Source organism: Phocoena sinus, chromosome 3 (assembly GCF_008692025.1).
Source record: "Phocoena sinus isolate mPhoSin1 chromosome 3, mPhoSin1.pri, whole genome shotgun sequence".
Taxonomy (NCBI): domain Eukaryota; kingdom Metazoa; phylum Chordata; class Mammalia; order Artiodactyla; family Phocoenidae; genus Phocoena; species Phocoena sinus.
This window is the reverse complement of record NC_045765.1, coordinates 67484547-67536036: the sequence shown is the minus strand read 5'-3', so window position 1 is coordinate 67536036 and position 51490 is coordinate 67484547. Positions and strand designations below refer to the sequence as shown.

Sequence of the window (51490 nt, the reverse complement as noted above, 5' to 3'; positions counted from 1 at the left end):
TCAAATATTTCTTGACCGTCTTTACATACAAGAAGTCATGTATGTTCGCAGGAAGAAACAACAGCGAATAAAACTGACATTTTAGTGGGGAGCTCAGACAAAAAATTTTTTAAATACACATATGACTATTGATGCCATGAGGGGAAAAAAAAGGGTTTGAGAGTGACAGGAGAGACCCTGTTTTAGTGAGGGTGGTTGAAGAAGACCTCTCTGAGAAGGTGGCATTTAATCAGAATCCTGAATCATGAGACAGCATAACCTGTGCAACGGGGTGTCGGGTGTTGGAGAGTCAGCCAGGCAGAGGGAACAGCAACTGCAAAGCCCTTGGGCAGGGAAAGGACAAAGGGTGCCAGAGGAACAACGTGAGCAGCGCCAGCGTGGTTGGAGAGCCGGAGGGGGACACCAGACAGGCACACACCCGCAGCCCTGCTGGCAATGCTGAGAACTCAAGCCTTATCGTGCGGAGAAAAGCCCTGGAAAGTCTGAGCAAGGCGGTGACCTCACGTCCCGTCTGGAAGGTTCCCCGGGAAGCTACATGCGCGGTGGATCGCAGAGGAGCAAGAATGGAAGCAGGAAGGCCTGCCCAGAGCATCCAGGCGAGGGTTGTGAGGCCGAGGGAGAAATCCCTCATGGCTGCCATCCAGGCGCATCTTTAGGTTTGCCGGAAACAGGTCGGTAGGGAACGCGCCAGAGTGCTGCAGGAGCAGAGGACTCATTCTTCCAGAATAGCGTTAAGCGAGCAGGTTGCAATGATGACGCAACATCTGCGAGCCTCGACCCAGGCGTCTGGGTCCACCGGCGGCCGGGGCGGGAGCAGCCCCCTCGCGGGGGCGCCCGACCAGTCAGAGCCAGCCGGACCAGCCCGCCGCCCCGCCGGAAGTGCCCTCTCGGCCCGCTGCACCGCGCCGCGGGAAGATGGCGCAGGAGGCAGGCGACATGGAAGATGGGCAGCTTTCTGACTCGGATTCCGACATGACGGTGGCACCCAGCGACAGGCCGCCGCAGGTGCCGGTGAGTGCGGAGAGGGGGGCGGGTGACTCTGGGCCGGAAGCGCGGAGCGCGGAGCCCGGGCTGCGATGAGGGGTGGTCGTCCCCGGGCCCGGCGCGCGAGCCGGTGCGGCGGGGAGGGTGAGGGGCGGGCGGGCGTCCCGCGGCCCGGCGCGCGGAGCGAGGGAGTTTGCGGGGATAGGAGGCTGTACGAACCTAGCCCGGCGTCTCGCTGCGAAGCGGGTTCCGCGAGGCGGGCTGTCTCCCGGAGTCGGGCTTGCGGCTGCCTCTTCCCCGCCTCCGGTGCTCCGCTCCTCGTTTTTTAAACCTACGGGCTTCCCCACTTCGGCGCCGCTAGGTTGTCTCGGAAGGGCATTTTTTTGCCGAAAATGTAGAACCTGGGGACCTCTGCCCGCAAACAGCCTGTGGCGCTCATGTGCACGCTGAGCAGAAAGGGAGTGAGGACCAGGGATGAAGTTCATCACTTGCTCAGAGGCCTGGTCTTCCATATTCCCCTGGAACGTAGCTTCGTCATGCCATAATGTGGCACTGGGTTTTGTGTTAGCTTCCCAGGTTTCTAAGTAGGCGTTTGTCTTGGCCGCCCTACTGAGTAGCAAGCTCTTTTGAGAAGGCTTTAGTGCCAGTCTACCCGCGTTCGAATCCTGGCGCCGCCACTGTGTGACCTCTGACATTTAGCCTGGTGTCCCCATCTTAGAATAGGAATGATAATAGTACGACAATAATAGGGTGACTGTCAGGATTCAGTGGAGCCTGAGTAATGGCTGACAAGTGTTAGTGCCATTATTATTTCAAAATAGGAAGACTTACCTTCTAGACTTAAAATACCCCACCCCCATTTCTAGCACATATTAGGAACTTAACAAATACTTTTTTAATGTTAGTTGAAAAAGCAAAGGTGATTCCTTTTGCATAGAAATTTCTTAGGAAATCGGTACCAAAATATTTTGTTTTTTAGTCTCTTTCAGTTTGTTTTACATAGATTGACCCATGACTTGGTAAACTTAATGCCACGGACTCTGCAGTTTTAAAAGTAATTTGTCGGAGATTCTTACACATAGGAGTTTACTGTCTAGTCTAAAAGGAACATAGTCACAAAACCATATAAAGGCAGTTGATGTAATCAAATGCATGGCAGGCATCTTTGGAAAGGAAGAAGACACGTTCTGTTTTAACTGCTAGTAACATCGTGTATGTCATTTTCAAACATTCTGACAATAACTTAAAAGATTGAAAATTTTCTAAAGGTGGGAATTAAAAGCTTTGGAAATTTTTAAAAAGGGGTCTTAGAACTAAGTGCTGTATTAGCTATATAGAAATATGAATTTGTGGCTTTTAAAGTGGAAATTCCAGGGAGTTCCCTGGTGGTCTAGTGGTTAGAATTTGGCGCTTTCACTGCCCGCCCGGGTTTGATCCCTGGTCAGGGAACAGGGATCCTGTAAGACGCACGGCGCAGGCAAAAAAAAGGAAAAAAAAGGAAATTCCATGTAGACCTTTAGAAATGCAGGGCCTCGGTTGGTTTCAGAGATCTTTGAAGATCATTCCTCCTTCAAAATGGTCCAGCTGAATCCCTAAATAATTTTTTAAAAAGCACATGGTGGGGCTTCCCTGGTGGCGCAGTGGTTGAGAGTCCGCCTGTCGATGCAGGGGACACGGGTTCGTGCCCCGGTTCGGGAAGATCCCACGTGCCGCGGAGCGGCTAGGCCCGTCAGCTATGGCTGCTGAGCCTGCGCGTCCGGAGCCTGTGCTCCGCAACGAGAGAGGCCACAACAGTGAGAGGCCCGCGTACCGCAAAAAAAAAAAAAAAACCACATGATGTGTGGAGTTAATGTATTTTATGGAATTGATTGTATTTTCTTTCACTTGCAGAAAGCACTAGGTGGGGACTGTGCAGTGAGGCCCTTCCAGAGTACTGCAACAGTGTGTGCTCCAGTATCACATTATCGGACTGTTAAAAGTGTGGATTCAAGTGAGGAGAGTTTTTCGGATTCAGATGATGATAGCTCTCTCTGGAAGCGCAAACGACAAAAATGTTTTAACACTCCTCCCAAACCAGAGCCTTTTCAGTTTGGCCAGAGCAGCCAGAAACCGCCTGCTGCCGGAGGGAAGAAGGTTAACAACATATGGGGTGCTGTGCTGCAGGAACAGAATCAAGATGCAGTGGCCACTGAACTTGGTATCTTGGGAATGGAGGGCACTATTGACAGAAGCAGAGAATCCGAGACGTACAATTATTTGCTTGCTAAGAAACTTAAGAGGGAATCCCAAGAGCATACAAAAGAATTAGACAAAGAGCTAGATGAATATATGCATGGTGGCAAAAAAACGGGATCAAAGGAGGAGGAAAATGGGCAAGGTCATCTCAAAAGGAAACGACCTGTCAAAGACAGACTAGGAGACAGACTAGAAATGAACTATAAAGGCCGATATGAGATCACAGAGGACGATTCTCAAGAGAAAGTGGCTGATGAAATTTCTTTTAGGTGAGTATTTAAATTTGTCTACAAGTGAGCACTTGACCAATTGTCTTCCATTTATGAGAAATAACATAGATTCCAAATACACTGACAATGGTGTTCCTTTTTGAAATTTTTAAATTCAAGGCAGGAACTCTAGGCTTATGTGGTTATATGAATATAGCTGGGTGTTCTTAAATTTGGGCAGACCTGATAGAATAATTTTGCAGATTTTTATGAACTTTTGAGCAACTCTTTCCATTTAGTGCTATAGAACTCTTTAGGTAAAAACATATCCTTTTAAATCATGTAGGTTTTTTGGAGTGCTTTCAAGCATTCATGTTTTTTTTTTTTTTACAATTTTATTGAGGCATGGTATACATGTGGTAAAATTCATCCATTTCAAGTGTTGATTTTTTTAGTAAGTTTATCAGTTGTACAACGATTACCATAAAGCACTTTTAAAACATTTCCATCACCCTATAAGATCCCTCATACCATGTGCCCATTTAAAGTTAGTTCCTGTTCCTATTCCCACGTAACTGCTAATCTACTTTCTGTTGCTATCAATTTGCATTTTTGGAAATGTCATGTTAATGGAATCACAGTATGGGGTCTCTTGTGCCTGGCTATTTTCACTTACTGCAGTGTTTTTCAGATTCGTCCATGTTGTAGCAGGAATCAGCAGTTTGTTTATTTACACGCACACGCATATGCACGCACACATCCATATCGGCTGTTACCCTTTTGGGAAATTATGAATAATGCTGTTATGAACTTTCATGTACACATCTTTGGACACAGATTTTCATTTCTTTTGGATAAATAGGAGTAGAGTTGCTTGATGTACGGTAAATTTACATTTCATGTATTTTTTATTTATTTATTTATTTTTGGCGGTACACGGGCCTCTCACTGCTGTGGCCTCTCCCGCTGCAGAGCACAGGCTCCGGACGCGCAGGCTCAGCGGCCATAGCTCACGGGCCCAGCTGCTCTGCGGCACGTGGGATTTTCCTGGACCGGGGCACGAACCTGTGTCCCCTGCATCAGTAGACGGACTCTCAACCACTGCGCCACCAGGGAAGCCCATTTCATGTATTTTTAACAATAAATACTAAAAGTTAAAATTTTGGGAATTCCCTGGCAGTACAGTGGTTAGGACTTGGCACTTTCATTGCCATGGGCCCGGGTTTGATCCCTGGTTGGCGAACTAAGATCCTGCAAGCCGCCCAGGGAGGTCAGTAAATAAATAAAAAGTTGAAATTTTGTTTACTTTTTTATTAGCTCTAAATCACTAGTGAATAGTGTCACAAATCAGAAAACAGGTAAGGTTCAAGAGTAATATAGCTAGTAGGAAAACAAGTGTTTACTTTCCAGGCAAGCCTGTCAATACTCGTACTGGATTTTTTTTAAATACTGAGGGAGTTTGGAATTTGAGTTCTGGAAAGGAACTTAGAGATTTTGTAAACCAAAGCCTTTACTTTACAAATAGGAAACTGAGGCCCAGTAGTTGTGTGGCTTGCTCAAAGTCACAAATTTAATAAGTGTCAGACCTGGAACTAAAGTCTAGCCCCTTTGTTCCTAGTCTACTGCTCTTTCCACAACAGAGAAGAAACAAAAGAAGCCAGGGCTGGTTAGGGAACTGGTAAGACTTCTGTAATATTAATGCTCCTTCATCTCTATGGAGTATGGGCTCTGATGTCAGAAGTGCTACCTACTTAGGCTCCCTGTGTTTTTACCTCTCGGTGGTAAAATGAAAATAATAATATCTACTTCATAAGGTTGTTGAGAGAATTAACTGAGATATAATGCATGTATAGTTCTTAGGATTGTGCTTATCCCATAATAAGCCTTTGGTAAATATTAGCTATTTCCTTGTTCTGAGGCAGGGAGCCCATGAGGGAAAAATCCAATCCACTTTAAAGCTTTTAGACATCTCTAGAGTTAGGAGAGCTAACTTTTAGAAAGCATGGTATATGTTTGCTATTTGTTTTGATGAGAGTAGACTGGTTGTATCTTCTTTTGCTTTTAGGCTTCCATTCCCCTTGCTATGTGTGCCTGTTTCTTTTGAAATATGCCATAATCCAATAAGGCAAAGTGAAAATGCCAGTTATGAGACTTGAGGTGGATCCTGGAGGTTATGATCTCCTTGGGTGACCCAAGATAGGAATGTTTCCATGTCAGTGATTCCAAGGTTAAATATTGGGGATTTTGGAAAGCAAATGTTATTAGAATAAGAAGTTAATTCTAGCTAGGAACTAAATTGGAGACTAAGGTAGATTTCCTCAACGTTTTGCAACAAATAAAAAGTTTAATATTACTTCATTTGTTCCTCATCAGGTTGCAGGAACCAAAGAAAGATTTGATAGCCCGAGTAGTGAGGATAATTGGGAACAAAAAGGCAATTGAACTTCTGATGGAAACTGCTGAAGTTGAACAAAATGGTGGCCTTTTTATAATGGTAAGACTAACTGCTTCATTCTTTCTGCTTTTGTATTATTTCATGTGATTTTTTAATAAAATGCCCTTGTCTCTGATTGTTGGTTCTCTTATTTATAAATTATTACAGTGTGTTTCAGACTTTAAAAAACCTTCATTAATAATTTAAAAATTCAGGGCTTCCCTGGTGGCGCAGTGGTTAAGAATCCACCTGCCAATGCAGGGGGCAAGGGTTCGAGCCCTGGTCGGGGAAGATCTCACATGCTGCAGAGCAACTAAGGCTGTGTGCCACAACTACTGAAGCCCGCGTGCCTAGAGCCTGTGCTCCGCAGCAAGAGAAGCCACCACAATGAGAAGCCTGCGCACCACAGCAAAGAGTAGCCCCCGCTCGCTGCAACTAGAGAAAGCCCGTACACAGCAGCAAAGACCCAACACAGCCAAAAATAAAAATAAATAAAAAACAAATAAATGTATAAAAAAAAATTTAAAAATTCAGTATGGTCAGTTTTTGCAATTAATACTTTACTTATAAAAAATATACCTAAATTGTAGCCTGTTAGTGTGCAGTCAACAACAGATCTCTTATAGGATTCATTAAGGCTGAAATTTTAAGAAAAAGGTCTGGAGGGGGGAACTGGAAGCTCAGATTTTGAGAATATGGGTTTTGGAATTTGGGGTACCTGGTTTTGAATTTTGGGTGTGCAGCTTACTAGATGTGACATTTGGCTAAATTATCGATACTTCTCAGACCTCAGTCTCAGCTATAAAATGGGATTAATCCTCTATTATAAGGATTAAATGAGATAATGCATATAAAGTACTTACCACAGTGCCGAGAATTTAGTTAGTGGTGGTGAGCAGAAATGTTACTTTTGGGGCTTCCCTGGTGGCTCAGTGGTTAAGAATCTGCCTGGTAATGCAGGGGACACAGGTTCGAGCCCTGGTCCGGGAAGATCCCACATGCTGCAGAGCAACTAAGCCCATGCGCCACAACTACTGAAGTCCACGTGCCCTAGAGCCCGTGCTCTGCAACAAGAGAAGCCACCACAATGAGAAGCCTGCGCACCACCACAATGAGAAGCCTGCGCACCACCCCAAAGGGTAGCCCCCGCTCGCCACAACTAGAGAAAGCCCGCACGCAGCAGAGAAGACCCAATGCAGCCATAAATAAATTCATTGAAAAAAAAAAAAAAGAAATGTTACTTTTGGCTTATTTAAATCATGCATTTTTTTTTTTTTTTAATTTATGGCTGTGTTGGGTCTTCGTTTCTGTGTGAGGGCTTTCTCTAGTTGCAGCAAGTGGGGGCCACTCTTCTTTGCAGTGCGCGGGCCTCTCACTGTCGCGGCCTCTCTTGTTGCAGAGCACAGGCTCCAGACGCGCAGGCTCAGTAATTGTGGCTCACGGGCCTAGTTGCTCCGCGGCATGGGGGATCTTCCCAGACCAGGGCTCGAACCCATGTCTCCTGCATTGGCAGGCAGATTCTCAACCACTGCGCCACCAGTGAAGCCCAATTCATGCATTCTTGGAAACTGGTTCTTGGGGGTAAAACGCCCAAAAATCTTGTTATGTAAAAAGCACAGATAAATATAAAGTATATCTGTGAGTATTAAAATCTCATGGGTGGTAGGAGTGAATAGGAAACAAAATGTCTAAAGAGGCTTCTGGGGTTGAGGAAGCAAAAATGAAAAAACAGTTAAAAAATACTTTATTGCTCCAGAATGGCATAAAGAGCACTTCTCTGGTTGGGGCCAGATCACAAGCAGTAGCAGTTTATCCCATAGAATGAATGGTTTTGCAGATCTCATTTAATTGAGCTTTCAGCACAGGGTGAGGATGAAGATTGAATGGTTTCCTTCTTATTTGTTCCTCATGAATTTGAATAATAACATCACAAGAGACTAAATGTTATGCTGTGGAAATGGAGAGAAAAGAAACCAGTTAGAAGTGATAGCACTGGGTGAGGAAACAGCCTGTGAACATAGGTTCCAGAAGTTAACAACAAAACAAATTATAATAATCATGAATGTACTCGCATCCCTGTTTGTGTCACTGTTTAAGGTACCTAGATTTTCATTCAGTTGAGCACGAAGTTATAGATTATATCAATATTTTACTTTAAAAAAAGTTTTTTTAAAAATTTCTTGCTGTGCCACACAGCTTGTGGGATACTAGTTCGCCAACCAGGGATCAAATCCAGGCCCCCTGCAGTGAAACCACCAAGTCCTAACCACTGGACTGCCAGGGAATTCCCTATATCAAAATTTTAATACTGTAGTAATAATACAGTAGTAATAAAACCAGTGAGCTAATGGAAATCTACTGAATATTGGGAAGATGCAAGTCCAAATTCACTTTCTTTTGGTGCATGCATTCTTTCCTTGTACAGTTCTTTATTGCTGTGTGCCAGGCACTGTTCTAGACACAGGAAGCTTATGTTGTAGTAGGGGGTGGGAGGGAAACAGTCTGTAAAGAATAAATGTAGTATCTTCAAGTATGCCAAGAAGTGATACATGCCATGGGAAAAGAAATAGAGCAAATGGAAGTCTGGAGAGGAGAGAAGGACACTGCAGTTAAACTGGAGTGGTACTGTAGACCTTAATACCTCCTTAGGAATGTCTCTAAAAATTGCTTTGACCATTCACTGGAAGAGTCTTCACAGGATCATTTTTCTGTTCCTTTTTGTAGAATGGTAGTCGAAGAAGAACACCAGGTGGAGTTTTCCTGAATCTCCTGAAGAACACTCCTAGTATCAGTGAGGAACAAATTAAGGTAGAAACAATAATGTCCTTGTCTTTTGAGATCCATCATAATTTAACTCCCACTCAGCCTCTAGCTTCATTTTCTACTGATCTCTATTACCTGCTCTGCCTTGTACTGACCAATTTTTCATTGTCTCTTTTCAAGTAAACCTTGTTCCTTTGGTAAAGCTCTGCCTCCTCATTTTCTTCCCTTTCAGAGCCAAGGTCAAGATTTCTTTTATGGCAATTTTTCCTGGTCTCTTAGCATGTAATTATTTTTTTCTACTCCTACAACTTTTTATTAATGAAAAATTTCAAAAGTGGAATAGATGAAAAAACAACAGGATGAATACCCATATATCCTTCACCTAGGTTCAGGGGTGGTTAACATTTTGACATTCTTACTTTACCTATACAATTTTTTTTCTGTACCATTGGGAAATAAGGAGCAAACATCATGACATTCAGCCCTAATTACTTCAACAAGCATCTCCCAATATCCTACACAGCCACACCTAAGAAAAATAAGAACAGTTTCATAGCGTCATCCCAGTATCTATCTAGCCCTCATTCCAATTTCCTGAATTGTCCCAAGAATGTATTTTCTAGCTTTTTTCCTCCCCAAATCAGGATCCTATCTAGATTTCCACATCCCATTTGTTATATCTCTTTTGATCTGTTTAATCCTACATTTTTCTCCATGATTTAGACCTTTTGATGAGTCCAGTATGGCTCTCTTATAGAATATACCACATTCTGTTGTCTGCTCACACATTTGTTTTGTTAATTCCTCACAAACTGGAAGCCAGGCATTTTAGTATCATTTTTGTATTACCAGAATGTCATATGGGAAATCTTATACACTGTGGGTTTTTCACACCTCAGAATTCAGTTACCTTTTAATTTATTAATTAAGGAACATGACTCGCATTTAGCACATGCGATCAAAATTGAGAACTATCTTCTTGCATAGGAAGGAGATGGTACACATGTGCAAAACAGCTACAATATTTGAGAAATTTTGTATTCTCTTTATTATAACAGTGGGTGATAAAGGTCGTAGGAATGTGCTTTAGCCGTACTAATGTAATGCTGATGATGACAGAAAAATAAAAACCTTTTCTCTTGAGCTGATGCTACATGTGAGCATATTTTGCCTCTGCTCAATGTTTTTTTTCTTTTTTCTGGCTATTCACTTTTAGTCATTTTTTTAAAAATCTGTTACTGAAATTCCTACAGGAAATGTTACTGTTGTTGCACGTTTGAAATCTCTACTCTGTAACTACTTTTTTTCCTCATTGGAACAATTATTTTGATAATAAATTTATAACAATGTGAATTTCCTTGGGAACACAACTTTTGAGTGGTAGAACAGAACTTACACCTTAATGATGTTCTCCCTCCTCCCCCAATATAACCCCTGACCAGAGTGTGTACTTAGAAGGAACATTCTTCTTGGGTCTTTGTTAGATAGCAAAATGTGACTCTTTTCAAAGATATTGCATGATGTGATGAAAAGAATTCTCTAAGATTCAAAATCTAGGTTTTAATCTTAATTTTGCCATTTAGTGATTATATGACTATGAGCAGATTGCTTACTCTCCCTCAGCCTTGATTTTCTCATCTATAAAGTGAAGACTTTAATATGTGCCCTGCCTATTTAATATTGCTATAAAGGAGTTAAATAAAATGATGTCTAGAAAAGCTGTTTGTCAACTAAACTTGGACAATTTCCAGAAGCGGGAGAGAAGAAAATAACATTTATTCACCATCAGCCTGGCACTGTCTATCATTGGGTATTACCCTGATATGCAAATGCAGAGCAATAAAAAGGATAGGTCTGAGATCACACAGGAAGGACTCTGACTTCAAACCCATGCTGTTTTCACTGAATCACCTATCTTTTTTTTTTTTTTTTTTTTTGCGGTACGCGGGCCTCTCACTGCTGTGGCCTCTCCCGTTGCGGAGCACAGGCTCCCGACGCGCAGGCTTAGTGGCCATGGCTCACGGGCCCAGCCGCTCCGCGGCACATAGGATCCTCCCGGACTGGGCACGAACCCGTGTCCCCTGCATCAGCAGGCAGACCCTCAACCACGGCGCCACCAGGGAAGACCTGAATCACCTATCTTTGAAATTCATTTTTTCTAACTCATTGTGGAGAAGGAGATTTAATGTTAGTAGATTTTTATCTTGAACAACCAGAAACATTGCATTATAATAAACAACAAACGTTTGTAGTATCTAATAATAGGGGAATGTTGACTAATAGGGACATTCTTAAAACAGCTATCCTGTAGCCTCTATTTTTGTGAAGCAATTTTAAGAAAATTAGAAAATGCAATAATAACTGAATTTTTTAAAACGACAAAGTACAAATTTATAGAGAAAAAGAGGCATGGGACAATAGACTGGCAGTTAAAGCACCAAAATGTTACCAATGATTTGGTCTGTTGTAAGGGATTATAAATGTTTTGTCTTTTAAGATTTTTCTGGTTTTTTTTTTTTACCAAATTTTCTGTATGTGCGTGGATTGACTATCTTTGTTACTAGAGAGAAAAGCCTAAGGCAGATATAATTTTATTATAGGTAATTTCATGTGCCATCCAAATAATGGTGTTATAATTATTCTTTTTGTCACTATATTGCTAACAATCACAGTCTGTAGAACTTGGAAGCCAAAACTGAACTGAGTGGGCTTGTTTTCAACTTTTTCTCATTTGATTTTGTTTCGGTATATGGCCTTATAATTTGTTTTAGACAATACAAAGTTTGTGAAGAAAGAAAAAGTAAGAATAGTTAGAAGTTAATTTGTGAAGCAGGGACCCCTGGGGTGCCTGGCCAAGGCCCCTTCGCCCACGCCCACCCCATCACCGACCCCCTGGGAAGACCTCGGCCCCCAGACCAGCACCTCTCTGGGACGCTTGTCCCCAGATTTTGCTGAGGAGCTGAGGTCCTCAGAGCCATCTCTGAGCCCCGGTCTTCTGGAGGAGGATGGAGAGGTGGCCGTGGTGCTTCTGGGCAGGCCCTCTGCCGGTGCCGCGGACCCTGAGGAGGTGGTGCTGTGCAGCAGCCGCTGCGCCGTGTGGCTGCGGCGCCGGGGCCTGGCCCGGTGCCCTCCTAGAGGGTCGGGGTGCTTCCCCCGACTTGGTGTGGGGGCCCCGCCACCTGGCTGTCAGCATTTTAAAGAGGTCCCTCCCTCAGGAGTTCTGGCTGCCAGCTAACTGCCCCCTCCCCAGCCAGGACCTCCTGGCAAGACTGTAGCTAGTGGTGTTTTTACAACCAAAGACTCTATTTTGTGGTTTAAGGAGAATAAAATTGACTATGTTTAAAAAAAAAAAAAAAAAGTTAAGTCCACCTATAACGTACTCCCTCTGAAAATAGTATGCACTTCAGGTTCTTAACTTGCAGAGTTAATTATACAAAGAGATGGATGGGAGAAAAAAGTTGCTCTCAGATTATCTGTTGTCTGCATTTGTTGTAACAACATTAATAATATGCCACAAAGACATTTCTTTGGGTCATCCCAGTTCTGTTTAAATTCGTAACCCATGAGAATAACATTCCTTTTAAATAAGGATTGCCATATTTGGAGGGAAAAGGGGAACTTCATAGTTTTATTTAGTGTTGCCAAGCATTGTACTAGTTAGAATTGTTTTTATCAAGATGTTTGGATGTGCTTCCATATAAAATGAAAATACTTCTACTGTTGCTCTACTTGAAGGTAAGTAGACTCTTGAAAAAATTGTGAATTATCACACTCTTGCGAAGGTTTAAGGTTTAAGAATATGGATTTGAAGAAATCATTTATGAGTTTAGACTTTATACCTAATCTTGAGCCTCACTTTCCTCATCTGAAAACAAGTATAATCCCCACCTCATAAGGTTCTTGTGTGAATGAAAAGAGTTCACACCTGTGTAAAGTTCTCAACGTAATGCCTGGCACATAAAAGTGCTCATTCAGGAATTGGTAGCTGGCCTCATTTTCCTCTGAATTCACCCTTTTTGTCCTTCCTGTGCTTTTTTCTCACATATGTACCCTCCTTCTCCACCCCCATCCTCATTTCTTTAGCAAATACTTTCATTCCTTCTCTTCATCAAAGCTCTCATATTCTGAAGCTTTCCCTTATTGCATTCATTTCGGGGTTCCTTACTCCTTCCTCTGCTAATTCCGTGTGCTGCTTTTACTATTTAGTGAAGCAGAGGGCCCCCTTTATCTCACCATCCTCCATCTTGTTTTTTATAAACAAGAAGGGATTTGCACTTTATGCACTTTAAGAATGTAGTAGGAACTGACTTGGCTACAGCTTTTTTTTACGGTACGCGGGCCTCTCACTGTTGTGGCCTCTTGTGTTGTGGAGCACAGGCTCTGGACGCGCAGGCTCCGGACGCGTAGGCTCAGCGGCCATGGCTCACGGGCCCAGCCGCTCCGCGGCATGTGGGATCTTCCCAGACCGGGGCACGAACCTGTGTCCCCTGCATCGGCAGGCGGACTCTCAACCACTGCGCCACCAGGGAAGCCCTTGGCTACAGCTTTTAAGAGTCACTTCCTAGAATATAATAGGATGTCAAAAGTGTGTCCTACTAGCTTCTCTTTTAAATCTTTGAATCTTTTTTGTATTAGCAGCATCATTTTTGCCTTCTCTCTAGATCCCTGACCTTTTTTTTTTTTGTGCCCTCTAAAATTATATTATCTATCTGTATCAAGGTTCCCAGAAGTTATTTTGTTTTTCCATGTAGTGTTTTAATGGAAATGTATTTTCTACTTGAACCGTTCTCATTCACTGGCAGTTTTGCCTCTCAGAGGATATTTGGCAATGTCTAGGGGTAATTTTGGTTGTCACCGTTTGGTGGTGGGGTGGGTGTGCTAGTGGGTAGAGGCCAGGTAGGCTGCTGAACATCCTGCAATGCACACAGCAGACTGCTACACAAAGAATTCCTTGGTTTTGCGGTTTTAGTAGTGCCATACTTGAAAAACCCTGTACTAGAAGATTCTCATATTTTCATACTATAAAATCCTTTTTCTGGCACCCTGGAATCCAAGTGCTGACTATATCATTTTTATGCCTTGTGATAAAAGTTTTTGGCGGAGATTTACAGTCTCACATGTTAATTACAGGCAGTGTTTAAGGGCTGGAATTTTTCTTGCGTTGTGTAGGTTACATAATCATATTTAGTCACACAGTTCGGGCCTGGCCAGTTTCTTAGCATATAACATGTGGTTATGATGACATTTCAGAGTTAGTAAATTATTATACCAAAGACTTTGTTTTGTTGTGATAAAATATATTTTATTTAAATCCTAAACAATATGATTTTTCTACTGTATATTTCTATTTAGAAAACCTTTATAGATTGATGTATATGGTATAATAAGCATGGACCCTAGACCTAACACTAGGCTGAGTTTGAATCATAGCTTCATCCTCTCAACTTGGAATGAGGATTTATTAAATATCTTGGACTCTGTGTTCAATTATGAATCTAATATTTTTTGTGTGTGGAAAATGGAGATAATATAAAGAGTCTGCCTTATAACAGGCTTTCAATAAATGGTAGTTCTTGTTTACTAAAGTTGTTCCTTTATTGTAGGACATTTTCTACATTGAAAATCAAAAGGAATATGAAAATAAAAAAGCTGCTAGGAAGAGAAGAACACAAGTGTTGGGAAAAAAGATGAAACAAGCTATTAAAAGCCTAAATTTTCTAGAAGATGACGATACATCACGAGAGACTTTTGCAAGTGACACAAATGAGGCCCTGGCCTCTCTTGATGAATCACAGGAAGGACACGGAGAAACAAAGTTGGATGCAGAGGAAGCCATTGAGGTTGATCATTCTCATGATTTGGACATCTTTTAGGACATTTTGAGAAATAAGCCTTTCTAAGATAACATTGTAATAAACCATTTCTACTGAGATTGCTTTATTTTACTTTGCACTGATAAACCCAAAAATCTGGAGAGAACTGTTGTCTTGTTTTAAATAAAGTTGAATATGTGGGAGATGAATGCAATAAGAACATTTAAAACTTTCTCATGTCTGACAAAAGTATATAGCAGAGGATTTAATTTCTCAGTCTATTGCATGTGCTAATCATTACTAGTTGATAATCAGTTTTGTCCAGGTCATTATAACATGCCATTCAAAAGTTTGTTTTCTTTTTCTGATTTATCTTTGCAGTGAATTATGATTGGTTTCAAACATTCCATTAAAAGATCCTAAGACAAATTGTTAAGCTATTACAAATGCATTCAAATTTAGTTTTTCTGTGTTCTAAGAAGTCTTAAGCAGTTTTAATAATAGAGACTAAAAATAGGTTTATACTAGTGGCTCGTCCCACTTAAGTTGTTTGTGCAGAAGTAAATAAACATCAGAACCTTTTCAAAGAAGTATCTGTGCTTAACTTTAACTTTGTTTTTGACCTCTTATTAGTTACCTTGGTCATATGTTAAATACTGAATATGATCCATACCTGCATAATTACCATGACATTTAAAAAATTCCCAGTGACAGCCTGCCTAAGACTGTTTTACCTTATGTTAAGGAAGTTAGGTATTAAAAATGTTTCATCTGCATGATGTTTAAAATTATTCATTTTTATTTAAGGAAATAAAGGTAGTTTACTTAAGATGTTCCAGGAGTTGACTACAGTTTACAAAATAGATTAAGCAAAAATATGTAGGGAGCAATTATTAGCTATTCTTTGCAGCAGTGTACTTGAAGTCTTTCAGTAGTTTCTGAAATACATGATCATTGAAGTTGGAGCTAAGTAAGCAGGGAAAGAAAAGGAAATGGTAATTGGTTACGTTTTTTTCATAAAGAATGCAAAAATAAAAGTGGAGTTCTGGCAGTCCTTAATGAGTTTCAAGTGATTTTATTTTTTAATCTCAAATGTTCTTTCATAAAATTGCTATAACCTAGGAAAGAAACATTTTAAATAGGTAAGTATTTAAACATTATCCCTGAGATTTTTTAACCATTTATTTATTTAAAGAATTTTTTTAAATTGAAGTATAATTGATTTACAATATTACATTAGTTTCAGGTATACAACATAGTGATTCAGTATTTTTATGCCTTGTAAAGTGATCACCACAGTCCCTGAGATTATTTTATGTAAGGTGATTTTAAAGGTATAGTAGGGCTTCCCTGATGGCCCAGTGGTTAGGAGTCTGCCTGCCGATTCAGGGGACGCGGGTTCATGCCCCGGTCCGGGAAGATCCCACATGCCCATGCCGCGGAGCAGCTGGTCCCGTGAACCATGGCCGCTGAGCCTGCGCGTCCAGAGCCTGTGCTCCGCAGCAGGAGAGGCCACAACAGTGAGAGGCCCACGTACCGCAAAAAAAAAAAAAGGTATAGTATATCAGGAAAGATAATCAACATTCAGAAATGTAAATACTGCTAATTTTTCTAGTGAAAGTTACAGTATTTGAGGGACATTAATGCCTCAGGCTACTTCATCTTCAGTGGATTGCTCCTCCCTCATTCCCCCCTTCCCGGATTGTTTTCATCATTGTTATTTCCTTAACATTTGCAAACCAGAATTCTGGATTGTAGTACATCCTAATGTTATATATAGAAACCAGTGCTTCAGTTTTTTTTTTTTTTTTTTTTTTTTGCGGTACGCGGGCCTCTCACTGTTGTGGCCTCTCCCGTTGCGGCGCACAGGCTCCGGACGCGCAGGCTCAGCGGCCATGGCTCACGGGCCTAGCCGCTCCGCGGCATGTGGGATCTTCCCAGACCGGGGCACGAACCCGTGTCCCCTGCATCCGCAGGCGGACTCTCAACCACTGCGCCACCAGGGAAGCCCACCAGTGCTTCAGTTTTTAAGGTTCTGTAAAGTTTTGTGTATTGACATTACTCTTCTCTAAACCTTTCTGACTATCCAGATCTAGAAAGTTCTCTCCAGACTGTTGCCGGATATGTATTCAGTTAATACTCTCACCAAGGCAGTGTACATTGCAGTCATTCTTTCTGCTCAACCTAACATTTTTCCTCCTTCTGGCTAGGAGTATTAGCAGTAATAACCCTCCATGTCTGGCCTAGTAATTTAGGTGCTCATCCTCACTCATAACCTTTCTTTATTAAAGTGAGTTTTGTTACCTAAAATACTCTGCGATATAACTCAAATCTTAGGAGATAAAATGGGTTGGATTGGTTTGGGTTTAGGCAAGTTTGATTTACACCTTGAAGTGTGTCTAAGTAATGGTGAAACAAATGGGACACATATCAACCACGTGCAGTATGTAAAGAGGAAAATCAGCTAAGGGTAAATAGTGTTAATTTGAAGTGATTATTTGTGAATAATAATTCTTTAGTCCAATATATTTTCTAGTATCTGTCAAATTTGTAATATATCTGCAAGCATCCTTATTTTTCAAGTGTTCGTGATAAGAATGATGGTGTACTCAAGGTGTACTAAAAACACCGAAAATAGCTCTAAGTGCCACACTCAACTTCTAAAGTAACTGCTATGGGTTGCTATGAAATTAGCAAAACATTGTTAGATCCGAGGCAGCAATGACATCATAATTAGACTAGTAGACTAGTGAAGTTCTAGATGAGAATTCCTGTCACTACTGGCAGTGATGGCTTCAGGCAAAGACACTTGTCCTATCTTACCTAAACTCACCAACAGCTGTTCTAATGAGAATTCATATAAGCCTGCTATTAAGTGAGGACTTAAGGGTTCTGGGTTTTGGGGTGGTTTCTTTGTTTGTTTTTTGTTCCTTTGTCTTCAGTCTGGGAGCTACATAGATGAGGACGCTAATTCTGTGCTTCCCCTTGGCATCTATATAGAAAGCTTTATGTTCCAGAACAAAACAGTGTGTGTGCAGAGAAAGCAAGTCTGACCTGAGTGTAGGGCATGTACTAAATTCAGAAGCTAAATTAGTTACTGGTTTTTGTGAGTGGCCAGTGATTCCTTTAGGTCAATGAGTAGGCCTGAGGTAGGTCATGGTGTGCTGTCTAACCCCATAAAGTCAGGCCAAAGTGAACATCATGAGCAAATTGTAAAGGACAGCGTGCAGTTAGAGCTACAGGTACCCAACCCAGACTCTTGATCTTGGTGATACTCGGGGATTTAATGGGTTGGTTATCTACCAGGTGAGCCTCAAACAGTGACACAGCTCTGTGCTGCATCTGCAAGGGTCCAAACCTCACAGACACAACTGCTTCCATTCCGTAAAATGAAGCTAAAGTAATTGAATTTAGCTCACAATATATCCTTTCTTCTTGCTTTTTCCTAATCTTCAGGTGTGGTGAGATTCATTTGCCACGGTTTTCATTAAAGCACGGGATGATCCCAAGACGTTATGTAATGCCTTGGAAACAGAACATGAAATTCAGGAATGTGAATCTGAAGGTATTTTCCTATAGGTATTTATAATAAAAAACTTATACTATTTAACATATCTGTGAATAGACATATATAACTCTACAAAAGCTGCTTTGAAATTTAGTTTTCATTTTTTCAGCTTTATTGAGGAATAATAGACAAATATGATTGTGTACCTTTAAAGTATACAATGTGATGCTTTGCTATATACATTGTGGAGTGATTACCAAGGTCAAGATAACACATTCATCACTTTACATTGTTGACTCTTTTTTTCTTGCAGTGAGAGTGCTTCAGGTCTACTCTCAGCAGCTTACAAGTATATAATACCGTATTATTAACTATAGTCACTGTGCTGAACATTAGACCCTTAGAACTTATTCTTCTTAAAACTGAAAATTTGTACCCTTTGTCTCATTTCTTCCTCCTCCCAGGCCCCAACAACCACCATTCTGTTCTGACAAAAACTATTTGATGCACCTTCACATAAACTTGCAAACAAAAGTTAAATAGCAATATCTATTCAAATAACCCAATTACAAACTTAAAATAGATAAACCAAAAGATTTCATAAACGTGTCTACCTTTTTCTCTACATAATGGCAACTCACAGCTGTTAAGTTCATCAGAAGTAGGTGCCATTAACATTAAAGCTACAGTACAGAGCATGTATTTTTTTTTAATTGAAGTATAGTTGATTTACAATGTGTTAATTTCTGCTGTACAGCAAAGTGATTCAGTTATACATATATATATATGTATATTTTATATTCTTTTCCATTGTGGTTTATCACAGGATATTGAATATAGTTCCCTGTGCTATACGGTAGGACCGTGTTTATCAATTCTATATATAATAGTTTGTATCTGCTAACCCCAAACTCCCAATCCAACTCTCCCCCATCCACCCTCCCCCTTGGCAACCACAAGTCTGTTCTTCACAGAGCGTGTATTTGTACAGTTGTATTGCACACTCAGGTTGAGAGCTATGGGAACGGTTTGGCTAGATTTACAGATAAGACTCCTTGCCCACTCAATGCTCTGATTCAGTAGTCAGTAGTTTCAAAACATTTTCCAAATTCAGATTGATTGACCATTCACTTGTGAAAAGGTAAGTTGTTTCTTTAAAGGAGATTATAATATTTTGTAAGAATCAGACAATAAGAGGAGATTTCATGTTAGGATTCCTAGGAAGAAATGTGTTTATATAACTAATTTCCAAATTTCTAAAGGATAAGGAATTAATGTTGAGTAAGAATGTACTTTGTGAAGACAGATTATAAAATATGAATATTATATGATATACAAAATATAAAAATATGGCTCAATTATTTTCTTATAAAATGCATACATACAATGTAAGAAATGAGGCTGCCATTTGCCTTGAGACGATTATTTTATATGTACTTTTATCTGATATTTTGAAAACAAATATGAAACTAAGGAAATCACGATTCAAATACCAGACTTAAACATCAAATTTGTATGGTTATTAAGACTTTCTAATATCTTAATATTGGGCTGTATTTCATGTAACTTAGTGGCTTATCAAGTCATTTTCAATGTCCTAAGTAGCTTTAGCATGGTGACAATATTAGTACTGACTTTATATATTTCATTTACTAGAACTATAGGGTATAAACTTTGAGTTGAAGTCAATAATGAACTGTTTTGAATGCATCAAAACATTTCTGTTAGTCTTGCCCTTACTCTTTAGAGCTATAAGTCAGCATAATTCTTTCATTGTTATTTCACTTCTCGGATTTAGTGGACAGTGTTCCTAACAATGTAAAAAATATAATTAGCGACTGGTGTATGGAATATTCTACCTCACAGAGTAAAAGTGAAAATTAAATGAGAATTACAATGAAGTGAATGTGCACTGAATAAATGCCAGCTATGCTTTCTTTTCATTTTACCATTTTTCCTGATGATATAGCTCTTTAACAACATGAGAACACAGCATAGGAGAGAGGGAGCTGCACCCCAAGGCCAGGCCAGACTGCTGTTCAGCAATATCAAAGAATCAGAAATAGATGTACAACTAAGATAATCTTAAGTAGCTGTAATCTACCCAGCAGCAGGGTGCAGCAGCAGCTGCGTACTGTGCAGCTCTCTTCCTTAGTAGTTGGCGAAAGTTTTTTCATTCACGTAGAATGTTTTATTCAACACTCAAAGAATCCTTTAATGATTCCCATTTTATGTCTGAGGAAACTGAGTCTCATGGTAGGTCAATGACTTGTACAAGAACACAAAAGTAGTGAAGCTAAAAGTCAGTGATCTGACTCCAAGTTTATAGTCTGCAGCCCACACCACTGGCTCTTCCTGTTGGTCGGAAGACACCAGTGAGAGAGCACTGCTTTTGAAAAAGGGATATTGCTCTGCCCACTAGACCTTCCTTCTCAACAGGAACAGTTAGAAAAACTGTTGGGCAACTTCCATCTTAATCTAATAAAGTGGGGTTTCTAAAAAATTTATTTATTTATTTTTCTCTGCGTTGGGTCCTCGTCGTCGCACGAGGGTCCTCTCCATTTGCAGCAAGCGAATGGGGGCCACTCTTTGCTGTGGTGCACGGGCTTCTCATTGCGGTGGCTTCTCTTGTTGCGGAGCACGGGCTCTAAGCGCGCGGGCCTCAGCAGTTGTGGCACGCGGGCTCAGTAGTTGTGGTGCGCAGGCTCAGTAGTTGTGGTGCACAGGTCCAGTTGCTCCACGGCATGTGGGATCTTCCTGGACCAGGGATTGAACCCATGTCCCCTGCATTGGCAGGTGGATTCTTAACCACTGCGCCAGCAGGGAAGTCCCTAATAAGGTGATTTTTGGTGTGATATACAGCATATTTTTTTTCTTTTAGCATGCAGAAGCATGTGGGATCCATGCCGGCCCTTTGGAAGACTCTCTGTTTTTGAATCACAGTGAAAGGCTTTGCCATGGGGAAGATCGTAAAGTTGTCTTGAAGAAAGTCCCACCAGAAATAAAAATTGCAGATATGCCTCTGCATTCACCTCTCTCCAGGTACCAAAGCACTGTGATTTCCCATGGCTTCAGGAGGCGACTGGTCTGATGAAAGAAGAATAAAATGATAAAGTATTTCAGTCTCTCCCTCTCTCTCTCTCCCATAATGTTTAAGCTCTTGTACATTTGTATCTTGCCTATAGGTTCAATTTGTTCAAAGGCTATAAGTCAACTGCATACTCTTTAAATTATACTAGCTTAGAAAGGAAATAGGCTGTGAGAATATCTGAGATGATGTGGGGGAACAAGGAAAACTGTCTCACTGAAATTAATTTCACACCAAGTAGTTAAGAAACAGCAGATGGATCCAGTCCTACCATCTAACCTTACCACACTCCTCTACCTTTCTCTCCTTCTCATTCCACCCTTATTATTCATCCCCTCCAAAACTCAGTGTCAAGAAAGCCAAACTGAAATAGAGTTGCAGGATGTGGAATTCTTTTTGCTTCTTTTCTGACTGCTCCAACACCCTTCCTTCTGCTCCACTGCACCAACACCCCACTCTGAGGCTATAGAGACCGGCAGCTAATCAGCATGGTTATTAGAAGTGTTAGTAGACAACTCTGTGATACGTCATACAATTTTAGCTGAGACACATGTCTCCATATTGGTTCAGTGTATCCAAGTATCAATTTCCTATAGTGAAGGATTGATTCACGTAACTTAAGACATAATAATCACTGTATGCAAAAATGATGCACCACTGTGGAAGACAGTATGGTGGCTTCTCAAACAATTACACTCAGAATTACCTTAGGATCCAGCAATTTCACTTCTAGGTATATGCCCAGAAGAATTGAAAGCAGGGATTTGAACAGATATTTGTACACCAATGTTCATAGCAGCATTATTTATAATATCCAAAAGGTGGAAACAAGTCAAATGTCCATCAACGGATGAATGGATTGTTGGGGAGGAAGAAATTTTCCTCTACCCTTCTAGGTTCTTCTGACTGGCTTAAGAATTGAATTGACATGAGACAGATTAACAGGAGAAAGTCAAACAAAAGTTAAATAACATGTATACATGGGAGAGGCCCAGGAAAACTGAGTAACTCACCCAAATGACTGAAACCCTCACTTTGTTTTTAAATTGTATTTATTTATTTATGGCTGCGTTGGGTCTTCCTTGCTGCGCGTGGGCTTTTCTCTAGTTGTGGTGAGCGGGGGCTACTGTTTGTTGCGGTGTGCGGGCTTCTCATTGCAATGGCTTCTCATTGCAGAGCAAGGGCTCTAGGAGCACGGGCTCAGTAGTTGTGACACACAGGCTCAGTAGTTGTGGCGCACGGGCTTAGTTGCTTTGCGGCACGTGGGATCTTCCTGGACCAGGGCTCGAACCTGTCTCCCCTGCATTGGCAGGCGGATTCCCAACCACTGAGCCATCAGGGAAGTCCCTGAAACCCTCACTTTAAATACCACCTTCAGCTAAAGACAGAAGAGGATTTGGAAATAGTGATTTGGGACTTCAAAGGGAGGAAGGCAATTGACATGGAGATGGAAAAGTAAAAGTTTGGTAACTGTTTGCTGGGCCTGCAGAGACAGTGGGACACAGGGTGGCCTGTGATCTCTAAGAGTTTCCCCCACCACATCTAGCTCATGTTCTTTGCAGACATCTCTGATGATAGCTCTATTCCTGTAATCGGCCCTCTATCTAAATTCCTTTAGGCACTTAGGGGGAAGGTCAAAAGTTCTTCCTGAGTCTTCTGGGCCTTGATTGTTTTCAGCTTGAAATAATCAGCATGCCAGAGACATTTTAGGGTGGCAAATTTTGTTTCCCTACAGATAAACAAAATATGGTATATGAATGTAATGGAATGGATTATTAGTCAGCCATAAAATGAAGTTCTGTTACATGTTCTAACATGGGGAACCTTGACAACAGGCTAAGTGAATAAATAAGACATAAAAAGACAAATATTGTGTGATTTCACTTATATGAGATACCTAGAGTAGTCAAATTCTTAGAGATAGAAAATAGAATGGTAGTTAGTTACCAAGGGCTACAGAAGAGGGGAGAATGGGGAGTTATCATTTAAAGGGTACAGAGTTTCAGTTTGACATGAAAAGTTCTGTAGATGGATGGTTACACAACAGGGTGAATGTATTTAATGCCACTGAATTGTACACTCAAAAAGGGTAAAAATCATTAATTTTATGTCATATATATTTTACCAGAATTTCTTTTTTTAAAAAGACCATAGTGGGTCTAAGCTATGCTTCATTCAGCCAAGCGTTCATATCTGATAACAGCACCAAGGAAACTATTACAAAAAAAGATAGAGCTGTGCATCTAATAACAACTTAAAAATCAGTAAAGAAAGCATAAATAAATTATTAAGGAAGATAATTTAAGTGATACTGAACTGAAGTTGGGTCCACTTGACAATTGACTGACACTGGGTTGTGGTGAAGGAAAATACAGCATTTATTGTAGGCACCAAGCAAGGAGAATGGGCAGCTAGCTCATGCTCAAAAGAACCAAACTCCCCAATAGCTTTCAGGGAAAGGTTTTTAAAGGCAACATTCAGGGTGAGGGTTGCAGTGGGTATGACTTTCTTCTGATTGGTTGGTGGTTGCTAACAGAGTGTTGTTTCAGGAATCTTATTCACCAACCTGGTTCCAACCAGTATGGGGTCTCTGTGCTTGTGGTCAGCATGTAGTCACCATCCTCAGCCTGGGTGGGAGTCTTTGTCCCTGCAGAACAACCCAAAGATATGTGTCAGATTGTTGTATATATCCCTTGAGGAAGAACTAGGACTCTGTTTTACTGCTGAACTATTGTTTCTTGACTGCTTTTCCTGTGTTTCTGCATTCCCTCACTTCCCTAATTAATAACTGCTTGTGCCTGCTCTTTGGAACTTTGGGAAGGCCTAGGAGACCAAAGCCTTTTTCTACAAACAAGAAATGGGAGACACAGAGGGGCTTTTGTACCTAGGAAGGCTCTGCAGGGTCCTGCTTGGTTTCAGCTTCAGGTCTTCTCAGCTTGTCTCTCCCAGTGTGGAACCGCCACCTTATGATCTGGGACAAGGAGAATTAGGGCCCCAGTATTCTCAGAGCCTCTACGCCCAAGGCAGAGCTTCCATCCCATGAATTGGGGCTGAGCAGAAAAAAAAAGGAGTCCCCCACCTTTTGGCCACACTTGCATAGAACTTAGCTTCAGAAACAGGTAGCTGGGGTCAGGATGAGAAATGCTGATATCCTGCCCTGCCTAGGAAGACAGCCCTCTACCTGGGATCTGTGCGGAGAGGAACCCTGTGCTCTTGGCTGCACCACTCTGTAGTAGAGTTTCCACTATGGTGAGCTGGGAGGGGAGAGGGGAGAAGTGGGTCCTGGATCAAACACCTCAGGGTTCACTGAGCTTTAGGAGATTTCATTAAATAAATATTTCTTCATTTGCTGTATGCACCCAGGACCATGTCCAGAGACTTTAAATGGCTGTCCTTTTATAATTATTACTGATTTTTTTTTGGTAGTGAGTCTGAAGAGCTCCTCACATTGTCATGCTGGAAGTGAAACTCTAGCCTTTTAAAAATTGTTCTAAGGAATCCCGTAGTCCTTTAGATCCAAGTTCTCAAGAGAACATAAAGCCCAGTCCGAAGAACTAGAAGAGATACTAGAATATATCTGTCTTGGACTTCCCTGGTGGACAGTGCTTAAGAATTCGCCTGCCAATGCAGGGGACACAGGTTTGATCTCTGGTCCGGGAAGATCCCACATGCCGTGGAGCAACTGAGCCCGTGTGCCATAAGTACTGAGCTTGCACAATAGAGCCCATGAGCCATAACTACTGAGCCTGCATGCCACAACTACTGAAATCCACGTACTAGAGCCCATGCTCTGCAACAAGAGAAGCCATTGCAATGAGAAGCCTGTGCACCACAACGAAGAGTAGCCCCCACTCACCACAACTAGAGAAAGCCCGCAGGCAGCAACGAAGACCCAACACAGCCAAAAATAAATAAGCAAATAAATTGAAAACAGAAACAAATCAAAAAGAATATATCTGTCTCCTCAACTGACAAGTACTAGAGCCTAAATAAAGGTATGTGAGGAAGAAAACTGTGAAATATAATTTATATAATTATGTCATTCTACCCACACTTCAGTCCAAACTTGAGAAATTGCCAGGAGGACAATTTATACATCTAATTTAAGAAAAAAAGAAGAGGGAAGACACATGGGAGCACATGTATATGTATAGCTGATTCACTTTGTTATAAATCAGAAACTAACACACTATTGTAAAGCAATTATACCCCAATAAAGATGTTAAAAAAAAAAAAAAAAGAAAAAAAGAAAAAAGCAGTTCTGAATTTTAAAAGCTATTTAGGATAAATTGAAGATTTTTGCTTCCTATAATTTCCTACTTTGCCTCTAAAATAGACCTGAGCCAACTAACCCACTTCTTCTCAAGAGTAAGCATTGACAGGACTATGTTCCTGTCAAGTATTTCTCCATTATTTTCTCTTCCATTGAAAACAAAAGAAAATTTGGCTGGTGGTGGGATAATTATCAGCAAGATCTTTAAGTTAAAATTCGAGATACTTCTCTGTGTTTATACCACTCAACTAGAATTTAAAATCCAAGGTGACACCTGAGGCTCAATTTCACAGCAATGAGGAATAGGAATGCTGCAGGACATCCTGAAGAGGTTCACCTCTCTATGAAACGGTGCCTAGAACTGCAGAAGCTCATTTGAGTAGGGTCTTTGTACATCTCTAGGAATAAACCGAAAAAAAAAAAACCTTCAACAAAAGGGTTGCACTGAGCAATGTACAGTGCTTGGTTCTTGCCTCATGAAAACACCTGAGTATATTGTTCTCATCCAATTGTGCTAATTGTGAGGTCTGGCCCAGTGACAGTCTCCTCACCCTATGGTATCAATTATTCTGTCCTACTTAATTTTCCCTAATTTTGTGTGACCCCTAGGTTATGTCCCAGGAAGTGATTCTCTTTCAGATTATTCCTCATCTAATGTCACTCTCTTAGATGTAAATTCTAATTTGTACCTTTGGCTTCCTCCTTTCAAAACTCCCCATTCCACTGTGGTTCAGTTTAAGACTGTAAATTTCCTTGCATCTTGGCCCAGGTGGGTTAGTCCCAGTGACTGGGAAATCTCTGGGATTTCCAGGGTCAAAAATGCCAATGGATATATTTTTCACATACTGAGAATATAGGTGATCATATTTGGCCTTTACTGATTAGCTTCTGTCAGCCTGAGGCGCCACCAAGAGCAGGTGGATAGGTGTACCCCACACAGGGGCGTCTGGCAGAGAAGGTGAGCAGCAGCTAGAATGGAGCCAGCACTACACTCCCCAAGCTGTGTGCATCTCAGTGCATAACTGGGACCCCAGCAACATGGGGACCAATACAAAAGTCTTCACTGAAACTTCTCTGGCTTTTATGTGATTTACCAATAAAAGCCTTGCTGTCAGAAAACATCTTTCTTCTTTTAAGAATGTGACCAAAACAGTGACCATTGCTGAAGTACCAGCAGCCAAGATGAAGTTCAATCCCTCTGTGGCTTCTGATCAAAGCAAGAACCAGAAAAGGCACATCAATGTACCCTCCCACATTCACAGGAAGATTATGTCTTCCCCCTCTTTCCAAAGAGCTGAGACAGAAGTACAGTATTCGATCCATGCATATCCAACAGGATGAGGAAATTCAGATTACGCGAGGGCACTGCAAAGGGCAGCAAATTGGCAATGTAGCCCAGGCTTACGGGAAGAAGTATGTCGCCTATACTTACTGAGTGCAGCGAGAGGAGGCTAATGGCACGACTGTCCATGTGGGCATTCGCCCCAGCGAGGTGCTTGTCACTAGACTAAAACTGGACAAAGACCACAAAAAGATCCTTGAACGTAAAGTCAAATCTCTCCAGGTAGGAAAGGAAAAGGGCAGACATAAGAAAGAAACAATTGAGAAGATGCACAAATAAAGTAATCTTATATATAACTTTCATTAAAAACTGTTAAAATGAAAAAAAGGAGAATGTAGCAAAATGTGTGTGATAGAACACTAGATGAAAAGTCAAGGTGTACCCAGTGTGAATAAAAAGAATGCATATGACCAGAAAACAATGCTGGAAGCCAGTGCATCAAAATGTTTACAATATTAGTTTCGGATGGTGGAGTTATAAATGATTCTTATTTACATCCTCGTATCTTTGTAAATTACAGCAAACATGTATTTTTCTCCACACGTGTGGAAAGCACTCCTCTCTGTTCTGCTGTCAGAGTTTTATATCCAACATAACTATCAACTCTTCTATGAAACCTATTTCATATCCTATTTTCTCCTGTACCAGTTCTCTCCACCTTAACCTTTTCCAAGTTGGTTCTCTGCCTAAGACTTCTCCTTCTTGACCAGAAGAGGTCTCTGCTGCGTCACTCAAAAAAAGACAAAGCTTTTTTTTCTTTTTTAAAAAATGTTTTGTTGGTTTGCGCTTTTTTAAAAAGGTAAAAATTCTTCAGTGCCTCTGAAACTAACAAAATTTTCAAAGAGAGCATTTTATCAACAAAGGGGAGCTTAAACCCTTTGGGTACCGTCATCAGTGCCTTGCATTTTACTGAGCCACAGAGCAGTTTCATCTGCTATGTAAAAATTTGAAAACTAAAAAAGAGAAAACAAGGGAGAACACATTTAAACAGGAAAACATATCTTTTCTAGGGACAAATTAAAAGCCATCAGTAAAGCACTTCCGAGAGCATGGACTTCAGTTAGCCTGACCTGGCTTTGAATTCTGACTTCACTACTAACTGTGTGGCTTCAAGCAGCTCCACGCACCATATTCCTCTCTCTGTTTGTCATCTGGAAAATGAGGCTACAGATAGCTCATTCATAGAGTTGTAAATAGTCTGTTAGGGAACAGGAAAGTGCTTAGCGTGACACTAAATAACGATGTTTAGATTCTTATTAGGCCTGTGGACAGACATATGGATTGGGTTGGGAGTTAAATTTTAGCCATACCATGGCTAACTCAGTTGCAAAGTAGCTCTTTCCCGAGAGGAAGAATATAGGAATAGCAGGAAATAGGAAATCCCCTCAAATGGGAAGAGGAACGCTTTTCATCAACCATCTTTGCTTCAAATATCACCACTAAGAAAAAAAACCAAAAATTCATATCTCTAATTTCTTTTAGGGGCTAGGCTAGAATTTCTGTTCCAAGCTGCATCTTTCAAATAATTGTCTCACCAGGAGCCTCACATTCATCAGATGAGCTCCTCATCTTCCCCACTCTTCTTTTCAGGCCTACTGTTTTCTCCTGACTTAACTATTTGTACAAGTTATCTAACACTGGTAAATACCATCACCTAATAACGTCCTATGTTCTGGGTTCTCTGGGTCTCAGAAATCACATTAGATCCCGTCTGCTCCCCTTTCCCCTTCCCCACAAAGCCATTCAGTCATACCTGTTCCTTGTAGGTAGATGGTAGTATCTTTAAAAGCTGTCTCCTCTTTCATTGCCCGTGAAGAGCTACTCTCCTCCTTGAACCACATTTCTTATGGTTCTGAGATGGGGCCCCCAGATTTGCATTTTTAACAAGCTTCCAAGTGAGGCTTATGTGTGGACCACACTCTAAGTACTGTCAACAGGTCTAGGAAGTGCCGCTATGCAAGAATCATATATAGAACTTCCTTAAACATTATAGTTTGTCCAAAGGTAATCAAAGCCACAGCCCATGTAGCTGATACAGATTAAAGAATTTGGATCACAGGTAAATGGTTTTCACCACCTATAAGCCGCTTTGGTGCTGCTGCTATTTCATCAATTCAGGCCGTTCCTTTTTATTGCTGAATAGTATTTCATTGTATGAATGTACCACAATTTATTTGTTTATTTATTTATTTATTTATTGGCTGCATTGGGTTTTCGTTGCTGCGCAGGGGCTTTCTCTAGTTGTGGTGAGCGGGGGTTACTCTTGGTTGAGGTGAGCGGGCTTCTCATTGCGGTGGCTTCTCTTGTTGCAGAGCACGGGCTCTAGGCACGTGGGCTTCAGTAGTTGTGGCTCACGGGCTCAGTAGTTGTGGCTCACAGGCTCTAGAGCGCAGGTTCAATAGTTGTGACACACAGGCTTAGTTGCTCCACAGCATGTGGGATCTTCCTGGACCAGGGATCGAACCTGTGTCCCCTGCGTTGGCAGGTGGATTCTTAACCACTGCACCACCAGGGAAGTCCCCACGATTTGTTTATTCATTCACTCATTGAAGCTCATTTGCCTTAGAGGTCCCCAAGACCACTTCCAGTTTCAATAATTCACTAGGAGGACACGCAAGACTCAGCATGTAGTCATACTCATGGCTATGATTTATTACAACAAATGGATATGTTACCAGATCAAACTTGGATCCACTTGCTGGCCAATCTACTGACTGGCCAATCTACTGACACTGGGTTGTGGTGAAGGAAAGTGCAGGGTTTACTGCAGGCCAACCAAAGAGTTCAGGCAGCTGGTGTTTAAAAGTCCCAAACTCCTTGAAGGCTTTCAGGGAAAGGTTTTTAAAGACAGGGTGAGGGCCAGGGTCGTGGGGTGTGTGATCAGTTTGCTGACATTCTTCTGATTGTTTCATGGTGAGGTAACGGAGTCAACATCATCAACATTCTGGTTCCAACAGGTCTGGGGTCTACATGCTTGTGGGCAGCACACAATTAACTTCTTTCACCTGGTGGAGGTTTCAGGCTCTGCAAAACAGCTCAAAGGACACGGCTCAGAATATTATCTATAGCCCTTGCCCTTGGTTTAATGGCTAAAATATTATTGTTTTTTCTTGCTTGACTCTTTTCCTTTCTTCCTGCATTTTCTCACTTCTCTGGTTAAATTTACTCTTTAGAATTTGGGGAAGGCCTAAGAGGCTAAAGTTTTTCTACAGACAAGAGGAAGGCAGGGGACATGTCGGGGTGGGCGGGTTCTGTTCTGGAAGGGCCCCCTAGGGTTCTTCTCCGTTACAGATACAGAGCAAAATCAGCAAAGGAAAAAGACACATGAAGTCCAAGGGACAGAGAGCACTAATTTCCAAGAGTCCTCTTTCAGTGGGAGTCGAACAGGGCAGACAGACTTAATTCCCCCAACAATGAGCTGTGACAACTCTGTTTTTAATTTGATCAGGAAACGCAACTTGTTCATCCTTTGGTCTTTCTGGAGATTTAAGAGAATACTTTGCAGGTACAGCAAGGTTCATTGTCATCCAGGTATTGCAAGACAAAAGTCATGTTTGCATTACAGTGTTCTCAAGCAATCGCAGGTGCATTTTATCCTAAGTGATTACTAGATGATCAGTCCTCGACTGATGCTACCTTCCAGAAGAGAGCTAAGCTTTAGAGAGTCAACGAAGTCAGGGTGGTTTCTAGGAGGATGCAGATCTGAGCAACGGGTACGATGTGAGCCAATGAGAACTAGAAAGGACTTTCCACACATGGGAAAAGCATAAATAGAGGAAACGAGGAAGGGAAAAGCCACTGCATTTACAGAATGGTGAGAATATCCTGGGCAGAGAAAAGTTTCCTGGTGGGAAATAAAAGAAGGTAATCTTAGGAAAAGGGATCCAGCTTATCGAGGACTTTCAATCCCCAAATTAGTGATCGAAATAGATTACTATATAGAGAGTTATGTTAATGATCATGACAGAGTTTGAGAAAAATTAATCTGGCAACACTTCAAAGGATGGATTGGAGATTAAGCGATGAATAAACTTGTTTGAAAATAAACCCAGGTGAGAAGCCCCGATTAGGATCAAAGACATGTGGATGGGGAACAGAGGGCTCCCTCGAGACAGTTTATATTGGGGTGAATGAAGCACACAAGCAAGGCTTGAGCACATGGAAATAAGGTCAACCTATCCTGGAGAGGAGTTTAGTTGCACTTGGTAAGTTACCTTTATAAATGAGGTCAGTAAGGCACTATAGAGCCTTTTTTTTTTTTTTTTTTGGCTGAGGCTGCTTGTGGGATCTTAGTTCCCTGACCAGGGATTGAACCCCGGCCCTCGGCAGTGAAAGCGCAGAGCCCTAACCACTGGACAGCCAGGGAATTACCTATTAGAGCCATTTTAACCTCCAAGAAAAGGTATAAAACACTTTCTACTAGAAAGACAGATGATAATGCGGAGGGGGAAAAATCAACGTGTGGTATAGGAGTAGCAAGAGGTGCAGTGTTTTTTTTATCGTGAAGTATTTTAAGAAAGCCATTTAGTGTGACTAATCTGTTTTCCCTTTCAAAGGTAGTTCATTTCAGTATAGCCTAATTAGGAAGGAATAAATAAGGCACCCGAGGTCAAGATTGGACCTGCTTTGTTAACTTATAAAAATTCAAGAAAGCAGTAATATCTAAGAGCTCATACATTCATATCTGAGATCGGATACATTTGGAATGAGCTATGAGCTGATGTGGGGCTGTATATTTTTAACAAAAGCTGAAATGACATTTTTAAAAAATTTTATTTTATTGAAGTATAGTTGATTTACAATGTTGTGTTAATTTCTGCTATACAGCAAAGTGATTCAGTTATACATATATACACATCCTTTTTCATATTCTTTTCCATTATGGTTTATCACAGGATATTGAATACAGTTCCCTGTGTTATACAGTAGGGCCTTGTTGTTTATCCATCCTCTATACAATAGTTTGCATCTGCTAACCCCAAGCTCCCAATCCATCCCACTCCCTCCCCGCTCCTCCTTGGCAACCACAAGTCTGTTCACTATGTCTGTGAGTCTGTTTCTGTTTTGTAAATAAGTTCATTTGTGTCATACTTTAGATTCCACATATAAGTGATATCATATGGTATTTGTCATTCTTTCCTGACTTTGCTTAGTATGATAATCTCTAGGTCCATCCATATTGCTGAAAATGGCATTTCATTCTTTTTTATGACTAAGTAGTAAGGAATAACATTTCTAATCATGTCACCAACTCAAATTTTCTCAGTGCAAAAACAACATTAACATGCTTTGAAGACGTACAGTGTCTTGAGGAAGTGGTAGAGTAAAAGCCAGCTGCTGCCTGTGTCATGCTGCTCTGTCAGATTCACAAGCTCAGTTTCTCCCTTCCTCTCCTCCTTCACCCCATTCCCCTGGCAATGGCCTTCCTTCTGCACTTCAAACATGCTAAGTTAGTCCCCATCTCAGAACTACCTGCAGTTTTCCTGCCAAGATTTTCCCGTGGCTGCCTCCTTCTCATCGTTCAGTTTTGTTTGTTTTTTAAAATAAATTTATTTATTTTTGGCTGAGTTGGGTCTTCATTGCTGCGCGTGGGCTTCTCCCTAGTTGCGGAGAGCGGGGGCTACTCTTGGTTGCGATGCATGGGCTTCTCATTGCGGTGACTTCTCTTGTTGCGGGGCGCAGGCTCTAGGCGCGTGGGCTCAGTAGTTGTGGGTTGTGGGCTCAGTAGTTGTGGCTCACAGGCTCTAGAGCGCAGGCTCAGTAGTTGCGGCACATGGGTTTAGCTGCTCCGCAGCATGTGGGATCTTCCCGGACCAGGGCTCAAAGCCGTGTCGCCTGCATTGGCAGGCAGATTCTTAACCACTACGCCACCAGGGAAGCCCCATCATTCAGTTTTTAAACGGTATCCTCTCCTCAGGGAGGGATAGCAGATGCTGTTGGGAGCCCTGCCCATAGGCTCTTCACAGGCTGTGCATTCATCCCCCAGATGCTGTGGGTATTGGCTGCTCATGACTCAGGCCTTTGTCCTTTTATGGGGAATTGCTCTTGGCCGGCAGGAGCCTCCTCACCTGGCAGTTGTCCCGGAGATAATGGTGGTCAGTTACCTCCCCTACCCAGGGGAGGGCGGTGGACAAAGGCTAAGTGATGAAATGATGTAGCAGCCTCCTCACCTCTGGGTGGCATAACTTCTGTGGTGCAGTTCACGATTCAGGGCTTCCCATGGGATCAGGCTGAGACTAGACTCTTCCTAAAGCCATATCTTTGCTGAACTTCATCCCCTGCTGTCCCCTACTTTTTTCACCTAATAGGTTTCTCTTTAAGATCATTTAAGCAGGAATTCCTATCTTAGGTTCTGTTCACAAGAAAGACAGCTGGTGAGAGAAGTGGTCCTAGGAAGCCAACTGGATCTAGATTTGGCGTTGGATAACTCATCCACTAGATGGCAATGAGAACGCTGTCGTTGGTAGTGAGTGAACTATTGTTAGTGCTTGACTTGCTATAGGGGTGCAGTTGCTAAGATTTCCACCTGCAGAGAACTAGGACAAAATATAGGTAGAAGAAGCTGCATTAAATTGTGCAATGGCTCTGGTATTTAACATGTTTCAGGAAAACAGGGGAAAGCTTGGTACACAGGAATGCTTGGACTATTTTTGCCACTTCTTGGGAGTCTGTAGTTATTTCAAAACAAAAAGTTAAAAATGAAAACCAACAAACAGCAATAATGTAAAAATAATATTATATCCTAGGTGGAATGGTAAACATTACTACCATCATTAAGGACTTCAGGGATACAGAAACAATGGTTCCCATATACCCCCATTTGATTCAATAGCTTGACCTCTTCAAAAACCAAATTAATTGTGGCAGATGACATGGACTACCTGAAACTCAACCAAATAACCCCAACTGATGCCACTTCATTGAATGTGGTACCTTTATTAGAATAGATTAACATAGACTTTGGTATGTGGTGTAAAGCCCTAACTGACATCTATATCCTTTTCTATACCCATCAGAAAGGTGAATCAGTAAAAGTTAGCATTCACAAGGAATGGTTAATAGTATATACAGTCACAACTTTGCCTTAGGGCTACTTTAACTCTCCTACTCTCTGTCATAATGTAGTCCAAAGGGATCTGGATCATGTGGACATTCCACAGAAATTTACATTGGTCAACTATATTGATAGCATGATGTTAAGTGAACCTGATAAGAAGGAAATGGCAAGTGCTCTGGGATGCTGAAGTACACTTCAGAAGGTGGAAAAAAAATCCTAAGAAAAATAAAGGAGACTACCACATTGGCAAGGTTTCTAAGGGCACAGTGTTCTGGTACATCCTAGGACATCTCCTCTCTGGTAAAGGACAAGTCACTGCACCTTGTGACTCCTGCCACCAAGAGAAAAGCACAGAGCATGGTAGGCATTTTGGAGACAGTATTTATGACATTTGGGAACACTGCTCCAAGCTATTTAGTGGGTGATGAGGAAGTTTACCAGTTTAAGTGGGACTCAGAGTAGAAAAGGGCTCTGTAGTGGATCTAGGTTATGGTATAAGAAACACTGCCTCTTGGGCCATATGACCCCAAAGATTCTAGGGTACTCGATGTATCTCTGGTAGATAAAGATGCTGTGTGAAATACTTGGGAAGCCCAAATTTGAGAATTGCAGGGCAGATCTCTAAGGTTCTTGGGCAAGGCCTTGTTACTTGTAGGAGAGAACTATACACCATTCACAAAACAGCTTCTGACACACTATTGGGACCTGGAAGAGACTATCTGATTACGAGACGTCAAATGACTACAGAACTAGAGTTGCTCGCCACAAGCTGGGTTTGGTCAGACCTACCAAGTCATAAGATTGGGTACACCAGCAACATCCATCATAAGCTGGAAACAGTATATCTGAAACTGGGCTCAAGCAGATCCCCAAAGCATAATAAAGCTGTGCAAGCAAGTAGATCAGAACAACTACTACTTTCATTACTCTTACATAAACACTTTTCCTTCAGCTCATAGCTGTAGCCTCTTAAAGTGTTCCTAGGACCAGCTGATAGAGGAAGAAAAATCTTCTTCTTGGTATATGAATACACATTGAAAATAGACTACTAGTACGCTACAGCCCACTCGTGCTGAAAGACGGTGGTGGAGGAAAATTATCTCAGTGGGTAGCGTTTCAGATGGTTCTCCTGGTTATCTACTTTGTGTGGAGAGAAAACGGGCCCCCAGAAAAGTTATTCACAGATTCATGGGCACTAGCAAATGGCCTGGCTGGTCAGTCAGTGGCTGGGGAAGAGCAAGACTGGAAAATCATAGAGCAAGTGTGGAGAGAACTTGTGAGTGGATCAGTGGGAGTGAGCAAGAAGCCCTGGTTAATGTCCACCAGGGAGTGTTGGCTGCAGGTGAGGCACTAGCCAACCAAGGCACAGGAAGAGTCACCCAGCAGACGTCAGCCAGCTTCTATCCTCAGCCCCACCAGTCCTTTCACAGTTGGCTTATGAACAGAACAGGCATCGATGTGGGTTATACATGAGTTCACCAGCACGGGCTCTTGCTCCACAAAGCTGATCTAGCTACTGCTGCTGCTGCTTATCCAACCACCAGTAATGAGTCCCCCAGACAGCCCAACCTCTTGAGAAAGCCAGCAAGCTATATCAGACACCCTTCATGCTGGGAAAGAACAATTCGTGGTGGTATTATCATACCCTGAGGACCACCTGCAACAGTCAGAGTTGTAATTTGTTCCAGTAACCCTTCTCTTATAAATACCAGAAATTGCACCAACCAGAATGTTGGAGGACCTGCGACCAGATGGAGTGACATTACCATGAAAAACAAGTGGCTCTGAGTGGTACAAAGTGTAGACTGTAGCAGATGCAGCTGGTGCCTTCCTAAATCCCCCTTACAGGCTGGTGTGCCAGTGTTGGCTGCTAATGGCTCACACTTGCGCTCTGCCCCAGGGGCTTGCATTTGGCTGAAGGGAGGTGCCTAAGTCAGAGATGACTCTTCCTTCCACAGTGTACAGAGACATCTGTCTAGCCATGACTACATTTCCCAGCTTCTCTTGCAACTAGATGGGGACATGTGAATAGTTCTCACTGAGAACTATTGAGGTGAATTCTCTCAAGGCCAAGATTGAGAAGCTTTCTCCATTTGTTCTTTCCCCTTCCTCCTCCTGCATGCAAAGGGCATGAAAATCCTGGCAAGAGGAGGCCACAAGATAAAAGGAGCCTGGGTTCCTGAGTCACCATGTGGAAGCTGCCACTGGTCAGGAACACATGTATTGTTAAATGACTGTGGGTTCTTTTGTTACAGCAGCTGCATTACTCTTCTACCTGTGAACTCTAACGGGATTCCTGACATACTATGAAGTGGGACTGGATGCTTCTGAAGGCCCCTTCTGATACAGATTCTCTGATACGTTTCTTCTGAAATTTATGAATTATTGTACTTGAAGGTTATGTTGTTAAATAGTATCATTTAATTATCCTATAGTAAACATAGTAAAGTTTAAAACCACTGAGTCAGAAGAACTGGATTCCAGCTCTGGCTCCTCTACCAGCCTGTTTTAGAGTCTGGAAAATATAACCTTACCTCTCTGAGCCTCAGTTTCATCAACTGTAAAATGCAAATAAAATGCAATATGAATGAGGACAATATGACCTCTAAGGTCCTTTCCAGCTCTTGTAGTCCTTGCTTCTCTGTATAGTATTAAAATAAATCTCTTCAAAGAATGTACAGCAACAGCTCTTTATAGCCCGGGAGAAGTGGGAGCACAGAACTTTAGTGCATTATATATTGCACTAAACTTAACCTATAATAAACCCTTTAATAACAGAGTTATCTTTTATTATTGGACTTCAAAATTTGGAGGTGAGTCAAAGACACTGGGTTCTTTGCTTTTGGCTCTAGGTATAGTCAAATTGTCTCGAACAGCTCAAATACTCCATTCAATTGAGGCAGTAATTGGGGATGATTTGTATCAGAAGTAGGAAATAGGGCCAAGTGAGTCCTGTGGGAAATGGCTGTTTGGCAATGCCAAGGAAACACTCCAGGGCACTGGGCCATGACCATGTCAGTGACACATAGCCCACACTGACGATGAATCCAACAGTAAACCGTAAGCTGACTGAAGTTTTGTTTCCTTTATAAACAAATAGGTGTGGCTGTGTTCCAATAAAACATTGTTTACTGGTTTCGGTTATTATTATTTTTTAATTAACAAACATAAAGAAGTCATTTAGAACAGGGGTCCCCAACCCCCTGGGGGCGGACCGGTACCAGTCCGCAGCCTGTTAGGCACTGGGCTGCACACACAGCAGGAGGTGAGCGGCAGGCGAGCAAGTAAAGCTTCATCTGCCGCTCCCCATCCCTCTCCATCACTGGCTTTACCGCCTGAACCATCTGCCCCCCAACCCCCATCCGTGGAAAAATTGTCTTCCACGAAACTGGTCCCTGGTGCCAAAAAGGTTGGGGACCACTGATTTATTTATTTATTTATTTTAATTTTTTAAAAATTTATTTATTTTACTTTTGGCTGCGTTGGGTCTTCGTTGCTGCGTGTGGGCTTTCTCTAGTTGCAGAGAGCGGGGGCTACCCTTCATTGCAGTGTGCAGGCTTCTCATTGCAGTGGCTTCTCTTGTTGCAGAACACAGGCTCTAAGCACACGGGTTTCAGTAGTTGTGGCTCACGGGCTCTAGAGCGCAGACTCAGTAGTTGTGGCACACAGGCTTAGTTGCTCCATGGCATGTGGGATCTTCCCGGACCAGGGCTCGAACCCGTGTCCCCTGCATTGGCGGGTGTATTCTTAACCACTGCTCCACCAGGGAAGTCCCGGGACCACTGATTTAGAAGGCACAAAATTATTAAAGAAAAAGTTCTGGAAGCTACTACAGATAAATCTGTTTCCTTAGTAAATATCAAGTCTTCTGACATTCTGTGTCTCTGAACCACATAGTTTTGTTTTGTTTTGTTTTGTTTTGTTTGTACTGGACAGAGCACTTAACTAATCTCTTGGTGTTTGCGTAAGGAACCTGGGCCAACTGTAGATAAGGAAGGGATTGGAAAATATCTGGGGCTTTCTCTGACCTTTTTCTGGGCTGCCTTGCGTCTTACCCACTGTAGAATATGCTGATTTCCTCACAGGTGAGGATGATGAGCAATTCTCAGAGGTTAAAAGAGCTGCTGCATTTAATCTAGGTTGTTGGATTATATCTCTCTGAATGGCCATACACATTTTTGTCAACTTCTAGGGGTAAGATGCAGCTCCAGCAGTGATATCTGGTAAAGCACCTCAAGGGACAGAAAAGGCAGATGATCTCCTCAGCCGCTTCACCAAGCATCTGGCTCTGTTCAGCTCCGCCACAAGCCTGGCTCCCAGTGTTGGGCTGTCCTTGCACTTCTAATATTAGTGTAAAGAGGATGGCTATTTCCTTAAGCACTGAGAGCTAAGGCATTGCTGGCTTTCACTGCTGAGGATCTGTGGACAAGTCTGATGTCTCCTTACATACAAATACATCAGACCACGAGAGGACATATTGAAGGATCCATAAGGTGTCTTGGACATGCTGTAAGGACCACCCAGACTTAAAATCTGAGCACCGTCAGTCCCCACCCCGTGACCGCCTTTTACCTTCTATAGCTAATCATTTGCCAATTTATGTTTATTCAACATACACAAGGTTTTTCATTCCTTTCTAGGGCTACTCTCACTTACTTCAGGCCCTCTCACTGACACTGTAATATTAAATTCTAAACTGCATTTCCAGCCCCAATACATCTTAGACATGCTAGCAGACTAAGCATTTAAAACCCAATTCCCATCGTGTTAATTTCTGCTCAATCTTTCTCAGTGGTTTCCTGTTGTATATATAATTATGGGTAACCTCAGCCCGGCATCTCTTAAAATTAAGCTCAAATTTGCATTTTCCAGCCTTAATTTCCTAGTACCTATTTCACACATCCAACTCTAACGTAACTACCCGGAAAAGCTGAAACTTTCTTACATAGGCACCGTTTTTCATATTACGCCTCAGTTCTCCTTTGAAACTTTTTCCATGTGAGTGGGAGCTGGTTTTGTTTTCCTTCACAACCTCCACTACTCCGAGTGCAGAGCCATTTACACAGCTAGTTTTCAGTACACTTTTGTGGAACTGAATTAGAAAATGAAGTTCTTCAGGTACAAATCCAAGATCCATTCTCTCATAGTTATGTGTCAGGTATTGTTCTAGGGCTAGGGATAAAAAAAACTGAACACAACAATGGGAGTAAATTTATGCACTCATGAAGCTCAAATGGGGGAAGCAGGGGTAGGAAATGAAGACGTTAAAAAAATAAGCAACATGCTTAAAATGTCATATGAAATGTGAGCTATAGAGAAAAGTGGAGTTGGGAGGGCGATGGGAAGTACCAGAAGTGGCTGAGTTGAGGGGAGAAATTTTTTTTTTTTTTTTTTTTTTAAATATTTATTTATTTATTTTTGGCTGTGTTGGGTCTTTGTTGCTGCACGCGGGCTTTTTCTAGTTGCGGTGAGTGGGGGCTACTCTTCTTTGTGGTGCACGGGCTTCTCATTGCAGAGGCTTCCCTCATTGTGGAGCACGGGCTCTAGGTGCATGGTCTTCAGTAGTTGCAGCACGCAGGCTCAGTAGTTGTGGCACACGAGCTTAGTTGCTCTGTGGCATGTGGGATCTTCCTGGGTCAGGAATCGAACCCGTGTCCCCTGCATTGGCAGGCGGATTCTCAACCACTGCGCCACCGGGGAAGCCCGAGGGGAGAAATTTTAAATGATGGTGATCACAGAGGGTCTTTCTGAGAAAGTGACATTTGAACAAAATACTTAAAGGGTAGGAACTCGTGGCTACTGAGGGAAAAAAGCATTCTAAAGATAGACACAAGACAGGCAGAGGCCCTGAGGCAGGAACTTTTGGTGTTCTAGTAATAGATAGCAAGGAGAGCGGAGTGAGCCCAGAAGCGTGTGGTAGATGAGGGTGAGGGTCTCAGTGGACCGTAAGTTATTATGAAGACTTTGACTTTTACCCTAAGTCAAATGCAGAGACTTTGCTGGGCACTGAGCAGAGGAGTTCCCTGATCTAAACTGATAGGCCAGGGTAGAAGCAGAAAAACCACTTAGGAGCATCTATGATAAACTAAGATGGTGGCTTGGACTAGGGTGGTGGTGAAGGGTTTGAAAGGAGGTCAGATTCTAGAGGTATTTTTAAAATAGAGCTGATAAGAACTGCTGATGGTTTGAATATGGGATGTGAGAGAAAGAGAGAACCAAGGATAATTCCAACATTATCCCTGAGTAAGTAGAAGGAAGTTGGCATTATCGATATGGGATAAACTATGAAAGGAACAAATTTTAGAGTAGGATGGAGGGCAGATCAAGATTTTTCTTAGTTTATCAGTGATAATTTAAGGTAGTTCTGGTCTTATCCAAAGTTTTAATTAGAATATTCCTTTCTAGCACACCCTGAATTTTATCTCAAAACCTTTTTTTCCTAGTACTCTTATAACACAAATTCCAAAAACCATAGATGACTGACAAATTAAATTACGTTTTAAAAGTTAGTATGGGGCTTCCCTGGTGGCGCAGTGGTTGAGAGTCCGCCTGCCGATGCAGGGGACACGGGTTCGTGTCCCGGTCCGGGAAGATCCCACATGCCGCGGAGCGGCTAGGCCCATGAGCCATGGCCACTGAGCCTGCGCGTCCGGAGCCTGTGCTCCGCAATGGGAGAGGCCACAACAGTGAGAGGCCCGCGTACTGCAAAAAAAAAAAAAAAAGTTAGTGTGGCAAAAACTACCAAAAGCAAAGTCTACATAAAAATGACAAACCATGAAACAATATTTGTAGCTCATATTATAATCCTAGGTTTCCTAATATATAAAGAACTCCTACAAGTATATAAGAAACAACAATAACAACCCCAAAGGAAAAATGGACAATGGATATGAACAGATAGTTCATGGGAAAAAAATGCCTTTTAAGCATAAGACACTCAATGTCACTCATTTAAAGCTATAATTAGATAACTTCTTCCCTATAAGATTGATAAAGATCAAAAAGGTTAATAACTCAAGATATTGGTTAGTGTGTAAGGAAATAAGCGTTCTCATATATCAGCTTCTATGGAGGACAATTTGGCAACATCTGTCAATTTTTTAAATGCATATACTCCGACTAAGCAATCTGACTTCTAGCTAGGCATGATAGAGGTGTAGTCACATATTTCTGAAAATATACACACACGAGGTTATGAATTACAACATGGTATGTCATTTAAAAAGATTCAACACAACTTACATATACAATAATAATAGAGTAATGGTTAAATAAACTGTGATATATCCATTGTAAACATCCATTAAAAATAATAAGGCAGCTTTGCAAAACATATTATTGAGGTAAATATACAATTAAAAGAAAAGAGCAAAGTGAAGAATGGTTTGTGTAGTAAGCTACCATAGGTTTTCAAAAATACGAGCGGGACAGAATGTACACACGTATGTTTATAACGGCATGGAATATCTCTGCACGTATATATGGCAAACTGATAAATATGATTGCTCCTGGAAAGCAACTGGGGGGCTGGACAATAAAGGTGGGAAGAAAGTTACTTTTTTAACCAGCTGTTTTAGATCAAGTTTTTTGGAAACAGACATAGACAACAATGAGCAGAGAAGGTTTATTGGGGAGTGAGCTCAAGAGTTACACCAGCAAGGGAGACATTGACCCACAATGCAGTTGCAGCGGGGATATCTGCCCGTCCTACAGTCTTGTGGTGAACTCTGGAGCCGGATGGTCCTTACTCATTGTCCCAAACCGAAGCAAGGAAACAAGGACTTTGCACCCCTGCCTCAGCCAGTCGTTGGCCTAGGGCTGCCCTCTGGGAGGGATGGAGTCTTGGGAGAGCAGCTCCCAGCAGCTTGTGCCAGTTCCCACCAATATTGCCAGCAGCAGAACCATGGGTTCCTGAGCCTTGACGACAGGATTGGGGTAAAGTATATTTGAATTTCTTCCAAAATAACTAGATAGAATAGCTTGGGTGGGGCAAGCAAGGAGCCAGTACTCTACTCTGAAATTATAGGAGGCTAGCACTGCAAGTCCCCCACTGAAACTGTCTTTGGAGGCTGGCAGCACTCTTTTTATTTTTTATTTATTTATTTTTATTTTATTTTTTTAATTTTTTGCGGTACGCAGGCCTCTCACTGTTGTGGCCTCTCCCGTTGCGGAGCACAGGCTCCGGACGCGCAGGCTCGGCGGCCGTGGCTCACGGGCCCAGCCGCTCTGCGGCATGTGGGATCTTCCTGGACTGGGACACAAACCCGTGTCCCCTGCATCGGCAGGTGGACTCTCAACCACTGCGCCACCAGGGAAGCCCGGCAGCACTCTTTTTAAATTGATGACTCTGACATCTGTTTGACCTCCTAATCCTCCCATCTCATCCAAGAGGGTCCTTATGTTCCTTTAGTGCATGCATCCTCCTTCAGGTGACAGCGGAGGAAAGAGAAATAAGCAAAGTAATCGTGACTTGAGAAAGTAATTTACAACTCTATTTTAAATGAAAAATGCCATATTTTATCTCCCTGTCTAATTTTAGACAGAGATTCTTAGCTACATCTAATTTGAAACCATTACATTTTAATAGGTTTCGCATCGGACTTCCCTGGTGGTCCAGTGGTTAAGATTCCACACTTCCCATGCAAAGGGGCACAGGTTCGATCCCTGGTCGGGGAACTAAGATCCTACATGCCCTGTGGCACGGCCAGAAAATTAAAAGTAGGTTTGGCATCCTTATCTTTTTCTTGTGCCTCTTTATTATGAAATTAAAATATTCATATATTACCTAAGTTTGTCAAAAAAAAAAAAAGAGATTGAAAGAGACTTAAGAGATAAAATCAGTGGAACTTATTTCAATCTTTAGGGGGATAAAAAAAAGACCAGTGCAAATGAATAGTTTTGAGACAATCAGGGCAAGTTGTACATGGACTGGATATTAGATTATACCAAGAAATTATTGACAATTGGATATAATTTTAAGAGTCTTTATTACCAATTCATGTTGAATTATTTGTGAGTGAAATAATGTCTGGGATTTGTTTTAAATACTGCAGCTAAAAAGAGGGGCAGAAAGGTGATGGGATAGATGAAAACATATTGGTAAAACATTAGTAATTGTTGAAACCAAGCATGGGCACCTGGGGTTTAATGTGCTACACTTTTTACTTTTGTTTTATTTGATGATTTCCATAATGAAAATGACAAAAATTCATGTATCTAAATACACATATGAACTGTGTCATCTCCCTAAACTGTATCATTTAAAAAAAGAAAACCAACACCTATAAAAATGATAATTCTCCTTTGGTTTGACGTAATTGGTGGGATCATCAGGCCTTTAATTGTTCACACATCACTGGCTGTATTAGGCTATAACCTGACATTCCACCATTGTAATTTCCTGCACACAAGCATTACATAGATGACAGTCTAGTCTAATGATTGTAGCTGTGAAAAACAAGACAAAAGATAGGTTAGTGTTTCCCAGTACTTGTCAGAGTGAAGCCATATCATATGCTTTTTATTCTATGGCAGAGTCCCATGTACTGACATATAAACTTGTCCCACTGAATTAATTTATTAATTAATTTGGGCGAGTTTCAGCTGCAGGAATATGTGCCCATTCTCTACTGGTCTGTATCTGCCATGAACAAAACAAAACATTGCTTGAAGCTCATTGCTAAATTATTTCTAACAATAATTATGTTCAGATATTAAGTCCTCTGTGGTTTCTGACTTCAGGTCAGTTATACTATTAAATGGTGCTTCTCAAACTGTTTGTCTTTTGGAACCCTTTACATTCTTAAAAATTATTTTTAAATTTTATTTTAAAATTTATTTTATTTTTTAGTTTATTATTATATATATATATATTGGCTGCATTTGGTCTTTGTTGCTGCATGCGGGCTTTTCCCTAGTTGCTGCAAGTGGGGGCTATTCTTTGTTGCGGTGCAGGCTTCTCACTGCAGTGGCTTCTCTTATTGCAGAACATGGGCTCTAGGCACACGGGCTTCAGTAGTTGTGGCTTATAGGCTCAGTAGTTGTGGCTCGCAGGCTCTAGAGTGCAGGCTCAGTAGTTGTGGCACATGGGCTTAGTTGCTCCGCGGCATGTGGGATCTTCCCAGACCAGGGATCGAACCTGTGTCTCCTGCATTGGCAGGCGGATTCTTAACCACTGCGCCACCAGGAAAGTCCCTTAAAAATTATTGAGAACCTGAAAAGAGTTTTTGTTTATGTGGATTTTATCTATTGATATTTACTATGTTAGACATTGGAACCAAAATGAAAAATTAATTAAATAATAATAAACTCATATGTTAACATAATGTTTTTAAGAAAAATAACTATTTTTCTTAAATATGAGATAGGGACCAAATCTGCACATCTTGTTAATGTCTTGTTTAATTGAAGGCAGCTGGAGTCTCATTACTTCTGCATTGACACTGTTACCATATCTCCTAACACGCAGCCTTCAGAAAACTCCATGGTACACTAGTGCAAAAATGAGAAGGAAAAAGTCAAAGAATGTCTTATTATTATGCAAATAGATTTGACTTCCTACATCCTCCCCAAAAGGTCTTAGGGAGCCTCAGGTGGCCCAGGATCCCACTTTGAGAACGGCTGCCAGATAATGTGTGTGTATTTGGGAAAGCTTGCCCACATGTGAAAGTGAGAGAGTGGACCCACCTGACTCAGAAGCATGGAGACGCAGCAACCTCAGGCGACTGGCCAGTACTACAACCCACAAAGTTTACAACTACCACAGAAAGGGTTCCTCAGAAACTGATCTAAAGAGAAAATTTTTACCCTTGCCATCTTAGTCTGTTCAGGCTGCTCTAACAGAATTCCATTGATTGGGTGAGTTAGAAACAAGAGAAATTTATTTCCCACAGTTCTGGAGGCTGAGAAGACCAAGATCAAGGCACCAGCAGATTTGGTATCTGGTGAGAGCCTGCTTCCTGTTTCACGTCAGAAGTCTTTTCCCTGTGTCCTCACACTGAGAAAGGGGTAGGGAGCTCTCTGGAGTATCTTTTATAAAGGCACTAATCTCACTCATGAGGGCTCCCCCACAAGGCCTAATCACCTCCCCAAAACTGCCCCCCCTCACCCGGCCAAATACCTTCCACATTGGTTAATTCACATTTAGCACATCCATTGGGGCTGGGGGACACAAACATTCAGTCTATAGACCTTACCTAAAAAAATATTCTACCTGAAGTTTTAAAAGGTTTTAAAACAGAGACTTAATGTGCTCTCATGACACAGAGTCTTTTGGAAATTTAAACAATATTTAATAGTAAAGTTTTTGTTTAAGGCTCCATTTATGACTTTTTTTTTTTTTTTTTTTTTGCGGTACGCGGGCCTCTCACTGTTGTGGCCTCTTCCGTTGTGGAGCACAGGCTCCAGACGCGCAGGCTCAGCGGCCACGGCTCACGGGCCCAGCCGCTCCACGGCATGTGGGATCTTCCCGGACCGGGGCACGAACCCGTGTCCCCTGCATCAGCAGGCGGACTCTCAACCACTGCGCCACCAGGGAAGCCCCCATTTATGACTTTTATTGTCATATTTTATTTGTCCAATATCTAAAACTTTTATTTTCCCAGGTAATGCTTGGCATAGTTTGTGGTATTAATCTTTCCAATGCATTATTTTTTCTGCACTTCTTATTATGGGATGGTATTTGTTTCCATTCAGTAAGACATGTTTAAACAAGCAGCTTTGGTCAACATTCCACTACTAATGCATTATATTTTTTAAGTAACTTTTATTTATTTATTTCTAATTATAAAAGTAAAACATACTCATTGAAAAAAATTTAGAAAAAGAAAAAAAAACAGAAAAATATAAAGTGCAAAATAAAGATCACATATAATCCCAGCTTCCAGAGACAACTACTGACAATATTTTGTGTTCTAGCCCTCCAGATTTTATTCTATACGTCACATCAATTTGTCATCACAGTACATAGATAGATGTCTGAAAATCAGATGTAGCAAACAATTAAAATGTGGCCCATTTGCTTTAATGTTTGGCATAAATTGAACAATGATGGTGACAGACTGCAAAAATACAGGGTTTTCGTTTATACTAAAAGAGCATCTTGTGAATCTAGGCACTTAGTCCCGCTGCGGAGCACAGGCTCCGGACATGCAGGCTCAGCGGCCATGGCTCACGGGCCCAGCCGCTACCGCGGCATGTGGTATCCTTCCAGACCAGGGCACGAACCCGTGTCCCCTGCATTGGCAGGCGGACTCTCAACCACTGCGCCACCAGGGAAGCCCCTGAATCTAGGCACTTAGTGCCAGAATATATTTTTCGTAATTTACTAAGGCTAGGAAGAGTTCATTTATTGATGTTACTAATCTATCTAGATTTTGGTCTCAAGATCATATTCTTCCTTATGGACAGATAAGCCAGAGTTTAACAATTTGTTGGCAAGACTGTAATTTTGTAAATTATGGGGCCTGATAGAACATCACATGATTTTACACAGATGCTTCAGTAAAAGAAGCATCTGATGAGACCTTCCGAATTAACCAAATATGTTCTTGTATGTCTCACTGTTGTTTAGCTTACCACGTTAATTACCCTTTTCATATATTTACTCTGAGGTGTTCATCCAGTTATTTTCTGAACAGATGGTCCACAGAAGTTACCTCATTCAGAATAGGGTAATTAAGCATGAAAATTATGATACGAAGTATAGTCCCGTTTTCCACAGAAAATGCTACAAAATCCTGCAGACGGGGTGGATTTAAACAAAGCATCTTCAGGTGTTGTGCTTAGAACAGAGAGTGAAAAAGGCCCATACTTGGGTAAAACAGGTTACAAGAAGAATAGAAGCTGTTGTTCAGGTATTTCCAGTTAGTAAGGGAAGAACTTTCAGAGCTCACTGGCTATCCAACTCCCTGAGGTTTTTAGTGGTAAATCCCAAGTGAATATGTCAGGTTTTTCTGGGGCTTGATCCTTCTGCATGAAACTTTTGAATTACAGGACAGTTATCAAGTATTTTTTGCTTTGGTATATTAAATGTCTGGTTTTAATTCAGACATTTGGAAATTATATGAAATCTTCAAGATGTAAAGTTTATAGTCCAGTCTAGTGGATGATCTATACAGTGATGGTTAACAGGTCTAAACCCCTATCCTAAAGTGTGTTTTGGAAATTTGTGGGGCTATTTTTATCCCTCACAATGATTGGAGGATGCAACACTAGCATTTAAAGAGTGGGGACCAGGAATGCTAAACCACCTGCAGCGTGGAAGTATCTCCCACAACAAAGAATTATCCTTGTTTTGCGCAACTGTCCAGTGTCCCACCAGACTAAACCCACTACAAATATAAATCAATGGTAATTTGGTAGATTTTAATAATGAAGAGCTTGTTGCTGTTATTGTTGCTACTTTTACAAGAAGTTACAAAAAAGACCCTGTAATTTAGGAGAAGTTGGTGTGAAGAAGGAAACATGAACGGATGAAAGACATAGTCTTTGAATAATTTACCAACTCTGATCTTCCTTTCTACATGATGCATGATTCTAGTTCTAAAAAGAATTGACAGTAAATAAACTGGAAAGGGAGCTACTAATACTGATTGAATGATTTCCATTTTTAAAGACATTTTGAAAACTTGGTAGGCATCTCAATGTGTCGCTTGTAGTAGTGTTGAAATTATGTAATGGCATGAAAAGCTGTGTAGCAAATCTGTAGATTTAAAAGTCTGATAGCCCTGGTGGGGTGTGACTATTAATACCATTTGTGGGAGTAACCAACCTCCTCATTTTCTCCACTAAGATTGTATGTTGTGTTGACATATGATCCTTAAATTTCCTTCTCTGATCATCTACAAATATAGACCACATTTGTTCCCCTGCTCTTTCATTTTCCGCTTTTCTTTTATGGAATATCTTCTGATCCTCTTCCTTCTCTTAAATGCAGTCCTATCGATTACAAGGAGTTGCAAGGATCTGACTATTTCATGTCTTTCAGTGCTTCACCACTACTCAAAAGTACGGTCCAAGGACAAGCAGCATCAGCCTCACCTGGGAGCTTGTTGAAATTGCAGAATCTCAGGTCCTTCCAGAACTACTGAATCAGGATCTGTGTTTTTTTTTTACAAGATCTCCAGGGCAATCGTACGCATGACTAAAGTTTGAGAAGCACTGTGAGAGTGTAGCCACGCCCATTGTTTCACTTATTGAAATAGAGAAAAATTGCATAATATTTTATTATAAATTATGTTACAGGCTGAATTGTGTCCCCTTAAAATTCCCCCTCAGAATGTGACTGTATTTGGAGACAGAGCCTTTACAGAGGTGATTAAGTTAGAATGAGGCCCTTAGCATGGGACTTAATTCAATCTGGGTGAGATCAAAACAGTATGGTACTGGCATAAAAACAGACACATTGATCAGTGGAGCGGAAAGAAGGCCTAGAAGTAAACTCACGCATATATGGTAAATTAATTTATGACAAAAGAGCCAAGAATATACAAAGGGGAAAGGATAGTCTCTTTAATAAATAGTGTTGGGAAAACTGGACAGCTATATGCAAAAGATGAAACTGTACCCCTATCTTACACCATACACAAAAATCAACTCAAGGTGGATTAAAGACTTGAACATAAGACTTGAAACTATAAAACTCCTAGAAGCAAACACGGGGGTAAGTTCCTTGACACTGGTTTATATTGCACCTTTCTCTTCTACTGGTTTAGAAAATACACATGCAATTTATTCTTCTCATTGGTAATTCCTAAAATTTAAATATATTATTTGACAAAGTAAAAAACTGATGATTTTGTTCTCTCCTTGAACAATCAAGAATTTCAGTGTACTTTAACTTTGAGAGCACCACTCTCACCTTACTTCTTTGGTTGCCTAGTATTTTAGTATGTGGCTCTTGATCTAAGAGTTACATGAGAGAATTTGTTTTCTCTATTTTTGTGTAGAAGGGCCTTTATTTTGTGATAATGTTAGTAAGTCTAGTTTTACTATATTGTGATTAGGGAATGTGGCCTGTATTATTACTGTTCAAAATTTGTTCAGGTTTTTTTGTGGACCAATGTATGGTCAATTTTCAATGGACACTTGAAAATGAAGTGTATTATCTATCTTAAGGAAACACAGTATATCATGTTTTGTTGAATCTAGTCACAATTTCTTTCTTTTACGTTTTAAAATCCCTGCATGAGATTCATCTTTCCATTTTGGCACCTTATAATTACTTTTGGCCAGATGGCATTTATAATGCAGTTCTTATTGCTGGCACTGGCATAAACTTGGTCACCGCTATTTACATCATTGACACTTCAACTGAGTTATGTTTACATTGCTGGATCTATACATGTTGGGTTTAATTACCATTGAAAATGTGGTTGAAAAGATTACAGTGTATTTTGGCATTAAAACTAAAAGTTATTGGGTACACAGAAAAGTTTGGAAAGGTATAAATTTGATATTAGTAAAGCAAATATTATTGATGGAAGTATTACTATAATTCCACATTTTCTTGCAAAAAACAACCAAAGACTATACAGAACCTTAAAACAATAAAGGACAATAACTATGAGTAGATGAATCTGTGGGGCATTTTGTTCCTGAGGCAAGCACGAGAGGAAACCTATTGCACACCAAGTAAATCAACTGAATTTAGGAGAAATTGCCAAATCTGTCAAAATAGATGAAATAAGTTTCATAACAAGCAGAGAACAGTGAGACTTCATGCATTTTGCAGGCCATAGGCAAGTGTCATAGTTTAACTGATAGCATTTATTTTCTTGGTGCTCTATTAAAAAAAGACATGTTTTACAGTTGACTGCATCTTACATTCAGTGAAATGTGATATATTGACCAGCTCTACTTTATCATGTTGCTTATGTTGTCTATATCCTCACATCATTTTTAAAATGTCTGTGATCTGCCTTGGACCAAGAGATGCAAATGAAAGTCTCCGAATATAAGTGTTATCTATTTCCCCTTGTTATACCCTGTAATTTCTGCTCTTTGAATATTGCTACCATGCTTTAATTGCATGTATATCACAACTGTTATATCATCATTATCATTTAAATCTTCTAAGTTCATATTATAAGTAGCCCTACCTGGTCTCACTTTATGGTTTTTTGGTATGAATTTCTATTGCCTGATATTAAGATCGCAAATCCTGCTTTCTTTTTATTTGCATTTGCCTAGTTTAGTTTTGCTCATCCTCTTATTTTCAACCTTGTGAAACACTTTGTTCTAGGTGTGTTTCTTTTATATACTATAAAGTTTGGGTTCTTGCCTTGTGCTCTAGTCTGAAAGTCTGCATATTTCTAAAAGATAAATAAGCACATTTTAAAAAAATTTGACATATTTGCCTTTTTCTGTTTTTTTAATAAGCTTTAAATTCTTTCATGATGTAATCTGTTTTCTTTGCTTTTTTGATAATCTGATATTTGGAGAAGTTCATGGCTTTGTGGCCTTTATAATTTAAAATTGTTACTCAAGAAAATATATGCTTTTGCAAATAATGTATCTGATAAAGGAATTGTATCCAGAATATATTAAAGACTCTTACAAAGCAATAATAAAAGACAAAAACTCAATTTTAAAATGGACGAAGTATTTGAACAGATATTTCCCCAAAGAAGATAACACATGAAAAGATGCTCAGTATCATTAGTATTAGGGAAATTGCAAATCAAATCCACAGAGATACTACTTTATATTCCCTATGTTATGGACCGAATGTTTGTACCCTACCAAAATTCATGTTTAAGCTCTAACCCCCATGTGTCTAAATGTGGAAATAGAGCCTGTGGATGTGGAACCAGGGGTATGGAGGAACGGCGGATACAAAGGGCTGACTATAAGGTACATGCAGATTTTTGACTGGGAGGGGTGGCGCTGCACCCCCTAACACCTGCATTGTTCAAAGGTCAATTGTACTATTCAGAGAAAATTAAGGAAATGGGGAAAAAAGTAATGAATAAAGCTAGGGTAGTGGAATGGAGGTGGGGCAGGGAGGAATGCTATACAGGAAAGGGAGAACATTCATTCATTCATTGTATATCATCTAGCTCAGCTGTGAATAGTGTTTACATAGTCATTATAATGAAATTCTGATTATTTATATAAGCAATCTTACAGTATAACTCTGGAGACAAGGGGGATGAGAAATTGTATGTGTGTGTGTGTGTGTCTGTGAGAGAGAGAGAGATACAGAGATAGATATACAGAGACAGAACTAGAAGTCATGTCAATCCCTTATCTCCCCATGGTGTGAAATCAATAGATAATGCCTAAAATTGGGAATTCAAGAAGTGATATTATAAACACATTATTTAGAGACACAGAGGTTAACTGTCAAAAGAATGCGCAAAAATAGTTAAAAAAATTACTCTGGGAAATGGGAAACAGAAGTGGGATGTTGCAGGGATGACACGTTGTGGGGTGGGGAATAGCTGGGATTTTTAAAATAATAAACCTTATAAAAATATTTGACTCTACACTGTATACATATAACTTTTTGTAAAATAAGAATGTATGGGGACTTCCCTGGTGGCGCAGTGGTTAAGAATCTACCTGCCCATGCAGGGGATATGGGTTCGAGCCCTGGTCTGGGAAGATCTCACATGCTGTGGAGCAACTAAGTCTGGGTGGTACAACTACTGGGCCTGCGCTCTAGAGCCTGCGAGCCACAACTACTGGAGCCCAAGTGCCACAATTACTGAAGCCCGCGCACCTAGAGCCCGTGCTCCACAACAAGAGAACCCACCGCAATGAGAAGCCCATGCATGGTAA

General features: G+C 41.1%; 2 protein-coding genes and 1 pseudogene across 2 annotated transcripts; all 3 read left to right on the top strand.

Moving 5' to 3' along the window:
* The first annotated feature begins 316 nt into the window (after positions 1-316).
* Positions 317-15497, top strand: PHAX (phosphorylated adaptor for RNA export). Its single transcript, XM_032628757.1, has 5 exons — positions 317-1011; positions 2875-3488; positions 5802-5922; positions 8587-8670; positions 14229-15497. Exons 1-5 carry the CDS (start codon positions 916-918, stop codon positions 14496-14498), a joined length of 1185 nt encoding a protein of 394 aa, XP_032484648.1. The 5' UTR covers positions 317-915; the 3' UTR covers positions 14499-15497.
* A 1706-nt stretch (positions 15498-17203) lies between these two features.
* TEX43 (testis expressed 43) lies at positions 17204-21081 on the top strand. The gene is made up of 3 exons (XM_032625103.1): positions 17204-17313; positions 17895-18003; positions 20828-21081. Exons 1-3 carry the CDS (start codon positions 17228-17230, stop codon positions 21035-21037), a joined length of 405 nt encoding a protein of 134 aa, XP_032480994.1. The 5' UTR covers positions 17204-17227; the 3' UTR covers positions 21038-21081.
* Positions 21082-26489: 5408 nt separating this feature from the next.
* On the top strand, positions 26490-26928 carry LOC116751645 (annotated as a pseudogene).
* Positions 26929-51490: the final 24562 nt, after the last annotated feature.

Bases quoted from the DNA above. Each gene is read 5' to 3' on its own strand.
- TEX43 (XM_032625103.1), top strand. From the start codon at position 17,228: ATGGCTTCAGGCAAAGACACTTGTCCTATCTTACCTAAACTCACCAAC. The intron at 17,314-17,894 runs GTGAGGACTTAA...CCTAATCTTCAG, and splicing joins TCATATAAGCCTGCTATTAA to GTGTGGTGAGATTCATTTGC. The intron at 18,004-20,827 runs GTATTTTCCTAT...TTTTTCTTTTAG, and splicing joins TCAGGAATGTGAATCTGAAG to CATGCAGAAGCATGTGGGAT.
- PHAX (XM_032628757.1), top strand. From the start codon at position 916: ATGGCGCAGGAGGCAGGCGACATGGAAGATGGGCAGCTTTCTGACTCG. The intron at 1,012-2,874 runs GTGAGTGCGGAG...TTTCACTTGCAG, and splicing joins ACAGGCCGCCGCAGGTGCCG to AAAGCACTAGGTGGGGACTG. The intron at 5,923-8,586 runs GTAAGACTAACT...TCCTTTTTGTAG, and splicing joins ATGGTGGCCTTTTTATAATG to AATGGTAGTCGAAGAAGAAC.